The sequence below is a fragment of the Zalophus californianus genome, chromosome 3 (assembly GCF_009762305.2).
Source record: "Zalophus californianus isolate mZalCal1 chromosome 3, mZalCal1.pri.v2, whole genome shotgun sequence".
Classification (NCBI taxonomy): domain Eukaryota; kingdom Metazoa; phylum Chordata; class Mammalia; order Carnivora; family Otariidae; genus Zalophus; species Zalophus californianus.
Window position 1 is genome coordinate 155708017 of NC_045597.1, and position 72089 is coordinate 155780105.

General features: G+C 35.8%; 1 long non-coding RNA gene across 1 annotated transcript; it reads left to right on the top strand.

The window, feature by feature from the left end:
• Positions 1-20899: 20899 nt before the first annotated feature.
• Positions 20900-23604, top strand: LOC113920684. Its single transcript, XR_003519345.1, has 3 exons — positions 20900-20946; positions 22253-22337; positions 23296-23604. It is a non-coding gene; the product is annotated as an uncharacterized LOC113920684 (long non-coding RNA).
• The last annotated feature ends 48485 nt before the right edge of the window (positions 23605-72089 follow it).

The following is a 72089-nucleotide window of genomic DNA, read 5'->3' on the forward strand; positions in this document are numbered from 1 at the left end:
GCGGGCGGGCAGATTGATGATCAAGGGCACTCTGCAGCTATCCTCCACAGCTATCATCCTCCCACTCTCTGCGAAGCCTGGACTTCAACCCACAGCTTTTACAGAGCGAGGGGCGTGGTGGTGAGGTCACACGGTAGTTATCTAAAGTAGCACCATCTAAGCACCAGAGGATCTCTACGAGTTATCTAGAGTGGCACCATCTGTGCACCAGAGGGGAGAACAAGATAGAGGGCCAAGATGGAGTCAGTACTGTCAGCACTCCTACAACATGTCTGTCAAGTCCTATTGCAAATGACATCTCACCTGAGTACCCAAAATACTATCAATAATGACATTCCAAGGCGGGATGCCTAACCAACACCTTAAAAACTATCACATGGGCGCCTGGGTGGCTCAGTCGTTACGCATCTGCCTTCGGCTCAGGTCATGGTCCCAGGGTACTGGGGTCGAGTCCCAGATCGGGCTCCCTGCTCCGCGGAGAGCCTGCTTCTCCCTCTCCTGCTCTCCCCTGCTTGTGTTCCCTCTCTCGCTGTGTCTCTCTCTGTCAAATAAATAAATAAAATCTTAAAAAAAAAAATTATCACGACTCAAATTCCACATCCACTTTCAGGTTGTGGCAGATGGAAAAGGTATAGTAAAAGAAGCTCTAACCTACAAGCTAATAGAAGGTAAATGGAATTATAGAAAATGTCGGTTAATCCAAAAGAAAGTTAAAGAAATAAAAACAAGAAAAAGAAAAAACACATGAGATGAACAGAAAATAAACACTAAGATAACTAATGTAAACTCAAATATATGCTGCTTACAAAAGAATTTAAATATAAGAACACAAAGAGGTTGAAAATAAGACAAGGGAAAAACCATACAAGCACTAAATAAATGATACCTGGTGTTTTCATACTAATGTGAAACAAAATAGACAGGAGGCACTATTAGAAATTTTTTAAAAAGGACATTTCATAATGATAAAGTTGTCAATCCATAAGGAATAAAACAATTCCAAATCTGTAAGTACCTTGTAATGTTATCTCAAAATATATGAAGCCAATATTGACAAAAATACAAGGAGAATGGAAAGAACGATCGTGTTAGGAGTCTTTCAGTCATTTCTCTCAGTAACTGCTAGAACCAGCAAACAAAGTATCAAGAGAAATATAGAAGGTTTTAATAACACAATTAATAAAATTGACTAGAGAACACTAAAATAACACTGCAGAATATATATATTCTTTTCAGATACTTGTAGAGCGTTTATAACACTTGACCTTATGCTAGGCCATAAGGGAAGTCTCAACAAATTTTAAGGATTAAAAACACATTCTGTATGTTGGCACCAAAACTTGTGAAGTACATTAAAAGAAATGAACATTACAGAACAAACTCTTTCATCTTGAATCAATTTAACACTGTTTTCAAATGTTTTGAAAGCCAGCCCATGATTTTCCCTTCAGCAAGGTTTGGGGAGTCTCTAACACTGTTGAGATTGAAGAGATCTCTTGTAGCTTTACATCTAAGCCACTAGCTTCCATAGTGTGGTATCCGTCTCCTTTAGAGCCTGTCTTCCAACCTTTACATCAGTGTTTTTCTCTTTTCTCTATGCCTGCACCCTGGTTTTCTGCCTTTGGGGAGATTTCTCTCTGCTCTGCTATCCTGTCTCTAGCCTTGGAAATGTGGATGCTTTACATTCAGTGACGACCCAGATTGCCTCAAGTGCAGTTTCTCTCATTTATCCTTCCTCACTTTGAGTCTTTCACAGCTGAAATTCTGGAGCATCTCACATGGATTTCTCTCAGCTCTCTTGACATGACTTCAGTCCAAGAGCCCAGACTTCCTTGGATGAATTTCTCTCAGCATTCCTACTATGCTCTCACCTTCAGAGGGAAGCTGCTTTGGATCTCAAAGAATCTCTGCATGGCTGAGAACATATATCTCAGCTCTCTTGCTTTATTCTCAGCCTTTGGTATATTACTCCCAAGTCCTTGGGAGAATTGATAGGAAAAATTTGGAAGGTGGGTACAGATTTAGTCTGTGGCTGGAGCCCCTCATAATTCTAATCTGTCATGTAGCCTTCCTGTGGCTTTAAAACTTCTTTTAAAATTTGGCAGATTTCTCTTTAACCCTATCTAGGACAGATTCTTTTCTGTCCATCATTCCACCTGAAATGAGAACAGGGTGGATGTCTTCTCTCTTATGTAGTCCTTACCATTTTCTGGAATTCTGACCAGTTAAGTTTCTTTGTGTTTTCAACTCTCAGAGGAATTTTTTAATGATTTTATAGTTTATCTAGCTTGTTTAGTTCTTAGACTAAGAGTGACAGAATCTTGAGAATTTTGAAAACTCAACCAGAAGTAGAAATAACTCTCATATTTCTTCTTCATCTCTCAGTTCAAACTATTTGCTTAACTTCCTTCCATTGGATGTCTTCTTTGATAAACTTGATTAGGAGAATTTAGAATATTATTTAGAACAGAATTTAGAATATTATTTAATTTCCAAAATTAAGTGTATTATCTGGTATTAAAATATATAGAATATGGACTCATTTCAAAAAATACATGCAAAGAATGTTGAAGGACAGAAATAATGAAGATAAAAACAGAACTTAATAAAATAAAAAACAAACACAATAGGGAAACAAAAAGGCAAAATTTGGTTCTCTGAAGAGACTAATAAATCTGATAAATTGTCTAGCTAAACTAAGAAAGAGGAAATAAAGCAGGAATATCAGGAGTGAGAAAGGAGACAAGCCAAGAAACAGTAAAAAAAAAAATTATAATAAAACGTTAAAATGACTTATACCAAAATTAAGAAAATTTAGATGAACTGACCATATTTTAGATGAACCTACCAAAACTGACACAAAAAGAAAAATAGAAATCTGAAGTCTTATATCTATTATATCTTATTTAGATCTGTAAGTAGCTCTTCCACAAAAACACTTTAGACCCAGATGGTTTCAGTGATGATTTTTTTTTAAGATTTATTTATTTATTTTGAGAGAGTGAGAATGAGAGAGAGAGAGAGCACATAAGAAGGGGGAGGGCCAGAGGGAGAAGCAGGCTCCTCGCTGAGCAGGGAGCCCGATGTGGGACTCGATCCTGGGACTCCAGGATCATGACCTGAGCCGAAGGCAGTCGCTTAACCAACTGAGCCACCCAGGCGCCCTCAGTGGTTAATTTTTTAAGTGACTAAAGGGAAAAAAATAGTTTAATATAAAATATTCCAAAGATAAAAAAAGAAAAAGAAAAAAATTACAAGTTGTTCTATCAATCCAGAACAACTTTAACATCCAAACTTGAAAAGAGCATGAAAAGAAAGAAAAATTAGAGGACAATCTCTCCCATGAATAAAATCGAGAAAAAAAATACTAAATAAAATATTAGCAAATAAGAAATAGCTGACCCCAAGATTATGGTCTCAGAATGTTATTAGCCAAATATACATGCCTTCCCCTCCCCTACCCCGCCAGGCTAGAGATCACAAGATTCTTCTTGGGAAAAAGCATAAACCAAAATATGCCAAAAGTTTAGTATTCCCACCCAAAAGGCTGCCTTAGTCACATAATCATACAGTGAAACCCATGAGCAGATAAGCTCTGCCAGGCACATGAAACTTTTACACAGGTTTTCTTTAAATCTCACTTTTAAATTTAAATGAACAACAAAGAAATCACTAGGTAGAAGGGGAAAGCCACATGAGCAAGTAGATGAAAAGCAAAGAGAAATAAGAGGAAACAGAAAATGCAGGAAGCAGAATAAAACTTAATAAGGAACTATAATTAATATTATTGAGGAAAATTTTGTTTCTAAAACAAGAACAATTTACTATACAAGGAAATACCAGGAATAATAAATAACTTGGAAACTGAAAATATGTCAATTGAAAAATTAATGGCAAGTTTGGAACAGTCAGGAAAATCTCCAAAAAAATAAAATATAAAACAAAACAATACAGATATTGAAAGAAGAAAATTAAGAAGTTAAAAAGTCCCTACAGAAAGCCCAATATCTAAATAACCCTATACATCAAATTACTAATAATTTACTTGCTATCTAATAAGACATAAAGTAGAAAACAAGAAATTATGTATGAAAACAGAAGAAAAAAAAATATCTCCTAAATCAATTGTCTAGCATAATAAATATAAATTTAAAAAATCTAGACCAACACTTATAATCACAGAAATGCAGAGCACAAAAGATAAAGAAAAGATAATAAAGGGATAGACAGAAAAAATAGCTCCCTTTCACTTACTCCTAGGAAAGCTACTGAAGGATGTAGCTCCAACAAAATGCATATGTAAACAAAAAGGGAGCTGTGGGATCCTATAAATGTAGATGATAATGAAGAGAAACCCCAGAATAATAAACATGCAACAGGCCTGGACAGCAAAAAGTTGGTCCAAACAGTAGGGTGTTTTGGATTGAAGTGTTCTAAAAGGGAAAAGACCAATCATGTGATGTGTTTGGCCTTTTAGAAAATACTATTGAATGATTACAGATCTCTGAGTTTATTTGAGAAGAATTAGAAAAATAAATGAAAATGTTAGGCAATTATTAACTCTTAAAGTTGTATGATTTAAAAAATCAATTATAATATACTGCTTGACTAAACTGTGAGCAATACTTTCCTAGTTACAATAATATATATCCTAATCTTTAATTGAAAATTCTACTATAGAGTGCCTGGGTGGCTCAGTCGGTTAAGTGTCTGCCTATGGCTCAGGTCATGATTCCAGCGTCCTGGGATCCAGTCCCGTGTAGGGCTCCCTGAGCTCTCTCCCTCCCTCTCCTTCTGCCCCTCCCCCCTGCCCGTGCCCTCTCTCTCACATGCGCACTCGCTCTCTCAAATAAATAAAATCTTAAAAAAAAAAGAATTCTAATATAGCAATTTTGTGAGAATAAAAGTAATTAAGAACATAGGGTAGGCAGTTTCTATGATGTAAGAAATAAATATCTCTGAATCATAGCCACAAGTCAGTATATAATTTCTTAAACATAGAAATAAATCAGTAGCAATGGAGGTTGAGTTCCCTGGGAAGCTAAGAGACGGAAATTAGCTTGTAGCAGCTCATTAAGGATCACTCTCGGGCTTAACATCTATAGAAAGGAAGAACGAGAAGAGGATTGGGCAAAGGGAAAAATTAAGCAGCAATGCACTTACAATCAAACATCTCAGCTGACTCTGCTCTGTAGATGGGATGACCATTCAGAGCAGTCTGGAGGTAGCATGATCCTTTGGAACAGTCCTGAGTTAGAGATGAGGGAGTGGAGAGAACGAGGCCTTTATATCCATCTATCCTCCTGGCCCCACCCTGTAGACTAATCAGGGGATGCAGACTAACCAAGGAAGGGGTTGTGATCTTAGGGGAGGCAGCTCACTTAACTGAGGCAATTCCTGGAAAAGGCTGCTAACTGAGGGCTGTCTGCCAGTGGCATATGCAACATCTGAGTAACAAATCCTTTATTTAAGAAGGGGGACCTGCACAGCATATCACAGCATCCACCACAGAAATGTAAGCCTATTATTTGGAAATATAGCAGCAAGTATCAAAAGAAGCAGCTACAAGAGCAGAAAGTGGTTGTCTCTGAGAAGCTGGTCTTGTGATATGGGGAATGGTTGAAAAATAAAGCTGTGTCTCATTTTAAGCCTACTGGGACTGTTTGATGGCTTTCACTCTGTGTTTATTAGTTGACAAAGAAAAAAATAATAATTTTTAACAGCAGGATACAAAAAAAACCATGTAAATGTAAATGTAAATATATACATATAAAGATAGAGAAAATACTTCAGATTTCATTTTTATATTAAGGTGGTAGGACTATAGTTATACACATATAGATATATGAATATATATGAATATAAGTAGAATACAGATAAGTTCCCAATGTTCAAACTTCCTATAGTCATTTACTATATTTTTTAAACAGATAATAAATAAACTTCTATAAAGAAATGAATGTGTGATATTTGCTACTTAAAAGAAATATTTTAATTTACCTATTTTTGTATTAAAGTATATTCATCTACATTTGCTATATCCTGTTCAAGTTTTAGATATGGTTTTGAAAAATATACATCTATATATATCCATCTATATACACATTGCTAATCATGAGAAATTATGTTGAATGTGTAAGTGTGTATGTATGTGTGCATCTATCTACCTCGTATGTATCTATCCATCTATCTACCATCTGTCTATCCATGACATATCATGGTGAATTAAAGATCAGGTAACCCAGGGAGACAGGAAATCTGTTTTACTTTTACCAACAGCAAGCTGTAAAATACTACTCTGAATCAAGTCATTACCGGAAGTTCTCCCTTTGCCAAACAGCAAATTCCTATCAAGGTCAAACATAAAAAAATATATATATATATTTTCCAAAGCATTCATGTACATTCCTCTCTTCTTCATCCAGGTATGATCTCTTTATCCTTCATAATAAACATAGAATGTAGCAGGCTGGTAATTAGAGCTTCTAAAACTTCCTTGATTAAAAATAAATAATTTTTTAAAAGGAAAACAAAACCTTGACACGTACTTGTTAAAAATGCAGATTCTCTAGCGCCTGTCCTAAAGTGTCTGATTCAGTACCTCTGGTCCTAGGGCTATAAATCTGTATTTTAAGAAATTCTCCAGTTGTTTGTTATAGTCAGAAGTGTTTCGTAAATACTGCTATGGTATAAAAAGCAAATGCTTTAGAAGATGAGAGATTTGAGTTCTAGTCATAGAACTAAACATCCTCAACTCCTTGTTTTCTCTTAAGTCTAACTTAATGAATTAAATAACATATATTAGGACATAGCACAGTGACCAGCACTAAACAGTACATGGCAATTGTTCTTGTCCTTTTTTTTAAAAAAAAAGATTTTATTTATTTATTTGAGAGAGAGAGAATGAGAGCCAGAGAGCACGAGAGGGAAGAGGGTCAGAGGGAGAAGCTGACTCCCCGCTGAGCAGGGAGCCCGATGTGGGACTCGATCCCAGGACTCCGGGACCATGACCCAAGCCAAAGGCAGTCGCTTAACCAACTGAGCCACCCAGGTGCCCGTGTCCTTCTTTATCCCCACTCCCATTTTATCACTTACCACCTTACTTTATAATCAGTTGTTTATAATTGCTAGATTATGAAATCCATAAACACAGGTACCACACTTTTATTCTTGGGTCCCTAGCACCTACAATTGTAACTGGCACATGGTTGATGCCCCAAAACTACTTATGGGATTAATTGATTCAGGACAACCTCCTAATCACCAGTTACAGTTTTTTGCCCAGATTTACCACCTTGTCCAAACTATTCTAGTTCCTTCCACTCCCAACAGATTGTATATAGCAATGTATATTCCTTATAACAAAAAGGAAAAGAAAATAGATAAAACAATATTCTTGTGACAAAAGTTAAATTGGTGGTTAAAATTAGAGGAAAATTAGAATAAAATTTAAGGGAAAAAGGGAGTTTGAAATGATTTTCCATAATTGCTTCTTTGTGCCATGTAAATGTGTGGATTTTATTGTTTTAATCTGCCATGTTTCTGAGTAACAAGTATACTTAGGTAGGCATTTAGACTCTTCCTAGAATAGAAATGATCATCAGTGTCAGTTTAACTCAGTTCCCTGCTGAAGGTGATAAAGGCAGCTCATTTTTTCTTCCTAATACAGAAGTCCCTTTCGCTGTTTCAAGTCTTGTGATCTTGAAGGTGCAGCCAGATGATGGGATTCAAATGATAACATGAAGACTGGTAAAATTCCATGAAAACTACTTTTCAAGTAACATGCATTCCATTCTTGGGGGGGACATATTTTTCAGAGAAGTAAAAATGAACTCGTTTATTACTTACTAGCTTCTGACAGATGCAGGAGGATTACTTGATAGTTTTGAGTCTTCATACCTGGAAATGAAAATTAAGTGTTTTGCTAAGAATGATGTGCTCACAAATGTATTTTCAAAACCACCTCCAATTTGAGGAAGCTCTTGAAGAAAGGATCAGAAAGACCAAGGCTGCAGCCTCACACTCAAGAGAAATAGTAGCACACAAATAGTTGTTCCATTTACTAACTCATTTTATCTATCATCTGACGAACCTCACTCATTTTCTCTGGTAATTTTTCTTAGATTTTCTTAGATTTCTTAGATTTTGCATAGCACAATACTTATTCCCTAGATCTCTAAGAGTACATGAATTTGAAGCCCAATCCCACCATTTAATGCAGTGAGTTTGGACAAATATTTAGTGTCTCAAATCAGTTTATTTATTAATGAAGTAAAGATACCGTATCAGTGTCAAAGAATCGCTTTGAGAATTAGATTAGATAATGAATTTAGAGCACGCCCATTGCCCGGGTTATTATTATTAATTACATTAGGGTAAAACTCCAGGGAATTAGCAAACCAATGCCTAGTTTTTGATGTGCATTCCCCATTGTCTAAATTTCCACATGTGAATTCTAATGTACCACTTACTACTTTACAAGCACTGTACTCAATCTTTATATTTCCTTTTTACAACAAAGCCTTGAGATAGATAATCTCAAATCATGTAAGTCAGGAAACTGAAGCACAGAGAAATGAAATATCTGGTCCAGAGACAGCAACTAATAGGCAGGAAGGATGCAGAGAGTCTTTTCCAGGTTTTCCCTAAAGGACAACTTTCACTGCACCCTGCTTAGTACAACCCGACTGAGAACAGGTAGAACACCAACATAAGCTACATCTATCTCAGTTTAGAATTAGAGAAAAACAAATCATACTGAGATGAAATAACTTCCATAAAACTTCAAAGAAATGCTGCATCAAAGACTTGATTAAACTCTGATGTATCAGCTCCTTGAGTTTTTTGCACTTCTTTCGAAAGCTTGCCCTTGATTTGTAACTAAGAAATAGGAACTGACTACTTTATAAACCCATATCACGAGCAGCTGGCTTTCAGGAGACTTTTCCTTCATTGGTTTTTGCTTTTCCTGAAAAAACAAATGCCGGTAGCAATATTCTGCTAATATTTTTTAAGCACAGAATTTTAGTTTCACAGCAGAATACTCTTGTGACTGAGGATTTTACCTCAAAAACTGTAAATCTAATTACAATTATAATGAATGTTATCTCATGCAGAAGTTTCTTGTTTCTTTGTTTTGACTTCTTCATGTATTACAGGCACATTACTGTATCACAGATAACAAAAGCAGTACAGAAAGGTTAAGTGACTTCATACAACAGTTAATATTATCAGCCCTAACATTTCTGTAACCTAAAAACAGTATGATAAACGTCAGCTCCTGTGCTTTGGTTTTAGATCCTCAAATATACCTGAGACATTTGGGAATATCTGCTTAATCTGCCTTCATTCTAACATTAAAATCTGTTCTCTGAAATAAATAATTTAACAACAATGTTATATATAGTCTGGGTCCAAATATAACCTCAAGAGCAAGTGCCTTTTTTTCACTAGATTAAACAAAATATATTAATTCAGTGTTCTCAGGCACATACTTCTACAATAAAAGGGTGCATATCACACTTACATGTTAGAAAATACTTCTTAAAAATCCAAAAGTGTGTCATAAAATGGTCACTTAAGACAAATTCTATTCCATAATCATGCAAAATAAATCAATTAGCCTCGTGTTTTAATAATACCTCTATGCAAATTTAACAAAAATACTCTCATATGTATTTGTACTTGGTATCAATGTATATAATTACATGCAAAGACTGTCTTTGCTTATAATATTTTAGCCTAAAATAAAATGTACATTTTTATTAATGATCAAGGAAGCGTAACCAAACAAATAAATAAGAAAAAATCATTAACGAAATACTAGCACCTTTAAAACCACAATTAAATGCTGAGACAACAAATATTTCCATAACCATAAAAACATTAGAAAACTGAGAATGGACTATTTCCCAGTAAGAACTCCAGAGCTCCAGATGTCTTCTGGCAGACATGGCAATCATAAGCTCCTAAAATGATGGGGTTAAAGGTACTTAAGAAGCCCCTGAACCACTCTCTAAGAGAGGCTCCAGGTTTAATGCCTCCTCTTCTTTCAACCCCACAGCCAATCCATCCTGTAGATTCTATCTTAAAAGCATGTATCTTCCTTTTTTTCCCCTTTCAGTTGTTAATGCCCTAAGTTAAGATCTTTCACCTGATTTCTGAATCTGGGAATAGTCTACAAGTTGGTTCCTGCTTTGCATTTTGTCCCTGAAAGAATCACATTCCTGCTTTCTGAACATCTCCCACTGATCTGCTAAAAAATGCCCCATTAATTGTTGGGTCTTGACCTTAGAAGTATCCCAAGTAAAATCTGAAACTGGCCCCTAAACTTAGAGGGCAGGGCAAGACCAAGAAAGAGGTAGGCCACTGCAGATGGGTAGGTGGCAGGTTTAATTAGCAAGGGAACTTACACACAAGGCCTGTCTTTGGTGGCAGCAAGATGAGTAGGTTCCATGCCACCAGCCAGACTCTTATAATTAAGTTTAGATAGAGGCTTTAACTGGGTTTAGTCATGTGTACCATCCAGATATTCTCAAGGCTCCCACTGTGAGAATGGTGGGCAGCAAGTGCATTTCAAGGCTAGGGTGAGGGGTGAGGAGCCTCTGATTGCATGATCTAGCCTCCAGGTCAAACAGCAGTTTGGTCATAATGATGACTTCTCCAACAAGAACAGAGCAAGAGAATGGAGAACCTGATAAGAGTGAAATTTAAATAAAGAATCTCAGAACCTAAAATCAATAGAGGAAGAAAAGGCTGTTAAACGGGGTGGGTGGGCATCTCAGTAAGAGAGATATAGTGGGAGAAATCAATTCCCTGAATTCAACACCGTTCACAAGTATCCCCAACCTACATGTGCTTTCCTTATTTCCCACTACTTAAAAAATTGTTCTTTATACTTCAAAATAAAAGACTATTCCATACATCCCAAACATTCTGTTCTTACTCTCTCCTTCATGCCTATAATTCTCTTTGTCTAGAAGTAACATATCCTCTACTGGTTTGCCTATTAAAATATGACCTATTTTAATGACATCCACTATTTATCTGGCATACATTCCCCCTTTTTCTATTCATGGCAACCCAAATGTACTTTGCAGAACTACTTTTACCCCCCAGGGCAGAATCTTGAAAGGCTGTTGATCTCTGCCTTGTCTTACCCTAGCTAGGGAGACCCTGAGTGCTCCAAGCTAGGCTGGAGAGATGTTCTACTCTTAGAATTAACACCAGGATTAAAATTTGTTGGATATCAGACATCACTAGGAAAACTTCATGAAATCATGGCTCATTGATTCCTGATTTTTAGATAGGTGAACTATTCTGGTTCCTGTCTTTTGAAAGTTATCTTTTCAACATTTCCTTCATTTCTGTAAATCATCCTGGTTTTAATAGCAACTATTTTTAAGAAAATAAGCAGAATCATGTGGCTGGCTTGAAGCCAAGGAATTCTAACCATTAAATTATGTTGGACACTCTTCAAATAACACCTCAGAAAAGATATTCATGACCCTGAAAACCAAATTTGATGTTTCACCTGTGGTTCATGGTTCAGCAACATCAGCATCATCTGAGAACTTGTTAGAAATGCAAATTCTTGGGTCCCAACTCAAGACTTACTGAATCAAAAACCGTAGGAGTACAGCTCAGAAATCTATGTGCCCTACAGTATGTAGCACATTGCTTCTCTCTAACATTGTGCCTTCAATTACAGTCACTTGTGTATCACAGTTTTCTCCTGTGTTCTATCCCTCAACATTACATATTCATCTCTGCATCTCTAATAACATCCAGTACAGCATCCCACATATAGTAGGAGCTCAACAAATACCGGTTACACTGAATTAAATAGGTATATTCAATAGTGGCAATAAAAAGCAGCTATTATCATTCACCTTATTTTCACCCTTTATATTTCTGTATAACAAAATATACAAACATTTATCTTTCAATTGCACATTCACCGCCAATCTATCTGGAGCATAAATAATTAATGATTCATAGATATAAAAGAATCAAAAAGAAATAATGTTTTCAAGTTTCAGTTTCTCTAAAACTTTTCTCTGAAATAGAAAAAGAAATGTGTCATTCAAGTCTTTTACCCTAACTACATTAATAAAAGAATAGTTCTCTGTTTACTTGAATTTCTTTCCTTCTTGTTGACTATAAATATACTATTTACCTATATGCAATGAACATATGTGATAAATTTTGATTACCTGTCTTCTATGGATTCCCAAACTAATAAATAATAACATTTTCGTATCTGCAGTCTCTTCCATGTACCTCAAAAGCTAATCTAGGCATTTGCAGAGTGGGAAAGAGGTATCACTGGTGACCAGATGTTAAGTTAAGGTGACCAAATACTCAACTCTGGCATTAACTGAGTTTTCTGCTTTCATCGGTTTTTTGTTTACGTTAAACTCAACCTAACTTGAAGCCTAAAAATAATTTATGGCATAAGTTTATTGTTTTTCAAATAAGCTTTATTCTCATGGTGTTTTAAAATATTTTTCTTGGACTGCCTGGGTGGCTCAGTCGGTTAAGCGTCTGACTCTTGATTTTGCGTCATGTCATGATTTCAGAGTTGTGAGATCAAGCCTATATCATTAAGGTGGAGTCCACTTGAGATTCTCTCTCTCCCTCTCCCTCTGCCCCTACCCCCACTTGCATGCTCACTCTAGCTCTCTCTCTATTTCTAAAATAAATAAATAAATCTTTTAAAAATAATAATAAAATATTTTTCTTAGTTAAGTCTGAGATCCTGAACTTGCTATTGGAGTGATGGCTAGCTTGGAGCTTATTTCTGTTTTAACAGTGTTAACTCAAACTTCTTATATGTCCAGATAGAACTGTTCTGTGCAGAGCAAAATTACAGTAATACAAACAAATTTCTTAAACTGCTTACATACAACTTTGTAACAATTTGGGACTTCAAAATTTCATCAGACACACTCCCAAACTATCTGCACTTCTCAACGACTTGTATCTCACAAAAGCAAGTGCCAAATGCATGATAAAACACTTTCTTGCCCAGCCTGATTATATATTTATATAATAAAATCTATTAGTTTGGCTAAATAGCATTTCTGATTATATCACCATTATTGATTCCAGTAAATCAATTCCTTTCCTGTTGAACTTTTTTCTATTAATTTAGTCATTGCTTTCTACTTATTTTTTTATATGTGCCTAGCAATAATTTGGCCCCAAACTTTCCACAGAAATAAATGTCATCTCAGCATTGTCAAATGTAGCATGTAATCCATCTTTATTATCTCTTATACTTACTTGAGAGTTCAGGAGAGTATAGAATTCAAGACTGAAAATAATTTTTGTTCAGATATTCAGAAACATTTTCTTATTTGTCTTCTAGCTTCTAGTGGTTTCTATGAAGCCCAGTGATAATCTAATTTTCAATCTATTCTGATTCCCAGTCCTTTGGAGTTTTTACATATGCATAAGGTTAGAGGTGAAGGGAATGGGCTGCCCATGGGTATTCCTCACTGGATGATCAGATCAAACCCCACTTGCTTATTTGGGAGACTGCACTACAAAATCTTAATTGGACCAATCCTTTGACTTCTTCATGGATGTGTAGAGTGGCTGATGGCATTCTGGTAGTTGAGTAAGTACAGGAGTTATGGTTTCACCATTGTTTACCATCACTCTCTAAATAGTGCCTCCCCTCCACTTTCAGAGATTTTCATGTCCTTGATTATGCAACACTTTGGGCTTCGTATCCCCTAAATATAAACCTCCTGGCAAGGTCAAGAAGATTAAATACCTAAAACACTTGGACTAGGTAGGAAACCTGAGAGCCTAACCACTTCCTATATAGACTTTAACTGATCGCTGTTCTCCAGTGTAAAGATATCTTGAGTCTTTGTAGTTCTCTAGAAATACAAATCCTTTTGCTTTATGTTGTCTCCTCTGTAAGAAATTACGTTTCCACTTCCTCCTGTCTGCCAAGACACTAGCAACTGGACCATCTGCTTTCAGTTTCCTAAAATTTTGTTGACAACTCAATATTGCTACCATCAATTCTCCCTTTATCTGGGCCTTTGAGAGTTTGTCTTTTTAAAAATTATTTGATGTCACATTAATGTGGTTTGGGAAGGCAGCAAAAAAAATTGCTTGATCTGCCATGCTTAATCTAAAGTCTATAAAGGTAATTTTATACTAAAAAAAATTCAATAGTATAATGTAGCAATTACAAGTATGGGCTCTGGATTAAGATGGGTATAAATCCAAACTCTATGACTTACTAGCTTACTTACTGATAGAGCTATGTACCAATTTCTCTGAGCCTATTTTCATATCTAAGAACTTAAAAGACTTATTATAAGAATTAAATGAGAAAATACATCTAAAGAATATAGTATGATGCCTCGAAAAAGCTTAGTGAATGCTACTGAGAGACCCCATCATATATTCATATATGTAACACATTTTAAGCATTTCCTTTATGCTTAGCAACTTTGATCTTTTACACACCTCATATCGAATCTATCAACTCAGCGTATCAATTCTTCCTCCCAGATATGTCTCCATGCAGCCATCTTTCTTAAACTTTGCAAAGTAACATCCCTTCATGGTGACCAATACCCTCTCCCCGGGGGGGAGTACTGCAGCAGCCACCCATGTACTTTTGGTCCTCTCCAATCAGTTCTCCATACAGCAGTCAGAATGACACTCCTAAAACATAAATTTGTTCATGGCCTTCTGCTTTTAACAATTCATGGTGTTCTCTTTTGGACTCAGAATCATGCCCAAATGCCTTGTCATAGTGTAAGGAGGACTGAATGACAAATCTCTGCCTGCCTTGCCCTGTTTCCTTCTTGCTCACTGTGCTCCTGATATTCTGAGCTACTATTACTTCTAAGGATATGCCAAGTTCTTCCCAGGCTAAGGAACTTTGCCCATATTTTTTCTCTGCCTGGACAACTCTTGCCCCTGTATCTCTTACGATTGACTCCACTGAATCTTTCTGGTCTCAGTCTACACATCACCTTTTCAGAGAGGCCATACCTGATCATACACCCTGAAATAGGTCCTCATTCCCATTCTCATTCTGCTCGTTTTCTCAGCAACAACCCCTTTTCATGGCCTTTATTACAACTAACAATTGTTTACTTATTACTCTATTAAGTCATGTACCCATTTTCTAGAAATAATAAACCATATTGGGATATTTGGTGACTTGGGTCCAATTACAGATAATGTTGTTCTCTTAATGCCCACTCTTGGGTGTCTAGATACCACATCGGCTGTCTAGATACCACATACTAGGTCTATCTCTTGATCATCAGTTTTGGTGATATCATCCTGTATCCCTCCCTCCCTATTTTATCTACCAATACAGATTCTCAGATGTCCATTGGAAGACAAACTTTACGTGCTGAAGTTTTATTATATAACATGCCATTAGGTGTTAAAGTTTTGTTATGTAATAGACCTTAAGTAAAGTACAAGTTTGCAAGGAATATAATTAGAGCGTGTGTTTTATTTAGATTCCATTTTATCATACATGACAGTGACATATGATATTATTGGAAGTACTGAAACAAATAAGTAAAAATCAAATGACTAAGAAAACTATTAGAAATATAAACTAAATTTTGTGCATATTGAAGAGTAATATTTCTTATACAAGATCACATTCCTGGAAAGGAATTGATTACTGTGTTCAGTCATTGCAGAGTGGCTGGATTTCCCATAACTAGTGACTATTGCCTTCCTTTATAAGGATCACATACTGAAAGACTGCATATTCACTGAATTGCTTTTTGAATGCTTCTACACAATCTAAGATTGAGTGATACAAACCAGAGACTATAGACAGACGTAGGGATCGGAAAAATGTTAGCCTTTAAACTACAAGTCCAGTTTAAAAGTTCATGTAATTTCCTTCCTTCCTTCCTTCCTTCTTTCCTTCCTTCCTTCCTTCCTTCCTTCCTTCCTTCCTTCCTTCCTTCCTTCCTTCCTTCCTTCCTTCCTTCCTTCCTTCTTCCTCCTTTCCTTCTTTCCTTTCTGTTATGGTTTGGAAGGAGAGGAGTCACTAGGGAGAGTAACTATAGCCTATGAAATGATTTCCAAAGTTCTTGTTTCTTGTTGTGGTCTATGTGTTGATATTTAAATTAGTTACCATGTACGGGCATGGTTTTTGTGTTTTATAGACTGGTATTATTACCTTATTAGAGTTATAAACAAAAGCTATGGTAAAAAAAATAATTGTAGATGAATTGAAGACTTTTAAGAAAAAATAAAGCAGATTTTTATGTCATTAACACCAAGCACAAAAAACAATATTTGTGTTTGATTTTAAAAATTGATTTCATTTGGGGAGCCTGGGTGACTCAGTTGGTAAGCTCAGGTCCTGATCTCAGGGTTGTGAAATCAAGCCCTGCATCAGGCTCTATGCTCAGAGCAGAGTTTGCTTGAGATTCTCTCTCCTTCGTCCTCTGCCCCTCCCACTCATGGCTTGCTCTCCCTCTCTCTCTAAAATAAATAAACAAATCTTTTATTAAAAAATTGATTTCCTTCATTTATTCATCCATTTATTTATCAAACAAAACAACAACAATTTAACTACTGAGTGCCAGACACTGCATTAGGCATTGGTTATACAACAATTGAAAAAATACAATTTCTCCCTAGTAAAACATACCTTCTATAGATGGAAGACATAAAATAGGCATACAAATGTGTCAGGGGCACTATAAAAACAAACAAACAACATACAAAGGTAGGATAAGTAAAATAGACTAGAGGAGTGTGTATGTGTGTATGTTTGTGTATAATGGTAATTGACATTGAGACAAATTCTTGTCAATGATGACACTGAGACAAGGATTTGAAGGAAGTAAGAGAGTAAGTCATATCTTAGTCAAAAGTATGCCAAGAAGTGGGGAAGAATGAGCAAAGACTCCGGAGCAAATAAAGGAGCCAGAATTAGGAGAAAAGAGCTGAGTAGGGATAATTGGTGCCATAAGGTGGGAGATGAGGTCAAAGTGATAATGGAGGCCTACCCTGTATAGGATTTTGTACGCATGGCAAAGACTTTTCATATAATTTAGCAGTATATGAAAAGCCACTGAAAGGATTCTGAGGAAACAGTTACATTCTATAATATTAAATGATCTTTATCAAGACACACACACACACACACACACATACACACACAAGCTTATGTACACCATAAATGGGAGTATTACAATCAACCTGCTAGAATCAAAAAATTCAAATGTAATAAGAAAACCTTAAGTAGAGTATATTGTTTATTAAGAATCCCTCTTCCAAAAAGCTTTGAACCAAATATATCATTTAAAAAAAAATTATCTGGGTGGCGCCTGGGTGGCTCAGTCATTAAGCGTCTGCCTTGGGCTCAGGTCATGATCCCTGGGATCATGCCCCGCATTGGGCTCCCTGCTCTGCAGGAAGCCTGCTTCTCCCTCTCCCACTCACCCTGCTTGTGTTCCCTCTCTCGCTGTGTCTCTCTCTGTCAAATAAATAAACAAAATCTTCAAAAAAATTTTAAAAATGTAAAAAATTAAATAAAAAATAAAAAAATTATCTGTCATACACTAGTGTTAGAGAGAGAGGATATTAAAATTATCACTCTTATAGGATAGTCTTGACTTCTACTGAAATGATTTTAATGACTCTAGCAGAATGAGATTTTAGAAAAGTATTCTGATTCTTAAATGTAAGCCTACTTTCTTATGTATTCATAAAATATAGAAAAACCTTCATTTTGCATTTTAGAAGCTATATACTAAGATATTGGTGGTGAATGTGTATGTTAGATCAACACCAGAGTAGCTTTTTATGAAAGGTTTATACACCTGTTCGGTATCTGACACAATGCCAAATACTCAAAATTGCTTATTTCATACATTTAAAACCACAATTTTTTTTAAAGATTTTATTTATTTATTCATGAGAGAAGGAGAGAGAGAGGGAGAGAGAGACAGAAGCAGGCTCCCAAGAAGCAGGGAGCCCGATGCGGGACTCGATCCCAGGACCCTGGGATCATGACCTGAGCCGAAGGCAGATGCTTAACCATCTGAGCCACCCAGGTGCCCTAAAACCACGATTTTTAAGACTTATGAAGCCTACATACATTTCTTAGTTGCCTAGTTAGGTGATTCCATTCTGCAAGGATTCCTTTTTACTATTTTTAATTGATGCATTTTCTCTTCAAAAATAATTTCTTATTTATCTATAAAAAAGAAGTCCACTTTATTAGATGTGCCCTTATGTTCATAACATAACTGATTCAACAGTGGGAGAAAAGAAAAAGGAAGTCAAATCAGTTTTGATGGCTTTGCCTTTGAGATACTATAATAAATTCGATGCTGAGGATTGAGAGTGGTGATCAGAAATTTCGTGGACTCCTTTAGGCAGAATTCTATTTCACCGACACAATCCACCAGGCTGGGTAATGAAGAAAATTCACAATAACTAATTGCTGCTATATCAGTTTTAATATCCACCCTCGTTTCGAGAACTTGATATATCCCAACTCTCAAGGGTATACCTATAATTATGCTTTTGAGGTGTTCAAGTGCTTTATCACAGAGAGACACTTGAACTCCAGTGTGAGAAGGTTAATTATTTAGAATATCCTTGAGAACATTCTCTGGTATGAGTGGATTACATGAAGACACCTTGAAGTGACTACAGAAGTCCCAAGAAAGATAAATGTAAAAATCAATGATTTGTCTATGCTTAGTCTCAGAGGACTGCTTTAGAATATTAATGATATTAGCTACTTAACCTTATTTTTAGAAACTGTTTTAAAATGTTATTTCTTCCTCTAGCTATGCATTTCCCTGGAGGATTGTGCTTAAATTCAGTTAAAATTTTTAATTTCCTGATTTTTATTATGGAATTAATCCATATAAATCATTCGGTGATGAATAAACATGGCTTGCCTATCATGTGTGTCTTTTGATGGTCTTCAGTGTGTGATTTCATGATTATAAGACTTTTGATAATTATGACAAGGTTTGTCATTCTGAACTACTAATTAGAAAACTTTTGGGTTAGGCTATATGCTCCATATTTAAAAGTCTCCTGAAAGAAAAAAATTTATATAACTTCATAAACATAAATTGGGAGGAAATTTGAAGTTTCAAGGGTCTACTTGCTTGCCCACACATTAGATGTCCAAGGAATGTATATATGGACTACATGTCCCCAGGCTAAGGAAATGCATTGCTAAATTCTTGTTTACATTTTACCCCTCTTTAAATGTAAGCCTACTTTCTTCATTAAAGATGAGACATTTTCCCTAAAATAAAAGATTTCCTTTTTTATTTTATGTAATGACACTGTGCCTATTATTTCCCTCCTCATCCACTTTAGGTTTTAATTCCTCTTTCTCTTTTATCAATGGTCTAATCAACAACAGTCTTCCTTTCTCATTTGTAGGACCTCTTCTCTATGGAATTGTGGTTCTCCCCAGGATCACAGTTTGGCAGCATTTGTAACTTAACAACTAAACTTGGATCTGGTAAGTAGCAGATTGTATGACACAGCTCGGTCAGAAAGCGTACATATCGTTATTTTAAAAATCTTTTTTGGGGGGCACCTGGTGGCTCAGTCGTTAAGTGTCTGCCTTCAGCTCAGGTCGTGATCCCAGGGTCCTGGGATTGGGCCCCGCGTGGGGCTCCCTGCTCAGCGGGAGGCCTGCTTCTCCCTCTCACACTCCCCTTGCTTGTGTTCCCTCTCTCGCTGTCTCTCTGTCAAATAAATAAATTAGGGGCACCTGGGTGGCTCATCAGTTAAGCGTCTGGCTCTCATTTGGCTCAGGTCATGATCTCAGGGTCGGGGTATCCAGCCCTGTGTTGGTGCTCAGGATGGAGTCAGCTGGAGATTTTCTCCCTCTCCCTCTCCCTCTGCTCCTCTCCCTGCCCGTGCTCTCTCTCTCTCTTACTAAAATAAATAAAATCTTTAAAAAAAATCTTTTTTTATTATGCCAAGCGAAGTAAGTCAGTTGGAGAAAGACAAACATCATATGACTTCCTCATATGTGGAATTTAAGAAACAAAATAGATGAACATAGGGGAAGGGAGGGAAAATGAAAATAAGACAAAACCAGAGAGGGAGACAAACCATAAGAGACTCTTAATCTCAGGAAACCAACTGAGGGTTGCTGGAGTGGAGGGGGTAGGAGATGGGGTGGCTGGGTGATGGACATTAAGGAGGGCATGTGATGTAATGAGCCCTGGGTGTTATATGCAACTGATGAATCACTAAACTCTACCTCTGAAACTAATAATACTCTATATGTTAATTATTTGATTTTAAATAAAAAGAAAAAAATCTTTTTTTTTAAATCCCTTAGCTCAGGCATAAGGGGAAATTTATTAGGAGGATATTGACCTATCCCACAGAATCCTAAGAAGATTTGAACAACCAGGAATAATTTGGCTGTGCACCAAAATACTGTCTTTAACAAAAATCCAATAGCATCTCTAAAGCAGAATTTGTAGATCTTCCCTTTACTGCAAGAGATAGATAATACAGTCTAGTTCTATTGACACCTCATTTCTGTGACTTGGTAAAAAACTACAAACTCCCGGGAGAGAGAATTTGATCAGGTAGCTTGGAGTCTGGTGGTCACCCCTGGTCAATTATCTGTGGCTACACACTGAGCCTCTTAGTAGATATGTTAAACACCCACCCTTCCCAGGGCACACTTGCCCTGAGGAGAGGAAAACAGTAGTGATTCAGGCAGTCAGCCTACGAGTGCCCACTACACTCTCTTGCAGGTCACTCCGCCCTTAAAGAACCTGGAATGCCTTAGCCCTGAACTCCTCATCCATAGTATTGTACCTCACAATGGAGGCCCTCTCATTTTCTATGCTTTGCTATTCTATAGAACCATTGATGTAGTTAGAACAGGGAAGGATTTCCTGGAATCTGAGCATACTCCACAAGGTGCTTTCTTCTCTTCCAATGTTGTTCCATTCTTAGGTGTTTCCTTGTTACTAGTATATAGTCACTATTATTTCTTCTGTTTAATTAATTAGCTAATTAATTATACAGATATTCATTGAACATGTGCTGAGTTTTGGGCTAGGAGCTGGGGAGACCCATTTTGGAACTACTAATGATGTCCAGCATAAAGTACATTTCTCCTTTGTTGGTTTAATGCTTCCCCCCCCACACACACCTTTTTTGGATCTTTACATAAGATATCAAATGTTAATTAAAGTCAAACGGTGCTTTGCATTTTACCCAGATTTCAGGTATATCATCTTATCTATTCCTCTGAGATAAGTATCAAATACTGTTATTCTCATGCAGAAGAGGAAACTGAAGCTCTGGGAAGTTAAGTGCTTTATTTGGGTTTTTATAGCTACTCAATGGCAGATCTAGGATTCCGGTAAGTGTCTGACAGTGATTTCATATTGTAGATTGTGATTTTACTCTTCTCTCCCTCCACCACTGAAAGAACCACGAGCATCAGTACTTTGAAGATATAGGGAAGTCAAAAGGATGACAATACGTATTTGCTAAGTGTATTCTACAAGTCTAAAAATCTGTACTGGAACTATTTAGAAAACTGATAATATGTTAAGATTATATGATATTTAGAAAATTGATAATATGTTAATATTTTGGCTGGGCACCAAAATACTGTCTTTAACAAAAATCCTATAGGTTTAGCTTGGTTAAATAATTTTAAGAAAAAAATTGAAATAGTCTTACTCTAAATTTTATGATTAGATGGTCTCTAGTCTTGATTAGACATGAACCAATAGATATAAAACCACTATCCAATGTCACCAGAGGTTTTTATAATGCAAATTTGCTAGTGATAATCATTACTTGTACCAATTACCAAGTTCTTAAATTATTGGATTCCAGTAAATACTTACAATCCAAGCATGATCGCTGAATCAAATACTATTTCATTAAGGAAGGATACATCACCCATAAATATAAAAGTTAACTTCAAAATTTTTAAGCAGTTATCATGGGTAAGGATAACAAAATAAGTTTTTGAACAAAAATATCTAAGTCAGTGTCTGCGTAAATGTTAGCAAATGACACTTGAATCAGCAACATTTATTAAATATGGGCTGTGTGACTGACATGATATTATGTAAATGGAAAGCTAAAAGTAAATGAATAAAATAAATAAGAATAAAATGTCAGAAAGTTTCTTTTAAGAACTTTGATAACTTGATTTGGCGACTCGTGAATTGAGGGACTTACTTATATTTGTATTTTTTTACAGCTTTCCAACAAAGTTCCACTTAAGATTTGAGACATCCCAGTCACCTTTACAATTTGAAAATAGTTGTGGAAAATTTATCTTTATGGTATGTATATTTTGGAAAAACTTATCCATAATTCTACACTACGAAAACATCAAAGACCTTCTGAAATCAGTGTAACACGAGAACATTTCCACCACCACTTCACATACCTCCTGCTCCTTTCCTGTTCTTTCCATGTGCCTCTACCCACCTGATCCCATCCCTCAACACTTTTGGCATTAATAATTTTGAGACATTCAAAATTCATCCATGCATTCAAACCACTATTTTAAAGAACCCATGATATACCAGACACTGTCAGTGGTGAGGCTGAGGCAGTAGTAGAAGAGAGAGAAGATGGCGGTATTTTATTGTTATTGGCAGTGGGAATGGAGAGGGGTGGATGGAGGCGAGTTATTTGGGAGATATAATTATCCTTTCTTGGTAATTGAGGAATGTGGGGAGGTATCTGTTTCCCAAGGTTTGGTCACCGAATAGAATATATTAGATATAGTTGCTCAAGCAATTTTTGTTCCAGAAATCTGAACTGATTTCTAATGAAAGCATTTTTAAACATTTTATTAGTGCTCATGTTCAAAGCAGCCATAGGAAGGTAAATATATTTTGAAGATGCATTCAGTTTTCCCGATGTTTGTTTTTGCATCATTATGAGATTTATACCAAATATGTTCAACATAAAACTTTAAAATACACTTATAAGAAAGCAAAACAGGCTTGTCAACAACTAAATAGGTTGTCAAAATAAATCTGTATAATGTCAGATAAAAGTTACAAACATTGAATAAAAAATTTCAATGTGAGTTTTAAGGTTCCATTTTTAAACAGCCTCAAACAAATGTCTTTTCAAAGCTTTCTTTTGCCAGTAGATGTTATTACTAAGGAGGGATAATTTCACTAGTAGGTGCATTATGGCCACCTAAATTAGGAGAGTCCACATCCCCACAGATGTTTCTCAGACAAGCAGATGGGGACTTCATGGACGATTTGTCCTTCTTCCCAGGAGCAAGTGTCATCTGGAGGAGACTGGAAACCTGCCATTTGGTACCACGTCAAAACACTCACTCGACCTGAATCCATATTCCAGTTGTTGTCATGATGTAGCAACTTTTATCTTGAGCTTAACATGTAAACAAAATACTCACCATGAGGCAAGATGGAGGTCTCACAGTTCTTTGGATTTAAGTGTGTATACTTCTCTCAATTTCTTCCTTCTACAAAAGGACTGCATCCTTTGGCTAGGTTTTAATGAAACATTTCAAACACCCAAAATGCCTAAGGATAAGATAGTCGATACTTAACGAATGTACCATCCCAGCTTGAAAATAAAACTTGAAAAACAGACGAGCTCTGGCTCTTTCAGATCACGTTTCTCTACGTAGCCATGAGAGGTAGCCTCTATTTTGAATTTTGTGTTTTCTGTTCCCATGCATTTCTTTATAGGTTTACTATGCATATATTAAACATATAATATTGTTTGGCAGGTTTTAAACTTAAAACAAATAGCGTACTGGTTATTCAACAACTGTCTCTGCTTCACACCTGTATTCTATACTCTGCTCTACGATGCTGGGGCAGGGACACTGCAGACAACATTTCTGCTTCAGCAGCTGGTTTCCTGCTGGGCTCTGCCAATAGAGGTACCAGAGGGAGTCTGGAAGGTTGAAGAAAAAAGTGACTTGCTTCTTCTGGTTTGCTCCCTGTTGCTGTGACCCTTAGAGCTTGGCAACTCATCTTCACCCCAGCAGCAGCAGCAGTGTCTTCCATCAGTAGCAGTCCCTGAACCAGCCTTTTTGCTGCCTCGTCAGGAGCCAGGCACTGGCCATAGATGTCCCCCACCTTAGAGGTGTGGATCCCAACTTCACAGGGTCCTTCCTAGTTTGCAAACAACAGCACCAATTAATTAGGCCCTTTTCTCCAGTCTGAGCTTCTGTTTTATTCCTACAGCCCCAGGCAAAGTCGCTGCTCTCTGCATTTACTACTCTCTGATTCCAGAGTCCCCTTTTTCACTTTTTAATTACTTCGTTAACTAGAAATAAGTTTGTCGCTGTTAACAATTTATTTTGTTAAATTCTCTATGTCTCCTGATTCTAATTTAAGTGGTATCATTAATGTAGGTAATATTATTGAATGTACAGTGTTCAGCCAGAATTTTGTTTCTACAGTTCATCTGTAATATTGGTATAGGTCTAGTGAAATAGTTTTCCCTGCTGTAGAAGATTCTATCATGCTGACATGTCACAACTGATGTATTCGTTCTTCCTGGAATCAGTTGTTTAAAAAAAAATGCTGCTGTACATATTTTTGTGATGGCTTAGTGTACATGTGGGTCAGGACAGTTTACTATGTGCTCGAGATTCTCAGGTAAGTTAACAAGTTATGGATTCATTGTTCCATAGAATTTGTGCATTTTTAAACTTTACAAAATAATATCAAATTGCTTTCCAATGTACTCTCATTAGTTTAAGCTCCCAAAAAGAACGGCATAATAATTCCCACTGATCGAGGTATTGCCAGGGTCCTTAATTTCTTAATTCTTCATGTAAAATGGTATTTTATTGTGATTTTAATTTCTATTTCCTTAACACTGAGCACTTTTTCCCTATGTTTATTGGCTATTTGGATTTCTTGCTTGAATCATTTATTTATATATTTTGTCCATTCTCATGGGTTGTTCTTTTATTGATTTGTTAATATTCTGTATATATTACAGACTCTAATCTTATACCATTTTTAAGTGCTTTTCAAGTATTTTCTCCCAATCTGTGGTATCTCTTCACTTTTAATGGTATCTTTTGATGAACAGATATTTTTGTTTTGAATGTGCCAAATTCAGGAAATCTTAATATTATTCAGGATTTATGGGGGTTTTTTGTGGGTTTTTTCCTTTTTTGATTTATTTAAATTCAAGTTAGTTAACACATAGTGTATTATTAATTTCAGGGTAGAATTTAGTGATTCATCAGTTGCATATAACACCCAGTGCTCATTGCATCGCGTGCCCTCCTTCATGCCTTTTGCCCAATTATCCCCCCACCCACCTCCCCTCCAGCAACCCTCCGTTTGTTTCCTAAAGTTACGAGTCTCTTATGGTTTGCCTCTCTGTTTTCATCTTATTTTATTTTCCCTTCCCTTCCCCTATGTTCATCTGTTTTGTTTCTTAAACTCCACATGAGATATTTGTCTTCTCTGACTTACTTCGTTTACCATAATACCCTCTAGTTCCATCCATATCACTGCAAATGGCAAGCTTTAATTATTTTTGATGGCTGAGTAATATTCTTATATATATAACATATATATATATATATATATATATACATATATTATACAACACATCTTCTTTATCCATTCATCCATCCATGGACATCTGGGCTTTTTCCACAGTTTGGATATTGCGGACATTGCTGCTATAAACTTTGGGGCACATGTGTCCCTTCAAATCACTCTTTTTGTAATTCTTTGAGATCACAAAGTTATTCACCTATAAAATATTTGTTTACTATATTTTGGTCTTTAACCTACTTGATATTTTACATGGAAATTCAATTTTATTTTATTTCTTCCATATAGAAAGCCTATCATTTATTGAATGGTCTATCCTTTTATGGTGATCTGCAATGACACCTCTGATATTTATCAAATTTTCAGATATTAGTAAGACTGTTCCTGAATTCTATCAATCTACTTGTCTACCATCATGACACATTAATCTGTTACAGCTTCATAAAAAAACTTGATTTTCTTATAAGAAAAGAACTTTTTCTACTCCCTGCCTTCTACTCCTTTATCACCACCTTCTATTCCTTTAAAATTTTCATGGCTCTCCTTGGCTTTTTTTCCTTCCATATAAAAATTTCAAACTAGTTTATTAATTTCCATGAAAAACTATGTTGTAATTTCAGTTGGCTTTTCAAGATACCTGTCGATTAATTGGAAGAGTTGGCACCCTTTGATATCAAGTCTTACTCTTTATGGGTATTGTATTTATCTCTATTTATTTAGGACTTCTTTATTGTCTTTTAATACATCTTAATAATTTTCTCCATGAAGACCATGTACCTTTTATTTTTTTTTAAGATTTTATTTATTTATTTGACAGAGAGAGACACAGTGAGAGAGGGAACACAAGCAAGGGGAGAGGGAAAGGGAGAAACAGGCTTCTCGCTGAGCAGGGAGCCCGATGTGGGGTTCGCTCGATCCCAGGACCCTGGGATCATGACCTGAGCAGAAGGCAGATGCTTAACAACTGAGCCACCCAGGCGCCCCTCATGTACCTTTTAAAAAAATATTTTTTCCTAGGTACCCCATTACTTTTTTGTTGCTATTATAAATGGTATCTTTTTAAAATTACATTTTCTGTCTGTTGCTGGTAATAGGAATATAATTGACTTTTGTATATTAATCTTATATCTGAAAACTTGCCGAACTCTTATTAATTATAATAATTTGTATATTTTTCTAACATTTCCTATAGAAACCATCATTACCTTCAAATAATAACAGTTTCATTTTTAATTTGAATCATTATACTTTAAAATTAATGGAGCAACTGGATGGCTCATTAGATTAAGTGTCTGCCTTCGGCTTCGGTCATAATGTCAGGGTCCTGAGATCAGACCCAGATCGGGCTTCCTGCTCAGCAGGAAGCCTGCTTCTCCCTCTCCCTCTCTGCTCCCCCTGCTTGTGCTCTCTCTCTCAAATAAATAAATAAAATCCTTAAAAATAAACAAATAAATAAATAAAATGAAATAAAATAAAATTTTACTAGGTGCATTAGGACTACCTCCTGTCCAATATTAAATGATCAATGGCAGAGAGCACCCCAGTCTTTCCTTTTCCCTAATTTTGAGAGGAATATTTTTAAGTTCATCATTAATTATGAATGTTCCTTTGTGTAACTGGTAGATATTCGTTTTCAGGTTGAGAAAATGTCCTTCTATTTACAGTTTGTTATGAGTGGGTGCTTAATTTTATAGAAAACTTTGCATCTATTGAAATTATAACTATTGACTAGAAAGAGGAGAACTCAATAGAATGTAAGCAGAACACAACTTTGTTTTCATTCCCCCCCACTCTCCTTCATACCTATTTCATGCCCTAGTTTTGTTTTATTTTTTTTAAGATTTTATTTATTTATTTGACAGAGAGAGACACAGCGAGAGAGGGAATACAAGCAGTGGGAATGGGAGAGAGAGAAGCAGGCCTCCCGCCAAGCAGGGAGCCTGATGCGGGGCTCGATCCCAGGACCTGGAATCATGGACCTGAGCCGAAGGCAGACGCTTAACGACTGAGCCACCCAGGCGCCCGTTTTTTTTTTTTTTTTTTTTTTATGATCTTGGATAAAATATAATGCAGATCATGCAGTGCTTCCTATCATTCCTAATATAAAATCGCTTCTAAGCCCGGAAATAGTGTCATTTTAGTAGCTAAATTATCCATGTGGGGTTAATGTCATATATGAGCTTTCCCAGCCCACATCCTGTTCCCACTTCCCAGCTAGGCTTTGTACCAGACTGGAAGCTTGAAGTAGAACAAGAAGCATGGTCAACTTCTTTCCTCAGAACCCTGCCTCATCTAACTGCTCACTAGCTATTATGGACCATCCAGAGTCAGGTCTAGGGGAAGGGAATTTAAGTGCCTGGTACTCTCCTACTCCAGTACTGGACTATGGACTCTGAGAAACAAACTGAGGGTTCTAGAGGGGAGAGGGGTGGAGGGATGGGTTAGCCTGGTGATGGGTATTAAAGAGGGCACATATTGAATGGAGCACTGGGTGTTATACGCAAACAATGAATCATGGAACACTACATCAAAAACTAATGATGTAATGTATGGTGATTAACCTAACATAATAAAATTTAAAAAAAAAGAAACTTCTGGACTTAGACATTCAAAGCTGCCATTTTTCTTTCTGGAAAGCATTTCTGGGATATTCAAATGCTTTTCTCCCAGGAACTTCCCACCCCAATTCCTGTGTTAAAGGTTATATCATCTTCATTGTGACATTTCTGACTGATTCTCAGTGTCTATATTTTCAGGAATTCTTTTTTCTGCTTGTCTCCCTCTCCAGGAAATTCTTTTTTGCATAAAGTCCCATTCATGCAAGTTTTATGCTGATTGCATCTTTGAAAAAAAAGACATGCCAGTAGAAGTTTCACCCACCCCTAATTCAGCCCAACTTTTCTATTCTCTGCTGCCTTGGGTCCATAGCTACGACTTATGCCAATAATGACCAATCTCTCCAACCAGCTGATCAACACTTTCACTACCCCTTGCATATCCTCATATCAGGTGATAAGCAAAGCATCACCAAACTAGTTTCCTACCGTTTGTCCCTCAAATTCTTAAATGTGCAATTATACGGGACCTACTGTGTTGTTCCTATTGTGGTTTCAACAAAACAGAGAAGCACTCCATTTTAACATACTCTTATAAGATTACCACTCATTTTTTTCCATCTGTTAATGCAGTGAATTGAATTAATAAATTTTGTAGTGGTAAACCATTCTTGCCTTTCATCTATGTTTATAAGTGGTTATTCACAAAATACTGTCATTTATACTTAACCAAATGAAGTCAGTCTAATCGCCATTCCTTCTCTCTGGTTGCTTTAAAATCTTCTAGTCTTTGGTGCTCTATATTTTCATTATGATTTGTCTAAATGTGGTTTTCTTTTATTTATCCTATTTGGGAGTTATGTTTCCTGAATTTGAGGATGTATGCTTGTCATCAATTTCAGGAAAATTTTCAGCCATTATGTCTTTTAAATCTGCTTCTTTCCTATCTGTTCATTGTCTTTTGGAATTCCAATTAAAATATGTTCAATCTATCCTCTGTGTCTCTTAACCTCTCTTTTATTTCTTTTTCTTCTTCTGTCTTCCTTAGCAATTTATTTACATCTATTTTTCTGCTTATGAATAATCTCTTCAGATATATTCAACTTGCTATTTCTACATATTCAAGATTTTTTAACTCAATTTTTGTATTATTTGCTTCACTTTAAAATTTGTCTACTTGTTTCCAAGAGTATATTATTTTTCTGAATTTTTTGATTCAATCTTTTGCTCTTTCAAAAATTTAAAAAATATTTATTTATTTATATTTTAGGTCTTATAATTCCAGTATCTGAAGTCTTGGGAATATAATTTGTTTTTGTTATCTGATAGTTTTTGTCTGTAGTGTCTTGTTTCCTCTCATGTTTTAGTTGTACATTTTTTATTTAGGGGCACATATTTAGTGTGTTTTATCAATTTGTACCTTGTCAGTCCTATTTTGATGATACATCCCATGGAGTGCTATCAGCTGGGGACAACTTTAAGTTAATTTCTCAGCTAGGGGTTTTCTGAACAATACTATTATATTAATTTGAATCCCAAGCCCTTATAAAGACAATCCTATGGTGGAGAATTTTCAGGGTAGATGTTTCCCTTCTGTTTACCCAGAGCCTTGTCCATTTTTATTTAGTCATATTGGGCTAGACTTTATTGTGGTTAACAAACCCGAAAATCTCATTGACTAATAACTAACGTTTATTTATTGCTCATGCCAAGTCCAGTGAGTCTTGGGGTGGGACTCTTCTTTACCTGATGACTTAGGGATCCAAGTTCCTTCTATCCAGGTTCCTATCTATCATCTCAGTACATGGCTTCTAAAGGGATGCATCAATGAAGATATTTGTACTATCACACTGCTAATGTAGATATCATGTAGACTTCTTCAACTAGTATAATTTTTTATTTGTGATCAGTTGATGGAATTTGACACTTAAAAAAAATTAAGCTTTCTATGTTCACACAGCACAAGAAATGTCATTAAATAGATTTACTATAAACTATCATGAAAAAATATACATATATACACATATATATATTTGGGGGGTTAAAAGTATATTTTTGTATGTATATGTATATACATATATTACATACATATATACATATAATGCATATATACATACATTATATATACAAATATATATAATGTATACACACATATATTCTATATACATTAAATGTATATTATATATAAAATATATTTATTTTTATTATTTATATGTGTGTGTGTGTGTACACACACACAAAAGACCCAACATTCCCTGACATCAAATGTGAGGACATAAAAACTAAGAATAAAATTGGTATAGAACTAGAATGTTTCATGTCTTTCACTGATTAACATTTTAATGAAGGCACCAGATTGAACTACTACGATTGGTCATAAAATTTATTCTTTGCATAGGTAGCCAAATTATGTCAAAATACCTTAATGTATGTACTACAATCCTATCTCTGTTCCTTTGTCTGTGTATCCAGTCTATTTATTGTTGAACCCAGCTGCTTTTCCTTCATAATGACTATCAGCACTGCCTCATTATTTCCTTTTCCTACTGTTCTAATGTTACTAAGACTGTGCTCCTCTCTGGCTTGGGCAATGACCATCTCCTCAGGCAATCCATAGCTTTCCAATTCTTTTCACTGGCTCCAAACTCTCTTCTCAGTTTCTTGTTTTGATCTTCACCGTTCCCATGTTTAAACTCAGGGCGACGAAACTATGTTACATTCCTAGTCTAGATTTTGTTTGTCATTTAGGATAAAATAAATGTCTTCTAAGACTGCAATAGGAATTAGGTGCAGTTAACTCAAGTTTTAAATTATCAGCTAACATAAATGTATTCCTCTCCTCCCTAGCAATTAAAAAAAAAAAAATCTCAAGGTAAAAAGGATCCTGAATCCTTTTCATCGAAGCCTGACTACAATGGGGTTGAGTTAAATGAACTGTGAAATCTCTCTGTGCTCTCCTAAGTGAGTTATTTCATTAGACTAAAAATAGGCCCAGTATGGTTTAATAGAGAAGTCAAGGGAACAGTTCTAACTTGTTGGAAAATTGCTGTTCTTAATTCCATAAATACCTTACAAAAGTTGGTTTTTTAATAAATAGTTAAAAAGGAGACTATATGATTTGCCAAATTAGATATAGCATTGGGTAGATGTTAAAGCCAATAAAAATATTACTAAGGTAAATTCAATATGACTTCTGCTCTTTCGTTGCAGTATTCTTCAAAAGATGAATTAACATGCTTTGTCATAATTGCTGACCATCCACTCACTCCTTATCTTCTGGAAATTTTGTTTCTCCAGTTACTCTAATGAAATCTCTCTGTTGTCAACAATGAATTAAATGTCACATTTAGTTTGTTTCCCTTCAGTCCATATCTGTCTTGACTTCTCTGAAACATGGCACTGTTGACTACCCTACACTTTCTTTGCTCCATTATCCCAGCTCACCTTTCTAAACACACACACACACACACACACACACACACACACACGGTGAATACCTATTAGACTTCCTAACTCTTCTCATCCTTTAAACGTAAGCATTAATCACAATTTAGTTCTGAGCCCAATGATCTCGTTAAATATTCTTAAAAGGGTTCCTTTATCCTCATAGCTTCAAGTAACCTCTATCCCTCTGTCCTTAATTTCAGGGTATCTTGGGCTGTGTTAGAACTAGTTGACTGAACACTGCCTACAGCTCTTTAAATTCTTGGATCTGTAGATTTTTAAATGTTCCATTATTGGAAAACCAAAGAAAATCACTAGGTGGAAAATTAATTTTCTGGAATATAGCAGCAGCGACTCTTAAGGCTGGATGAAATGAAGCTGTAGACTTCATGCAGTCTCACTTCAGAGCATCTTAACTCTCTGTTGGTTCTTAAACTCTCCACGATGGTCAATGAGGAAAAGTGATTTGTATGAGAGTCTGGAGACCCCATCTGATTGAACCTAGATGTACTAAAAGAAAGTGGTTTAAAATTTTCTCTATCTTTCTCTCTTCTTAACCTCCTAATCTTGGGTCTCTTCAAATCCCAGCTGTGAATAGCTTTGCTTGGACTCATTGCCACAACAGAATTTTGGGACACCTTGGGTTTTGTTTTCAAGCTTCTGGTTCTACTCTGAGAAGAATGTCATGTAACGGCTTTATCTCCCTTCTTTCAATATGTCCCTTAATGGAAAAAAAATTTTTTTTTTAATTTGGCAAGGATGAATAGTCTATAAAATACCTGTGCCAGCTACATTCATATATGTGTAGAAGTTCATAGCTCTATGACTTAAGTTTATTTGACCATGAATACAACTGGAGACACAGGGAATTTGAAGGGAAGAAACTAGAACCCTTGATAGGAATTAAATGATTAACAGAGCAAGCTATAATCCATTCTCTTGCTGGGTTCAGTTGGTGATGTGTTGTCTGTGTCACTCTTGGAAAGAAGGCAGGTGATCTGGACTAATCTTTACAAACATGCAAATGACAGACCTCATGGCAAACAAACTCATTGTATTTGCTAGTGGGAAGTCCTTATCTGAGAAATGTTTTATCAGGGTGTACCTAATTGTCTAAGATTGTTTATAGTAAACAAACCTACTGATTTATGGATGGCTCCCTGCAAATTGTTTTGCAAACTCTGTAACTATCTGTTATACTCTGTTGTGTATGAGTCTCTTTATGGCTTACATTCTTGAAATTCGGTTAAACTTGATACTGTGGAAGAGATCTAATTTGTATATTTGATTTAATAATTTGATTATATATATTATAATGATATATAGCAAATAACACTGGCTTTGGAAAAGATAAATCTAAGGCATTTAGATTGGTTTTACTTAACTTTTACAACCTTAAGTTTTCCTGTTTATAGAGGGCACAGGCTTGTCTTTAGAGTTTTTGCTACTATTAAATGACAAACTTGTTTAAATCATTTGCCACAGAAATTAGTTGAATTTAAATTTAAAAAACAATAAATAAATAAATAAAATTTTTAAAAATCGTTTGCCACAGAAGTTGGCATATATCAATCTGAACTACATGGCAAATTTCTGGAAGTCTAGGACCCTGACATATAATTCTCTATTTCCACTGCACCAATATATAGTAGTTGCTCAATAAATATTTGTAGAAAGAATGAGTATTTTAGGTGATCAAAACAAGATGGTGAGTGGCAAATTTTAAGTACAAACTCCGGTGACAAAGAAATATTTTATGCATACTTAAATTCAGTACAAGCACACCTGGGTGCTCAGTCAGTTAAGTCTCTGCCTTCAGCTCAGCTCATGATCCCAGGGTCCTGGGATGGAGCCCCACATCAAGCTCTCTGCTCAACGGGGAGCCTGCTTCTCCTTCTACCTCAGCTGCTCCCCCTGCTTGTGCTCTTTCTTTCAAATAAATAAATAAAATATTTTTAAAATTAAATTCAGTACAAAATAGCTTTATGGAGGAAACTGCTAAATGTGCACCAAAATTTGCTTTTCTTTTCTCTGCTAGGAAGTAAAATTATAGCTAGGTGTGTCCACCAGCTGAGGACTACCCTTCCCAGCTCCCTCTTCCCATAATGTGCTTATGAGACCATGTTTTTGCCAGTGGAATGAAAACAGAAGTAACCTGTGTTACTTCTGGTCCCACCCACGTCTTTAAGCAACGGAGGTACACAACCACATTTGCCCTCTTGTGACCTGAACATAGATGTACTTGAAGCCCGGCTTTGACAATGCAAATGAGGACAATACCCCAGAAGATGCCGGAGAAACAAGATGAAAGTAACATGGGCCCATGAATGACAGAAGAGAGCGGAGCAACTGCCCGAGAACTTAGAATGGTATTTAAAAGAGAAACAAGAAACATTACCCCTTGATCTACCTATTATTGTCTCATGGTTACAGCAACTTATTTATTATTTTAATATAAGCAGGAAAAGGTAAAAGAACATAAACTATAATGTTTTTGATTGGTAAGGTGATCTAATTTGTTTTAACAAGTTTGGGAATGAATTTGGAGAAAGAAGTTTTAAAAGAACATGTTTATGATTTTTTATTTCCTTAGTCTCCTTTTAAAATTATTTAAATAATTGAAGTAGCATTTAAATTTTAGCTATCATTTGCATTTAACTCTAATTAACGATCAAATCCCGGGCGCCTGGGTGGCTCAGTTGGTTAAGCGACTGCCTTCGGCTCAGGTCATGATCCTGGAGTCCCGGGATCGAGTCCCACATCGGGCTCTCTGCTCAGCAGGGAGTCTGCTTCTCCCTCTGACCCTCTTCCTTCTCATGCTCTCTATCTCTCATTCTCTCTCTCTCTCAAATAAATAAATAAAATCTTTAAAAAAAAAAAAACAATCAAATCCCAAAGAGATATAGTTTTAAAATTTGCCCATGAAATTTAAGATACTTTTATCATCTTTTAAAGTAACACTTAGTGAACTTACAGTACATAGATATTAAAGTTTCCAAAGAGTTTTCAAAGAATAGTTTTTAGTGCATGAGATCTTCCCTTACTTTATTTTTTTAACATTTGAATGTCTTCTCTTTCAAATATATGAATTCTATTGCTTTTGCTCTAGAAAGTTCACTCCATTATCATTTCAATGGAAAATTTTCTCTTTTGACTCTGCTCACCTTACCTGGGAATATTTTTGGTGAAACCTTGGCAGGGTCATTTGGTTTCTCTTTCCGAACTCTTTTCCATGCTACAATCACACTTAGACTAAGTTTCTAAAATGTAACAAACATGGACCACATCATTTCAAAGATAGTTGCTATGGGAAACAATATGTTAAAATTTGGTGAGATTTTTAGCTTCAGATAAAAAAATAAGTTAAGCAGTTTCTTATCAAATAAAAAGGAATTAATTTCCAGGTCAGATTCCATTATTATGAATCTTCATAGGATTGTGTATCACATTGTAGCACATAAAAAACTCAATTTTACCTTTTATTTGTTTGATTGTTTGGTTAGTGTTTCCCCCCCTCTAACAACCAAGGTCAGAAAGACCCTGTGCCTGTTTTAATTATTGGCTAGCATAATGTCTGACGCTTTGTAAGTGTGTAATAAATATTTGAAAGTTAGAGAAGCACCTGAAGTTAAAGATGTATTTTTGATGCATACACGATATAACAAATTGATGGTATACTTCTCTCACACCTGGACACTTCTTCTTTTCTTTGTATTTATTTTGAAATATGTAAATATTTAAACACAATAGAAACATTTATCTTTATAAATGTGAATAATTTTTTTAGATATCTGGATGAATTATTTAATATAAAATGTCATGATTAAAAATACAAAAAATAAAAACCCATAAAGTAATTCCATACAGAGAAAAAAGTAGAATGTGCAGTGGTAAAAGCCTTATTTATGATAGACCAGAATATTCATATATTGACAAAATGCAAAATATACTGTTTTTTGCATTATAAAAGTAATATTAAATGTAATAAAATATTAAATGTAAAAAAGTCCTATTAAAGATCATAACAGAGCATATTGCAAATGTTTCTTTCTGTTTTTTTTAGAAAGAGAGAGTAAGAAAGCGTGTGTGAGTGCAAGTGGTGGGAGGGGCAGAGGGAGAGAGAGAGAGAGAATCTTAAGCAGGCTCCATGCTCAACACAGAGCCCGACACTGGGCTTGATCTCACCACACTGAGATCATGACCTGAGCTGAAATCAAGAGTCAGACATTTAAACAACTGAGCCACCCAGGCGCCCCTGTTGCAAATGTTTCTAAATGACATTACGGTATTTTAGATTTATGAATTATGGCAATTGATATAACATTTCCAAGGGTGAAATCCCAGGTGCAAAGCCCTTGCTTAAAGGTACATTCAAAGAAATAGCATCCAAACATTCTAAAAATAATTCAAAAGCAGCATATTTAGTGAAATCTGAAAATGAAAACAATGAGGGCATAGATCACTTTAAACACACAACAAACTTAAGAAATAATTAAATTTCTTTCTCACTCTCATCTATGGAAGCTACCAAGAAGGCACCTTCTCCCTCCTACCAAATTTCCTAAAACTCTTCCCTAATTCTTACTCATGCTGAGTCTTGTATTTCTCCCTCCCTCTTTCCTTCTGTTGCTATTTAAATTACTTCCCAACAATCATTTCTCTCCTCTCAGATCTTCCTTTGCTCATAATTATGGTCTGATACCGCAAGGCTCGTGTACAAACTCCACAGTTACCAAGAGCTACCTGTGTTTTAGTTCTTGTTTCTAGAAAGTAGAGCATGGGAACTAAAACCACAAAAGGAGAGTCAAGGTTAAGTATAAATTGCCAAAAAGATAAAAAATGACAAACTAGTGTTATCTGCAATACAGCAAAATCAGAGCTTTGCATTACTTCTTGGAGGACAGTTGTTTATATATATCAAAAGTCTGAAAAATGTGCATACCTTACTAATGAGCATTTTAAATCTTAGGAATTTATTTTAAAGAAATAATTGTCACTTACATTAGTAAAAACAGAAACAAATGTTCAAGAATACAAGTAATTGATTCTTTGATGTGAAAGAACTAATTCAAAGTACTTTTTAAAATTCATTTATCCAAATAGATAAAAACAGGGATGCCTGGGTGGCTCAGTTGGTTAAGTGACCAACTCTTGATTTCAGTTCAGATCATGATCTCAGGGTCCTGAGATGAAGCCCCATGAAGGCTCCCTCTGCCCCTCCCTGCCCCCGCTCCCTCTCAAAAAAAAAAAAATTAAAACAATAAGGAGATATGGTAATTCACATACCAATATTTTCAGGTTAGTCACTTTTAGTTGTTTGTGGATGGGCTAGTGGATTTCAGTGGTGCTGTTCCCCATATACAGTCCCAGCACCTTTGAATTAGAGAAATGTTGACACACTTTATAGCAACAACAATGATTTATCCTTCCCATTTTATTTGACCTTTTCAGGAGGAATAACAAGTTCATATGTTGATCGAAACAGAAAAGACAAAGGATGGTCCCACTAGAAGAGAAAGTAGATAGAGTCATATTATGCCTCATACCTCATTTAAAAAAAAATAGAGAGGGATTGAAAACTAAAGAAAATGATTATTAAACCACATCATTTAAAGTCTCTGTTTTTCACGCTTTGAGATACTTTACATGGGTCTTCTAGAAAACAGTATTACATGTAATCATAGAATCAGAAATTTCACCAGATCAAGTCATAGTTAGAATGTTAACTACAGCGTTAACTGGATTTTATGAGTTACCTATAAAGACCTCAGATCTGGACAGGTGTTTTTCATTTGAATGATATTTTTTTTTTTCCCCAACTGAAGGTCATCAACTTCCCTAGGTAACAAATTTTAAGATTCTGCCATTGTTCAATTATATTCACAGATAAAACAATTTAAATCTAAGTTTAGCTCAGCACCAGAAATAAACAGATCATTAAAAAGAAAGCCTTCTTCATTTAGAAAAGGCAAGAAATAATTGCCCTTCATAAAAAGGCTTTCTTCTTTTCTCAAACTTGAAATACTGTAACTTTTGTTTTGACAGTGTTGACATTTTGAAGTTTTCTTCTAACTTAAAATGATTTTCTTTTATAATTTATCTCTAAAAGGGGCCATTTAATTTTTAGAACAAATTTCATTTTTAACATTCCAAATACAGGATCAGCTGTTAATGTATTGCATTTACATAATGCTTTGGAAGTAGAAGACTCCCAGTGTGCCTTAAAACCTTGGGTAGGTTAGAAAAACCTACACCTACTAGGGAAATACAATAACGTCCTAAACAGAGCACATTATAGTCATTCAGTCTGTTACATACAGAGTAATAATCATTTGTGTGATTTGTGAGAGGGCAAAGCCTTGAGTCCTTTTAAATCACTTCCTTTCTTCCCCCACCAATTTTTCTTCTAAAGTCAATTAGTACTTTTGCTTGACAAGGGATTAATGAGGGAAATTTCTTTCTGAAATTCTTCTGCAGGGTTGGCTGCTAGTATGGCACTCTGGGTTTTTTTTAATTAATTTATTTTTTAAATTAACGGTGTGTTTACTATGCAATCAAATATCAGGTTTTGATCAGTTGAGTAATAAAAATAAAGGGCTTTGTTAGGGCGCAGGTCAAGATGATTAGGCAAAATTTAACTTTATTTTACCTCCAATTTTTTATGTATTCTCTCATTTCTTTTAGAATAATAAAGTTACTATGTTTATAAAATGCATTACAAAGGCATTAAAATGTGTTACAAAAAGTTCAAACTGTACAGGGAAAAAATTCCACATTTCACCATCCAGAAAGAACACTTGGGTTAACATTAAGTAGTTTAATTGCTTGTTTCTTTCTGTGCATTGTAATGAAAGAAGGCTAGACAGAAATAATAGTTTTATAAAAATGAGACAATAGGATACATGCTGTTTAATATATATTAATTTAAATTTTACTTGAATCAACAGGATAAAATGAAACTGGTAAACTAAAGGAATGGCTGTGCTTATTCATTATAGGGATTATTATTTCCTAAAAGACCTTTTTTTTTAAAGATTTTATTTATTTATTTGAGAGAGAGAGAGAGAAAGAACGCCAGAGTGTGAACAGAAGCAGGAGGAGGAGGAGCAAAGGGGGAGGAAGAGGAACAAGCAGACTGTGCTGAGCACAGAGCCCCCTGCAGGCTCAGTCCTAGGACCTTGAGATCATGACCTGAGCCGAAACCAAGAGTCGGTTGCTTAAGCTACTGAGCCCCCCAGGCACCCCAAAAGACCATTTTGAGAATTTTAAAAAAAAGATTATTAGAGATTGTGTTATTGTATTGTCAAATTTTATATCATTTATATATTTTTGTAATGTAATTCAATCAATTGTCTAGTTTGGGTCTATATTCACATATATTCAGTGTTACCTTTCTGGAATTCTTTCATCTTCGGGACTGTCAGTGTTCTGGGAGGACAATTTAGCTGGTTCTAAAATTTTGGGTTTAAAAATCAAATAGAATCAAATCAAATTCTTGGTTTACATTTTATTTATCTCAGAAATTTGGTTTGGTTTTTTTGTTTTAAGTAATCTCCACACCCAATGTGGGGCTTGAATTCACAACCCTGGGGTCAAGAGTTGCATGCTCTATCAACTGAACCAGCCAGGTGCCCCTATTACCCCAGAAATGTGTAAACCTTGTTACTCTATTGATTTGGCATTGCATGTTGTTTGGAATACTCTGAGGCCAGTTTAACTTTTTACTCTTTTAAAAAAAAGTGTTTCGGTTTGTTTCCTTACCTCAATGCTCAAGAAATATTTCCTGTCTTGGAAATTCAGTATAATTTAAGCTTTTTTTTTAAAAAAAAAAAAGATCACTGCTGATCTTAACCTTCCCTGGAATATACTGTGTCTTTCTATTTTCAGATTTAGTTTCTTTTTATTTTTAATGAAAACTTCCTTTTATTATGAATTGAAATATTTTTTTCCTGCTCCAGTTGCATAAAGTACTTCAGGAATGCTAAACAGCTTTTATTGAATCATCATTGTCTGTTCCTCACCCCCCACTCCAGTTGATGATCTTTCTTCTAATTCCATTTATCTGACACTTTCCTCTTCTTTTACTGTCATTAGATAATCTCAGTTTTATTCAATGTCACTTACTTAGCTGTCTTCTACTCAAATAACCTGCGCAATTAGCTGATACTCCATATACCATCTATAAAACAGACTCACTGATGCCCATGACTTGTGGCTGGTCAGGCTCTCCCTAGTATGTCCACGTATTTCTGCTTTCACTGACTAGACTGCATGCTTGTCAAGACTAAGTTGTGTTTGTTCCCAAAAATGTTTTTGCCAGTTGTGGAAGTTATGATTATATTATTTGATTAAACATTTAAAAAACTCATTTGGTATAATGTGATAAGGAAAAGAGATGTTTCCATAAAAAGTAATTTGGATGCTTTCTTAAAATTTGATATAAACAAATTCCTGAAAAAAAAAAAACTTCTATCAAATCTGATATAACTGAGGTAGCACCAAAAGAACGAAAATACATTGATATTGTATGGTGACTAACATAACATAATAAAATAAAATTAAAAAAAACATAAGGGCGCCTGGGTGGCTCAGTTGGTTAAGCGACTGCCTTCGGCTCAGGTCATGATCCTGGAGTCCCGGGATCGAGTCCCACATCGGGCTCTCTGCTCAGCAGGGAGTCTGCTTCTCTCTCTGACCCTCTTCCCTCTCGTGCTCCCTATCTCTCATTCTCTCTCTCTCAAATAAATAAATAAAATCTTTAAAAAAAAAAACATAAAATACAATAGCAAGAATTAGGACAACTAGATGAAGAATCAAAAAAAAATTACATTGATAAATTCCTTGAAGGATTCTGAACTCAGTCTGCTTCATGGTTGTTGTTTAAGATTTTATTTATTTATGAGAGAGAGAGAGGGAGAGAGCACAAGCAGGGGGAGCAGCAGAGGGGGGGGGAGAAGCAGGCCCCCCACCACTGAGCTGGGAGCCCGATGAGGGGCTTGATCCCAGGACTTGGGGATCATGATTGGAGCTGATGCTTAACCTACTGAGCCACCGAGGTGCCCCATGCTTTATGGTTGTTTTGACGTTTTTGTTTCTCATTGGAGATTATCAGTGATGAAAAAAATTGAAGATCAACTAATCTGTAGGTCTATACTGGGAATAAAAAAACCCATGATATCAAAATATAGGCAAATAAATGTACATTTTTCTGCTTTAAAGTAAAAATCTGTAATGTGTGTATCTGATAAACTATTTCTGCACTTCTAAAAAACATGGAATTAAACTGTGTGTATTCTTAATGAATTTTTTTCTTTAGTCCAATATTACGTATATGAGATTCCTCTATTGTTGGATGTAGCTGGAGTTTCTTTGGTTTTTATTGTTTTATATAATTGCACTAAATCACTATTTATCCTTTAGCTTCTAGCTCCCTCAAAAGTCTGTCTTCTCTATTCTATCAGTTCCCCTAAGTCACAGTTTACTGGTGCTTCTGTGATTATGGCTATTTTCCTCCTCATCTGCTTTTCTCCTAGCCCAGAGATACCGAAGTGAGGATCTCTTTTTATCTTGCTCTACTGAGAACATGTGGTGATAAAGAGGAACATCCACATTTTATGGCTTCTCTTAACTTTTTCCCAGAGTGACACCTCCTCTTTAATCTGCCTTTTTTCCAAGGAAGATAAGAAAGGGGCATGGAGATTGTGTTAATAAGGATTTTTAGGATTTTGTTTATTCACCTTCTTTCTTGTCCTAGTGCCAATTTTGGGTTGGTGTCATGGGAATAGGGCAAGCAGTAGACTTAATTATTTAAGAACCAAAGTCTGCATCATGACATTTTCCTGTGTGTTTATTGCTGCTGGTGCCTTATATTGGTTGAATTTCTCCTTTTCAGTGAAGTTTGTTAAACTTTGAGAGGAGGAGAGTCTCAATCTAGAGATTATTTTGCCATCTGTATTAGGATATTTTCCTTTGCATATTCCCTATTATGTGACAAATCCCTGATTATCTTTGTTGCTTTTTATATATCTAAAGTCCCTATCTTTGTTATTTATATAATGAAAAACTTAAACTATCAGAGTTTTACTGTGAACCTTTTGTTATTAGCCATAGCTAAAAAGTTATAATCATATAATCTTTTAATTAAGAAAGTATCTTTAAGGGACACTTGGGTGGCTCAGTTGGTTAAGCATCTGCCTTTGGCTCAGGTCATGATCCCAGGGTCCTGGTATCAAGTCCTACATCGGGTTCCCTGCTCAGCAGGGGAATCTGCTTCTCCCTTTGCCTGCCACTGCCCCTGCTTGTGCTCTGTATCTCTCTCTCTCTCTCTGACAAATAAATAAAATCTTAAAAAACAAAGTATCTTTAAAAATTCCAAATGACAGTTTTGACCATGTCCATTAACATATATGTTCCATATAAATGTTCTGTAATAAAAACCCATAAGAATAGTTTTCTAATACTTGCTTTGTGCCTGGGAATATGCTTTGATGTCTTCTTCATTTTTTTAAGTTCTCACATAAATGCAAGAGACAGGCCCTAATGTAAAGATTAGGAAACTGAGGGGGCCTGGGTGGCTCAGCTGGTTAAGTGACTGCCTTCGGCTCAGGTCATGATCCTGGAGTCCCGGGATCGAGTCCCACATCGGGCTCCCAGCTCGGCAGGGAGTCTGCTTCTCCCTCTGACCCTCTTCCCTCTCATGCTCTCTATCTCTCATTCTCTCTCTCTCAAATAAATAAATAAAATCTTAAAAAAGAAAAAAAGATTAGGAAACTGAAGTTTAGAGAAAGCAGAGAAGTAACTGCCCCAGGGTCAGACATGGCTTGAGATCTCAGTTTGGCTCCTAGACTGAGCTAACGTTGTGTACCTCTTTCAGCTTTAGTTTTGTGGTCAGCTAACTTTCCTCACACATTAGATTTTCAAAACCCTAGGCAAAGACCAAATGCGTTTGATTCTTAAAGAAGTCAAGTAGTAAAACGGGGGTGTTTCAGAGTTAAGGAATTTCTGCTTTACTTTGGATTTTCTCCATGGGATGTTAAGTAGTAAATGGCCCAGATCTTGCCTTCATTGGTGCATATACAAGAGTCATTACCTATGATACTGAGTCACTTTCCTTGGTGGGATAGGCCCCACTCCGAATCTGATCTTGACTTTCTACTGTCCCCTTGTCCAGCAGAGACAGTCTAAGAGTCCTCTAAGTTTTCTCTTCTGCTAAGTGTCCTCTTCTTTACCTCTGTTCCAATTATCCAACCTTGCCGTTCTCTAATGAGGGGTTCTCTCAACCAATTCAGCTGTAGGTCACAGACAGATATTTTATCTCTTAGCAAAGCTGCATTTCTCTCTACTTCTAGACTAATGACCTACAGACTGTCCTTTCCTTGTGCTATATTGACCTTACTGAAAATTATCTGAGATAATAAATGCACTCTAACATTCTGAATTTATCCTACCTCTTTCCCTATTTTATAGCCTCCATTGCAACTGTCTGAGCCTTAGTCCTACATCTGAAGGTACAGGAAATAGTTGAATCAAATGTTTCATGGCTGCATAACAAGACTCCCCAGTGTCCTCAACTAAATGGTAAGATGTTATGTAATTCTGTCCCTACATATTGTATTTATCTGGTTCCACATTTTGGGGACTATTATTTAACAGCTCCTTACTTTTAAGTATGTGATTTGGTAATACTCAAGGTTTTCGACTGTAATTGATAAAAGCAACCCTGTTAATTTAAGCAAATAAAGAATTTATTAAAGAATACCATGGAACTCACAGAATTTCCAGAAGGGCCTGATTCACATTCCACAGAATAGTTTCATGAAGACACTACTCTGACATATCCCTGAAGATTTTAATGTTGTCTCTGAAAACTGGATCTACCCACTGTCCCTATTGCTCCCATCACCAGAATAAATTCTGCACATTACTAGCTTGTATTTGAAAGTCTGGAGTAATTATATTCAGGAGGCAAAAGTTCTACGATGTTACCTCTCAAAAGAGGTCTGTTCTCTAATAGATGTATTCTATAAAATAATAATTTCAAGCATTTATCTATAAGATGTCATAGCATTATGGAGATGCATCACATAGATGACTTCAGATTGCTTGCTTCTTAAATTCAATGGGAACCATCATGGACTTTTAGCTTTAAAGAGAGGAGGAGGCTTCTAGAGAAAAATAGCTTTCACCTTATGGGAATCTGTTATGATATATGAGAAATAATATCTTTCTTTTTTTTTCACCCACTCAACAGGTACCAAAGTAAATTTAACTTTCCTTTTTCTATTATCCATTTATAAGTTTACTTACCTTCAACAGTCACTTCCTCTTATTTCTATTTATCATTCATTTTCAACCAGATCTCCCTCCTGGGGTAGGGTTATCAGGTTAAGCAAGAGGAGTGACTTATAAGGCTGGCCTATGTGAATCTGGCCATTGTTTCCCCTTTACCCATTCCCAGTCATATGGAGTTGTGCTGGGTATGTAAAAACTTATAGGACTGTCTTGTCCACTAGGTAGGAAAGGGGCAGTAATTGTTATTCCCAGCTTAGACAGGAGAGGAGAAACAGTAACATCTCATACCACCATTCCTTTAGGAATTCAGGTGGTAATATTCAGATATACTGTAGCTGTGTGATGTTTAATAACTAATCTCTACTTTGGAACCCATAAAATGTAATTTAGATCCTGGAACTACAAGATCAAGCACAGGGGGAAAAAATTAGAAATAGTTTACATGTTTAAATAAGTTCCAAGGTCTTTCTTATTTCCTCTTCCTTATCTATAAAAGTGATAGCATTTTAAGAATCTATCCAATAGTGATTTTATTCCCATGCATATTAAATATATCATTCATTTGATTTTTTAAGTCATCTCTTCAGTGTCTTATCCCCACCCCCAGTAAGCACATGTTTTTGTTTGTTTTAATTGTGGTTAAAAAGAATAATAGGAGCTCTACCCTCTTAACAAACTTTTAATTGTAAAGTATTGTTAACTATAATCACCAGGTTGTAGAGCAGGTTTCTAGAACTTTTTCATCTTGTGTAACTGAAACTTTACTCATTAAATAGCAACTTCTCATTTTTCCCTACCCTTAGCCTCTGGCAACCACCATTCCCTTTCTGTTTCTGAGTTTAACTACTTTAGGTGTCTTATATAAAAGGAATCAGGCAGTATTTATTTCTGTGGCTGACTTAGTTCACTTAGCATAATGTTCCCAAGCTGCATCCATATTGTTGAATATGATAGGATTTCTTTTTTATGGCTAAATAATATTCCATTGTACATATAGATGACATTTTCTTTATCCATTTTATTAGTCAGGGTTCTCCAGAGAAACAGACTCAATATATATGAATATCTATATGCTAATTTATTTAGGAAAAACCCTTGGAGACACATCCAGATACAATTTTTAACCACATATTTGGTCATCCTTTAACCCAGTCAAGCTGACACATACAGTTAACTATTGATCTGTTTATAGATATTTAAGTTCAATACTAGAATTAAAAGTGATTTATGGACTACCATTATTGTATTACACGATTCTGTATTTATATATTTACTAATGAGTTTTTTCTTTAACTAATGGGTTTTTTTAAAACCTTTGTAATTAGCTTTTGTTTTGGTTTTTTGTTTGTTTGTTTTTTAACCTTTGTATGCTTTCATGTTGTTGTTTAGTGTCCTTTCCTTTAAAATTGAAGGATTACTTCAGCATTTCCCGTCAGGCAGGTCTACTGGTGATGTAATCCCTCAGCTTTTGGTTATCTGGCAAAGTCATTATGTCTCCCTTATTTTTGTAAGAGAGTTTTGCCAGATATAATATTCTTGGTTGGCAATTTTTTGTTTTTTTTTCTTTCCACACTTTGAATATACCATCCCATTTCCTTCTGGTCTGTATTGTTTCCAGTGAGAAATTCACTGATAGTCTTCTGGGTGTTCCCTTGTATTTGTTAAGTTGCTTTTCTCCTACTGATTTCAAAATTCTCTCTTTTAATTTTGACACTTTGATTATAATATGTCTTGGTGTCAACATCTTTGTTTCATTATATTTGGAAACTTTTGGGTCTCTTGAATCTGGATGTCCATTTCCCTACCCAGATTTGGAAAGTCTTCAATCATTTTTTTTTCTTTAAATAAGCTTTCTGTTCCTTTCTCTCTCTTCACTTTCTGGGACTCCTTTAATGTGTATATTCATCCATTGGTTGGTACCCAAAAAAACCTTAAGTTTTCTTCATTCTTTTTCCTTCTTTTTTTTTTATTTTTGCTCTTCTAAGTAATTTCAAATGACCTGTCTTTGAATTTGCTGATTCTTTCTTCTGCTTGATCAAATCTGTGTTGAATTCCCTCTAGTGATTTTCAGTTTGTTATATTCTTCAGTCTGACATTCCCAGGTTTTATTTTATTTTTTATATTTTTAAACTTTTGTTGAAGTATTCATTTTGTTTGTGAATCATTTTTAAGAGCTTGCTGACACTTCTGTGATGGTTATTTTTAGTTCTCTGTCAAATAATTCATATACCTCTATTTCTTTGGATTGGTATCTGCAGAATGATTTTGTTTCTTTGTTTGGACTATGTTTCCTTTTTTTTTTTTTTAGAGCTCCTTGACATTTTGTGTTGGTAACTACATATTTGAAATACAAGCCAACTCTCCCAGCTTTATCAATTGGCATGGCACAGGGGAAACCCTTCACCAATAAGCCTGGCTACAGACTCTGGGGGCTTCTCAAACTTTCCCTAAGTATATGTCTTCTCTGGATGTGTATATGTAAATTCCTAATCAGAGAGATTGCCAGTTTCTTTTTCCAGGAGTTTCTAATCTCTTGCTACCTCTGGCATCTGTCTGCTATATCATGGGTCTGCTGGAAGAGCTGCATACTGCCCAGCTCTTTTTGTTGTTGTTCTCAGCAGCCCCCAGACATCCAGAATATCCAGAGTATCATCAATACTCTGAGACAGGTGACACTGAAATCATTCCCTTGGTCAGCCCACAAAAAGACTGAAGGTTAGATGTGTATTTTGGTCTTCTCTTACCCTCCACAAAGAGAAGCTGGGAGTTGTGAGTTTTCCTAATCATGTCTTGTTGAGCCAGGACAGGCTCTGGCAGTGAGTGTACATTAGCCAAAACTGTCACCTTTGTTCTCAGTGGCCCCCAGGCATCTAGAGTATGCCAGTCCTGTCAATGTTCTAAGACATGTGATAAAGAAGTTAGTCCCTTGGGCAGCCCTCTGAAGTTGGAATGTTGGATAGATACTCCAAGTCTTTCCCTGCTGAAGGAGAATTTTATATTTAAGTATTTTCATCTACTTGTTCTTCACTGAGACAGTGGGGGTGGGAGGCTATGACCAATGAATGTGCACTAGTTCAAGCCATCAGCTTTATTCTTAGTGGTTCACAACCTGGGACTTCCTATTAACTCTGACATTCAGGCAAGACAGAAACCAGTCTTGGATGAAGCCATCAGAAAATTCAGAATGTTGAATATATGGTCCAGTCCTCTCCTTCCCTCTCCAGGGAGAAATTGAGAGCTGGGAGTTTCCTCCTGATCATGTGGTGCTGTGCCAGATGGGAGGGATTCTGGCAAGAGGGTCCCAATTTTTCCTAATGGCTTCATTGTGTGGGCTACAGGAGTCTCTCAGCTGGTCTCTGGATATCTCACAAAGGGAAATGGTTCATGTATTGTTGAATCAGTGTGTTCATGGAGGGAAGTAGGATCTGGGGTTTCCTATTCTGCCATCTTGCTGATGCTATCCCTCCAATAAGCACGTTTTAATTGTACATGCTAATTTCTATTCAGTTAACTAATCTGTAGATGGCAAACTATATGATAAGTCCATTCATGATGTATCTTAGCCTACTACTGTACTATACCTACTATTGTACTATACCTACTATTGTATTATACCTGTTCCTTCATCAATGATATATAAGTGAGGGGTCAGGAGACAGGACTGACATTATATATATATATATATATATATTTTTTTTTTTTTTTTTTTTTCCTAGGCCTCTAGTACTGTTAGAGATATTTGCTTCAATTACCTGGGATGTATATCCAAATCTAGTGGATGGTCAAGACAATCATGGGGACATGTGTGATGAGTTAATGTAATTCATTAACCGGCCTGGACATTCTCAATAGGCACTCCGTAGTTGCTTTTAGTCTCTGATCTTAGTGTTAAAAATGGAATAATTGTTGCCGCACCTGGGTGGCTCAGTTGGTTAAGTGTCCAACTCTTGACTTCAGCTCAGGTCATGATCTCAGGGTTGTGGGATCGAGCCCTGAATTGGGTTCACTCAGTGCAAAGTGTGCTTGAGATCCTCTCTCTCCCTCTTCCTCTGTCCCTTCCTCCACTCATGAGCTCTCTCTTTCTCTCTAAAATAAATAAAATCTTTTTTTTTAAATGGAATAATTGTTAATCACTTTTTGAGCACACAGTGGGATACATCTATTTTTTGTTGTTGCTGATTGATTGACTGAATGTCTCATGACAACTGATTTTGTATACCTAAGAAACTACATTCTTTCTCTTTTTCTTTTTATTAGATATAATTGACATTCATTATGTTAGCTTCAGGTGTGCAAAATAATAATTCGATATTTGTCTATATTGCAAAATGATCACCACAGTCCAGTTAATATCTGTCACCATCCAGGAAACTACTTTGAAGGCAACAGTGTATTTACTTAGTTTTAGTGACCTTACGAATTCAGAAGTTGTTTTTTTTTAAATGGGCATCAGCTTACCCCACTTTTGTTTCCTCTAGAAGTGCATAAAGTTTTTCATACACCACCCCCCTTGGGGTTTCTCTAATCTTCTAGTCCTCTAAGGGCCACTTGCTGGCCCATATTGCCAACCTATTGGCCACTTCCTAAAAATAACATGAATCCATATACATCATTTTTATTATCTAGCTCCTCAAGGAATACCCCTCTTAATTCTGCCCATTGAGTGGAGTTATGTTTTCCTTCTTCAGTCAAAATGAAATGATCAACTAGTTGTTATGCAGTGGACTTCTAGACTGAGTTTTGGCTCTCTATCCTTGAGCTACAATCTGTGAACCATGCTTCTTATGAGGCAGGCTTGGGTAATCTTCTAGTCCAAATTCCTTAACTGCTGGGTGGCAGTATGGGCTTTTGCCAACAGTTTTAGCCAGCTTGAGTTTTCTAGCTGTTTATATTTCTCAAATCATTTGTGTATCAGTTAGAGTGGAGTTGTATAGGTCAATGGCCATTTGAGGCTTCAAGAGAGCCTGATGATGTTCAAAGCATTATTCAAGTTCAGTTTTTTTTCCCTTGTTATTATAAGAATGGGAGCCAATAAAAGTTACAGATGTTGTATGTGATTTCTTCAGAAACCAAGCAATCTTTGTGCCTCTTGTTTTAATTTTGGAGCTAGAGAGACAATAACTCTTTGTGGTTGGTTGAGAAATGCTGCTAGTAGTTCTAGCCCATGTAATTATGCAAAATTTTATTATTTGTGCTGGACCCTATACTTTAACTGGGTTAATTGGCTACTCTTGGTGGTTATATAATTAATCAACATTTGGAATTCATGCTTAGTTTGACTTTTAGATTTAGATATCAACATTATGTTATTGATGTAATGAATAACAGCACTTTTTAATTGAAATAAATCAACATTTCTTCTCACCAGGTTATTATAATAAGGAGAATAATTTAAATATCCCCATAGGAGCACAGCAAATGTGTACTGGAGTCTGTTTCACATGAATGCAAATTTGATTTTGACTTTCTTCTAAACAGGAATCTACAAGAAAGCATTAGCCAAACTGAGCACAGAATACCTATCTCTCTTAGCTTGTTGCAAAACTTGAATTGTTAATACAGAAATGGCTGATACTACTGAAGGATCCTCTTTATTCAGTCCTCTAGAGTTTAGAATTATCCTCCAGAATCCATTATCTTTTCTTATATACTATACTGGACTATTGAACAAGAAATTTATGGATACTAATTCACCTGCATCTGTCCTATCTTCAATCAAAACTGAAATTTCTTTTTTTTTCAAAGATTTATTTATTTATCCTAGAGAGAGAGCATGAGCAGGAGGGGCAGAGAGAGAGAATCTCAAGCAGACTCCACAGTGAGCACAGAGCCTGACACCAGGCTCAATCTCACAACCCAAAGATCATGACCTGAAGCGAAACCAAGAGTCAGATGCTTAACTGGACAGCACCACCCAGGTGCCCCTCAAGACTGAAATTTCTTGATGTTCCTTCCTCTCTCCTCACCCCTTCCCAGGTATCCTATATTGTTTTATATTTAGCACTTGAGTGGATTTAGGTGGCTCTAAAGTTCCCCATCTAACATGCCCAGTTAAAAGAGAATGAAGAGTAGACTTGATGACACATCCTTTTTCCTAAGGGCTTGGATAAGGCAAGAGTTCCTCATTCATACATCATAATAATTCTGGTAGGGGTGATGTAACAAACTTACATAACTTTCATTTTAAATTCTACTCTGAACTATATTTTTATTTTTGAATATTTTATCTTATTCTGCTAACTTGATTGCATTGTTCTTTACCCTTTCATTAGCAGGTTTAGGAATATTTGTATATTGTGCACCAGTGTCTAAAAGTTTTAATGCAATTTCTTTTTTTAAATATTTATTTTATTTATTTTAGAGAGAAAGAGGGAGAGAGATGGGGGCGGGGGGAGCAGCAGAGGGAGAAAAATCCAAGCAGACTCTCTGCTGAGCATGGAGCCTGACACAGGGCTTGATCCCACAACCTTGCGATCATGACCTGAGCCAAAATCAAGATGGATCCTCAACCAACTGAACTACCCAGGCAACCCTTTAATATCATTTCTTTACCACCCTGGATGGTTTTCTTGCATACCGATCCAAATGACCTTAGTTTCCTTGCTGGGACATTGTAATAGTCTCTGGCCATCTTGTCATTCAGAATAACCTTTTTAAACACTCACTGTTTTAAATAGTACTACTTTGGAAGAGATTGCAGATTCTGCTTTTATGTCATCATTAAATTTTCAAAATTCATCAGATCTAGGATAAATGGAGGATTTGGTAAAGCAGCTGGATCACATAATCTCATATAGTGATCCATTAAAATTTTACTAGCTATTCCATCTATCTCCTCCTTTTCCACTCACATTTAAACTAACCATGTAAACACCCCCACACACCCCCCAACAATTTAATTGTTGAGGGTTTTTTTTCTTTCTTCTGTATAATTCTAATCTTTTTTTGTCATTCAACTCTACTCATAGTAAATGAACCACAAGGCCAACTGCAGCTTCTCTTACCTAACCCTACTCATCCATCGGTAGAATGAAGGAGCCTAAGTATTTAGAAACTCTCATCATTTAAGTCAAAGGCATAAAATTAGGGGATACACAGTATCATCATATAAACAATCCAAAGTTGCTAATATTTTCAACATTTAGAAGCTTCAGAAAGATTATTTCATTTAGTATCTAAGAGTATTTCATTTACTAATTTCCCCTCTATAGGTATGTTTTATATACCTTGCCTTTATCCAGATCTATACATAGGAAGTTTGACCTAACGACATTTCTGTAAAAGCTGCAACTAATTAAGGATCCTGGGTAAGACAAAACATAGTCTTCCATTCAGCAGTACCTAATACAAGAGAAATAGTTCCTTGGATCTGAATGTATAAAATCCATTTTAGCAGAGGCTTCCCAGGGAGCTATTTATAATGTTCCAAAAATGAGTTACTGTGTTTTGTTTGTCTTTGATTTCCTCCCCTTGCAACCTGTGTAGTCTTTTTTTAGTGATTCTCATTTAGACTAAGTCACATTCTGATCAAAAGAAATATCTGCTTGATTCTCATTTGGCACGGTGTCCATTCTCTTTAGGATCACCAACCATAATCTGGTGGACTTGGCATCCTCAGTTCTTTCTGCTACTTTCATTTTTTCAAAGTAACCCAAATTACAAAATTTCTGGCTGACTTCCCCTCTACCTGATAGGGAGTCAGCCTATCAGCAAAGGTTTGCATCTCCCTTTCCTCAGTCTTTCTTCTTCCCAAAGCCTTAGCCATCATTTAAGTTACAGAGTCAAGGGTCATTTTAATATTCTACACAATGTGCCAATTGCATCAAGTACATGAGGATGGAGAAGTGAAAGGATTACATGGTGTATATTGATAACATAGCTTTGATAAAGTTCAAGGTTATAGTACAGTAGGAGAAAGAAAGCACAGGTAAACATCAGAGAGGTCTGAGATTGCTAGGCACAGCACCCACAGTCCTTTCTCAATTTTACAGAATATGCTTTGTCTTTGGATTATGATTCACCAAGATATGGGTAAGATACTTTTGTCTCAGAGCTGCTGAGTACAAGTTCCCTGAGGAATCTTTTATAAATTATCAGTCAAAAGCTAAAATAAAGCTATGTAACTGGTTAAACTAGATGCAAACCATCACTCTCCATTCTCAATAAAAAACCTAGACTACTTGCTACTGGGTGCCACTAGGGAAGTTTTGGAATTCAAACTGCACATTATAAATTCCCAGGTAATGCATTTTATTCCAATTCTAGCCAAGGGTATTATGGTTCCAGGCATCCCTGAAGATAAGCACAGAGCTACAGTTGCTCAGACCAGTGTCAAGTTCATCCTATTTGTATATACTATCCCTTTCCTATACAAATTTTAGTTTTCCATCGAGCTGATATTTGATTCTTTTTTCATCTTCTTGGTTTCCAAATTATATCAATTTGTTTTTTATTACGTTAGTACTTCTTTTCCTTCCCTCCTGTTTGGAGGTGAAGGTGTTCTTTTTTTCTAAGGTTAACCCACCCATCATTATTCTCTATTCCTCCCTCTCCATCACTCTCATTCATTCTACAATTAAGTACTGGGTTTCTACAAGGTGCTAGACACTGTGTTTGCCCTCATGGAACTTAAATTCTATTAAGAGAGATAACCACAAAAATATGTAAATGGGATTGGATGTTGTCAGGGATATGAGAGAAATGTGTTCTGGGTATGGTGGAGCACAAAGAAGAGGGTTTTCAATTCTACCTGCTAGATCAGGAAAAGTTTAAAATAAAAGCTGGTAGTTGAAGGGTGAGTGGAATGAAGGATGAGTAGGTACATTGTGAACAGGTACACTATGCTGTGTAGTAAATAGGAAGGCAATAGAAAACTTTTAGTTGGAGAATAAAGTGGTCAGATTGAGAATGATCATTCAGGCAATGATCAGAGAATGGAGTGGAGTTGGACAAGACTGGAAGCAGAAGTTTTCTGCAGTCCAGGCCTCTACTGCTGCATCTTTCATATACTCTATGCCCACCCTCAATCACTGAATTGCACCAGTAAAGTCACCTATATCTACTTAGCTGCAAACTCAGTGGTCTCTCCTCGTACTCATCCTTTCTGATACATTTGATACTGTTTACTCTTCTCTCCCTTTGGAAATTGCCTTCCTCTGACTAACATGAAACCATTTGCTAAAGAAAAGTATTTTCTGCATTTTTGGAGAGTTGGAGGGAGAAATAATGATCAATCACCCCTGGGCATTGACTTTACTTTCTTTGCTGCGTGATGATATGGCTTTCCTGATGGTGAATGTGGTTCAAGATCCAAAAGGGCCTGATGTTGAAAATATTTCTTTAAATAGAATTGCAATGATTATAAACATAGTTTTTCCCAGAAGGGGGTGTTAAAACACGTAACAGCCAAAAACATGTCTGTTTTCTCAATTTTGGTAGCAGTGCATTTGAAGAAGGTAAGGTAAATAGCAATGAGGTGTGTTTATTGCATGTCCAATAGATTTCAGTACTTGGGTTAAATAAACCTGGAAAGTGCATGTGTAGGTTTAGGCGGTGTATGGCTTGGTGGTGGCAGGGGGATGAATGGTAGCAGGGGTGCAGTATTGCTTCAAGCCAATCTGTAACTTTCCTGAAGTGCCATAGTATCCCTCTCTCCTTGGTCTCTTTTTATTTGCCCACCTGGTACTGTTTCCTTGTTTGGCCATGCCTACTATTGTTCTATATGCAAGTAATGTTATAAGACGTGTTCTTTTGCATGTTCAAAAGAAGGCCTGAACTCTCAACACAACTCCTTTGTCACACCTCACCATCCCTTTCTTTCTATATAAAACACTCCAATGATCTACTTCATTTATTTTTAATAGGAACAGCCTTTTAACTTTCATTTTGGAATAATGAAGTCATACTGTGAAGACCTGATGAAGTCAGAGCCAGAATACTAGTTTCCCATTCTCATCCTCTGCTCAATTAATCCCTAAAACTTCTCATTGATGCCAGTCAACAGCTTGCCTCTCATGTGGATGCCAAGCAGTTTATCCTTTGGGGTCCTTTTCTTAATGTTAGGGGCAACTGTTAAGTAGGTCTCAAAGGGCTTCTCTGCTGGGATCCAAGCATTTTGTTAAGCAAGGATAACCAGAGAACCAGTGAAATAAACAAAAGAGGTAATTGAGAAAGGCATTTATAATATGTCAGTGAGCTTGAAAGTAACATTACCAGTTCTTTCATAAAGGAAAGTGAGAACAACCTGCTGGGTAAAACCAAGGGTTGACTTTCCCACGAGATCGTTGGTGTTATTAAGCTACATTCACTCTGCGGGGAAGTATTTAACATCCATCATCTGTTTAAGGCTTTAAAAATTGTGCATATCTAAAAAGAAGAGTCTTCAGTTTTTCTTTCTAGAATAGATGATGATGATGATATTTTCTCAGGCAACACATGCCTTTACATGCATTGCCAAGGGAAGAGAGGGTGCTAGAAAGAATGGTAATGTGCATTCAGAAATTAACCACATATTCAAAACTATTTTAAAGACAGCACTACAGAAAACAAATAAACGATGTGCCCTGGAAACTAAAATCTAGCCAGACTGAAAGAGTTCCACTGCTTGAAAAGATTAGGATTTGGAACTAATATTTGGGAGATTCTTAGAAGAATATTATAGCAACTTGATTACAATAAAATGAACGTTTACAGATCATGGAAGAAGACTATGTGAACAGGATTTATGGAAACAATCAGAACAAAGAAAGTACCAGGCCCTGCACTGCTGGAGAATTTTTGTCAAAACAAGTTCACAATAGGTCATGGAAGACAGATAACAATAATATTATGAGAAATAACAGGAACAAGTAATTCAATAAAATACAAGGGGAAATATGCTTAATAGTCTAAGAGCCCATATTATTTTGGAAATAGCATAACTTTTAAAGCCAGGAATCCATGTTTCTGCTCTATCGCTTAGCAGTAGTGAGGCCTTGAAGAATTCTCAGACCTCGATTATTATATTTCTTATAGTGGCTTATAAGAATTACATTAGTAAGTTTCTGTAAGGATTGCTTGAAATTAAATGTATATCCAAGCATTTTTATAAACTGTAGAGCACTATGTCAATGCTACTTTTTAATGCTGTTTTAAGTTTACCATTATGAGTGGCAACCTCTTCTGTATCAAGACTTACTCGGTTTCAACGAGAGAAACTTCCTTAAACTGATTTACAGCTTTAAAAAAAGATATAATGATTAATTCTAGACACAGCCTCTCCAGGTTCTCAAATAGTGAAAGGGAAAATATATTAAATATAAGGCAGAGGTTATACAGAGAATGAACAATGCCAAAAGTCTTTAAGACCAATAAAACTGACAAACCTCTGGTGAGAATAAACAAAGAAAAAGACAAGAATCAAACTATCAACATCAGCTGTGAGAAAAGTACGACACTAGAGGTATTGCAGAAATTAAGCAGATAATATTATTTAGAAACGTATCAATAAGTTTGAAAATGTATATGAAATTTAAAAATCCTTAGAAAAACATAATTTATCAAAATTTATTCTGGAAGAGAGACCTTGACAATTCTACGCCATTAAATATAATTAGTAATAAAAAATTTCTTTAAAAAATTAGTCTTACTAGCAAGTCCTAGGCCTAATTGGCTCTACTAGTGAGTTCTACCATTCAAGAGGACAGAAAAATTGGGAATACTCCCTTTGTATAACAAGAGTAGTGTAACTGTATACCTTTATACCAAAATTTTATAAGGATATTACAAGAAAGGTATATTATAGGCAAATCTTATTCATAAACTGAGATGAAAATTTCTAAACAAAATATTAGCCAACAGAATGTCAATCTTCAAACAAGGATAATATATTATGACAATTTTCTTTCAGGATTTCAATCTTAATTTAACTTTAGATAATCAATTAATGAAATTCCCAACATTATTGGATTGTAGCCCTTTCAAAAGATATAGAAAACACATTTGATAAAACTTTATATCCTTTTTAAAAGAATCAGTGAGCAAACTAGAGCAGATATTTGGTGTCTACAATGAACTTAGAATAAATAATACACTTAATGCTGAAAATGTTGAACTCTTGGGGCACCTGGGTGGCTCAGTCAGTTAAGCGTCTGCCTTCGGCTCAGGTCATGATCCCAGAAAGGTCATGATCCCAGGGTCCTGGGATGGAGCCGGCATAGTGGGGAGCCTGCTTCTCCCTCTCCCTTTGCCCCTCCCCCCCTGCTCGTGCTCTCTCTCTCTCTCTCTCAAATAAATAAATAGAATCTTTAAAAAAAGAAAATGTTGAACTCTCTCCTTTAAAACCGGTTCATCTTTTACCACACCCAGACAACACTATTGGAAGTGGTAGCCAGTTGAGTAGAAGGGGAAAAAAAGATTGGAAAAGAAGAAACAAAACTGATTGTCTATAGTTGATAAAATTATTTAGACAGAAAATCAGAGGCTCCACAAATTATTATAATTAGTAAGAGTTCAGAAAATGTTTGGATTTAAAGTGAATTATTAAAAAAATCAATTTGATTTCTACACACCAACAAAAAATAGAAAATAAAATTTTAAAAGATATCATTCAAACAGCTGAAAACTATCACATATCTAAGAACAAATTTATCAGAAGGCATGCAAGGCCACCAATGTAGAAACTAAAACATTACTGAGAGAAATCTATTTAGATATATACCATGAATATGGATTTGAAAATAAAAATAATTTAGAGCTTGAATGTACTTCCAATGAAAATTTCAATAGGGTTCTTTGTTTTGTTTTCAGTAGAACTTGAAAGATTCTAAAATGTACATGTAAGTACAAAGGGTCAAAGAATGGAGAAGACACATACAAAAAAGTAAATGGTGAAAACACTCGCTCCACCAAACGTTAATATTTATAATAAACTGTAGTAATTAAGACGGTGGTAGATAAATAGAGTAATGGAGCAGCACAGAAAGCCCAGAAAGAACACCACACATATGGAGCCTTGACAGAAGTAGCTCGGCAGATAAATGAAGAAGGACAGATTTTTTAATAAATAGTGCTGGGCATTTGTCTATGTATTTTTGTATATATGTATGTATGTATCTATCATCTATCCTATTATCCATCTATTCTCAGCATGCATCTACTCATCTATTCATACTTCATCATTTCTCAAAAGATTTGAGGTAAGTAACTAAAATTCATGAAAGAAGAAAAAATGGAAAAGATCAGGAGTAGTGGGTTTTAGGTATAAATCATCATCATTTCTGCTCAAAGAGTTCAAGGGTAACAGAAGTTTAATCAGAAAAGGGTTTCCCGTGAATGTGGAACTGCATAATTTAGGACAAACTCCTTCCTTTGCATGACCAACCATCATAAGGGTTTGCAGCCTCTTGGAAATAAAACTTGGACAATGCCTTTTAACCTGGTTAGAATTTAAGACCGAGAGATGATTCCATTTGTTAGAAAAAAGATTAATTGACATTAAAGTTGCATCTCCTAATTTATTTGGGTTTGTGTTTTTCTGGCAAAATTAAATTGACACCATGAGGTTATTGTGAACTTTGCCATTTTCTAAGCCTAGTAAACCGAATTATTTTGATTCGTGACTCATGTGCTGAAGATTTTAGCCCCCTAATCATTAACCTATATGGGTTAGATACCTCATTATATAAGAGCATATATTATTCACAGCATGTTAGACATATATTGACTATTGGTGCATATTATGCTATTTATTATTAGTGCGTTTATAATCCTCTAACATTTTGTTCTATTTGGGGCTCAAAATTTCTACAAACTATGAGTGTTTCAAAATAAATCTTTTTTCCCTCCCTTAAAGATGATTAGAAATTGGAGAGCCCTTCTTTAGCAGTGAGCCATAATAACCCACATCAGAGGGAACACACACACACACACACACAAACACACTTAAATAGATACATACACAAACTGAGAAGGAAAGCTATTTCAAAGAAACAAAGGTCTTGAGTTAGATAGCTGTACAGTGCTGTTTTTTAGACAAGAGGAGACACTGGGGCTGTGAATATGTAAAATTCATTTGTGGAAAACTTTCAAAAATGAATAAAGCCTCATTGACAGTTTAATACTCACATTAACAAAATTCAAAATATTAAAAGACCTTAATATTGTAAAGAAAATATTGGATTGTTGAGATGAAAATACTAGATTTTGCTAGATGTTTTGCTACAATATCTAGCACTATTAACATGTTGAGAAATTCTTTCAAAAAGAAAACTGTGGCAGGTATAGGGAATTTAAGGGAAGTTCTTGTAGTTACAAAGCATGATGGTTCTCAGAATGGACACTGGGAGCCTGGAGCCAGATTGGGAGCACACATACTGGTCAGGCAGGAGTTTGAGATCTTTCCAGGAATAGCCAACAGACGGTACCAGTCAGATAATCAGGACCAGTCAGATGCAGTATTTGGGGATTCCACTGCAAACTCACAATCTGTCCCAGATCCACAAACTTAGTAGTCTGTCAGGAGCTATATGATGAATAAATAAAGTTAGGTGATAATAGTAAAGTGGTTCTTCAAATAGATGATTAATATCAAGAAAATCATGCTGAGGAATTTAGTTAATGCCCAAATGAAAGGGACACAAGATCAGGGAGGGTGGCTGCAGAAGAAACGTGATGACAAAGGGGGCAGCCCAGCCGGTGACAAGGGTCACACAGCTGGGGCATGGCCCAGAGGCTGGGTTGGGGCCAGGATGAGGACTTAGTTTCTGGGGGCATCTGGAGTTAAAAAACAAGACCTCAGCCTGAGAGAACAGATCTGCTGGTGCAATGATCAAGGCAGATGTCCCAAGAAACAAAAAGTCTGTAGCAAAATCAGATCACTATGGAATCAGAGTGGCCCTAGAACCTGAGTTTGGTTTGAAGCTTTGGGACAGGATCAGTGTTTCTGTTTGTGAAGAGAAACAGTTACAGCAGATGGATTCAATTCATGTTTATCATGGCAGTTTGGCCTTTTTCTCCAATGAAATCACATGGAAAGAATAACAGAAAGAAACTTGCAATTAAGGTACCTACAAGGCAGTTGTATTATCAATTAAATATTGCAACTTGTAAAGCCAGTTTCAGAACAATCTAACAGACAGCTTGAGGAAGATGTGCACCAACCTGTTGGGAAGTGATTCTCAGAGGTCTCTTAGCGTTTCTGCACCTCTCACCAGTGAGACGCTGACTGCTCTTTGTCTGGGCTACTGTTTCAAGGACGTTTATAAGGTACCGTGGAAGACAGAGATACTGTCTCTACCAGTGCAACTACACTCACTATCTAGGACAATAAAAATGCCTCTTTCTGAAGAGGAGGACTAGCACGGCTACTATCTATCATAAAAAGATCCCAGCTCTCTAAGCTTAGGGTTACTTTTCTGTGACGCAACCCATGGTACTTGTGTCATCTGGCCCGCTTCATGTCACCCTGTAGTAATTGGGACTTGCGGAACCAGCCCACAAATGCTGATACTGTGGCTGCTGCTTTCGGTATGAGTAACAACCTGCCCTTTGTCTCTCACTGGGGAGTCTCATTTGTTCTACTGGCACTCATGAAATTGTGACAGGCTAATTTGTTAGCTAACAAGAGTAAAATTTCAGACATTTCAGAGTTTTTGGCAGAACCAGAGCAGATTTGGGGTCTGTCAATACAGAACTTTGTTCTAAATAAGCCAAAAGGATATCCGAGTTTGTTAATAGGGCACCTATGCGCACCCACACCAATGTATTTCTTTGTTTTTTGTTTTTTTAAAAGATTTTATTCATTTATTTGTCAGAGAGAGAGCACAAGCAGGGGGAGTGGCAGGCAGAGCAGGCAGAGGGAGAAGGAGACCCCCTGCCGAGCAAGGAGCCTGATGCGGAACTCGATCCCAGGACCCTGGGATCATGACCCAAGCCGAAGGCAGATACCTAACCGACTGAGCCGCCCAGGCGTCCCACCTCAATGTATTTCTTTAAACCATTATACTAAGAGTTAACTTTTAGCTTATCATTCTATTATTACACAATAGTTATTTAATTCACACCATAAGTTTAGGTTTTGAAGGACAGTATAACCGAATAAATTTTTTTCTTATTTCATTCATATGTGCTGAGCATTGCTGGACTAAACCTAGTTACTGATTTATAAGAACAACTATTAAGAGAAGCTAAAAGACATCTATATTGAGGAAGAGAATGTGGGAGGAGTATCTTATTGATTAAAATTTTATAACATATATTCTAGCTATTGAAAATGTTACTATTTTTAAAGATATACTATGGGAATTATAGATCTCTAGTAGTGTTTGGGGATAGTGCATTTGGATGTTATAAAAAAAAAAAAACAGTGTTGGCTTTTCTGCAAGAAGATTTGGCTTAAGGTTCCAGATTTTGGAAGTCTTACCTTATAACCTTGAACAACTCACATACCTTTTTTGAGCACCAATTTCCCCATAAAATTAAAAATAAAACAAAACAAATAATGTCCTGATCACTGAACTTATATAGTGCTTTGAGAATTCTTAAATGTTAACACTTTTATCCATTTATTTGTTTATTTATGTTACTGAAGTATAGTTGACACATTGTTACATTAGTTTCAGATTGTACAACAGAGACTTGACAACTCTGTATATAATTATGTAATGCTATGCTCATATGCTCATAAGTATAGCTACCTTCTGTCATCATACAAGGCTATTACAATACCATTGACTATGTTCCTTATGCTGTATCTTTCATCCCCCATGACTTATTCATTCCATAACAGAAAGCTTGTACCTCCCACTCCCTTCACCCATTTTGCCCACTCCCCACCTCCTTCCCTTTGGCAACCATCAGTTTGTTCTCTGTATTTATGGGTCTGTTTCTGCTTTGTTTGCTCATTTGTTTTGTGTTTTACATTCCACATATAAGTGAAATCATATGGTATTTGTCTTTCTCTGACTTATTTCACTTAGCATAATACTTTCTAGGTCCATCCCTGTTGTCACAAATGGCAAGATCTCATTCTTTTTTATGGCTGAATAATATATATACATATGCCACCTCCTCTTTATCATCTATTGATGACATGGGTTGCTTACATACCTTGGCTACTGAAAATAAACATAGGGGTGCTATATATGGCGACTGCTATAAACATAGGGGTGCATATACTTTTTCAAATTAGTGTTTTTGTTTTCTTTAACACTTATTTTAAATAGCGATTTGCTAGCACTGTGAAGAAGATACCACAGTGAGGACAAGATTCCTATAGTATTCAACTAGGATTCACAATAGTCTTTTTAATATTCAGTATTATTCCTTATGGCCAGGTCTTAGGAAATAGGTGGGCCATGATGGGATAAAACTAGGGGGAAACACAGCTTGTGTGACAGTAGGGCAGATGATGAAGGAAAGCTCATACTGGCATTCAAAACACATGCTATTCAAATTATGATATTCAAAGTCTGTTATGTAATGTGTTCATTTCTGAAATAAATTCCCAGAGATATTTTCATGAAAGCCAACCATTTTGCCCAATGATCAATTATTATGTTTTGCTGAGGGACAAACATGAGTAATTTACCAAAGTTAACAATTTACCAAGACTTCTTTTCTTGTAAATATTTATAATGTTTATAGCAACTTATATGATGGATTATTAGGACCTAGGTTGCTTTGGGCAACTTACACACAAGTTTTTCACCCTCCCCTTAGTTTATGTTCTTTCTGCCCCTCAGTCTACCCACCCCCACCACTCACCTCCTCAAGCCTGTAGTCTCTCCTCTCTGCCTGTCAACTTCTCTCCCTTCCTCAGGGTCTCCTTTCTTTTCTTCTAAAGTTTCCTTATTCCCCTTTCTTCTCTCTATTGCTATTCTCTCCTAGTCCCTCAGAATTCTCCATTTCCCCTGTTGATCTCTCTTCTTTCTGCTCCCTTTCCCTACTTTTTTCTTGGTCATTTTGTTCTCTTCTTCCACTGTCCCAAGCCCCTATCTTCTGGCTCCTAATGCTCTACTTCATTACCTTTGTTTCTCAGCTCAATAGCCCTGTACTTGGCACTCAGTCTTTCCCTTCTTCCTTCAGCCAAGTACTTCCTCTTTCTATCCAGCTTTTCAAGCTACAGGAGCAGCAGGAACAGCAGAAAATCAGGGCAAAGGTCAATTAAACAATCCTTAAAATGTTATGATCTTCACAAAAGTTAAAATCTATGTAAAGACTGCACGCCCAATAGGAGTGTCATAAACTTTAACATAGTGGGGGGGAAAAAAGCAAGTTTCTAGTATATTGGTAATGTTGGCAAAGGAAGAAAATCGATCACTTGTGATACTTTTCCTGTGGGAAATTAAATTTCACATATATTGATCTCTGATAAATTGACCTAGAATCATTCTGAGTGGAAGGCAATAAAGCATTAAGTGTCACTCCAAATTTCAAGAAGGTAGTCAGCTTAAATTTCTCTTGCCTTTTGTCAGACTTGGTCATTGAGTGTGGGGTCACGAACGATGGTTGGGGGCAGCAAGTGAATATACAGAAAGTGGGGAATCAGTATCTTAATTTCAACCAAATTCTTTCATCATGTTTCTTTATGGGTTCAGAAGAAGTAAAACGTAGAACATGTTTCTATATTAATCTGTGATAAACTAGAAATGAAAGATAATTCCAAATTTAGAGGGGCTTCTCATAGACTCCATTTTGAAATGAATAAAACTGAGCTCTCTTATTCCCAAGGAGCTACTATAAATTTTCTGGTATGTACATTTTCCTAAAATAAATGATACCAATTGGAATTTTGAGAAGATGTCAAAGAATTGCTGACAAGTAAGTTAATATGGTGATAAATAAGTGGATGACAATAATGAGTAATAAAGTTTCTAAGTAACTAGAAATGATCAGAAACATTGGTGAACTTCAAAGTAGTGGTGATGTTTAATTAGAAACCAGCTGAGAATGACTATTTCTATGTGCTCTCATTTCCAATATCTACCCAGCCCAAGCCCCTGGCATCCTGAATAAAAGCAACCTCTCTCCCCTCTCTCTCTTCTAAACATCAGTGATCCTTTATTAAAAGGAAGCACAAATCCCACTCCACTGGCAAACCTCTTCTGGACTGAGTCTGGAAAGATCTTTTCCTCTCCTGAATTCTTACATTAATTACCATATATACTACAAACATCTGACAATCACATACCACCATGTGATACCTCCTTTATTTTGCTATCTTAACATGTCACTTAAAGTAAATCTTTCTCAAAAAACACAGAAGTGTTCCTATCTTGTCTCTAAAGTTACAATGTAAATTCTTTGAGGGAAAAAGACATTTTTTAATTTTTGTTTTCTTCATAGCACACATGCAGTGCTTTGAAAATAGTGTGTTCCTTCAATCACATTGATTTGAGGAAAGAGCTTAGAATGATAAGAAAAAATAATTATACTGTGAGTTTGCTGACCATATTGTGTCTAATCTGACTTCTTATTTCCATGCTGAGCTCTCAAAGACATAGATTTAATGCGGTAATTCCAATCGATTTAAAGTAAAATGAAAGTACTGGGAACGGAAAACTGTTGGCACTTTATAATAGCATGTAATAAGTTTATAGACTTTGAAGCAGTATTTTTAACCTTGGCATTTATTTCAGAATTTGTTTTATTTCACACTATTTTTGCTAACTACTGGTGGAATATTGGATTATTGAACTGGAGAGTTCATAATACTCTCATCATTTGTCAGCATAGTGTTTGGAAACCACAATATTAGATACCAGAAGTTGTAATTTATATTGCCACTTTTTAATCTGCTCTGTGGCAGTCTTCTAGAGAGTGTGAGATATAAGCAGTAGCTGAAAATTAAGGTAACGCATGACACTTTATCTAGACAAGTGAGATAGATGATGTGATGTTAAACGCTGCGTCTTGCTATTTTTGTTATCTGCTTGCATAATGATGTTTCTCATTTTTCTCAATAAAAATTAAGATCATTGTATTTTACAACCTGTTTTAAGCAAAATCATAGGAAATTGCCAATAGTTGACAGTGTTTTCCTTACTAAAATAGCAATATCAAATGGTTCAACCTACCTAAATTTAGCTATGTAAATTTCTGCTTTATATGTACACTAGAAAAAAAATGTCTTGAGAATGGTCTTTTTTATCTCTGCATCCACATTTAGTTTATTTAAAATGTACACATTCAGACTGTGGTTGACTCCAAGATGATTGTTGAGTTTTGTTTCATTTTTTCCCTCTTTTGGATGGAGTGGCACATGACAGGATAATTGTTTTCTGAGTCTGATACACAGCATGCTTTTCTTATAGCATCTAAGGCCCAGCTTTTGAATACCAGCCTTTTAGCATCTGTGTCAGAACTGCCAAGAACAGTCCACAAAACTCCCTAGTCTGGAGCCAGTAACATTAAAGCACTTTTCAAATTGTTTAGTTAGTGTAATCCAAACAGCAACATTTCTGATTGGGAAATATGAGGGTGAAAAAGTTGTCTTATACCCATAAATAAAGTGTTGTGTGATTGTAGGATATTATGGTAAACCTGCTCTTAGCTGAAGAAGAAATTAAATGATAATGTTGATGGCTGCTTTTCGGGCACATCATGAGGATCATGTGGCAGTAATTCAAGTGACAGAAAACTGGTAGAAATCATTAGCTATAAATATAAGAAATGTCATAAAGGAAAATGTGACAGATCTTAGTGATAAGTCGGTCAGTTTGCTAGAAAAATGAAAACTTCTGCCCCAGAGAAGGTACAAATGAAGATTTATAACACTGTGATTTTTTATGTTCTCTGTGCACAAACTATGTGAGCACAGACCTATAACATCTGGTGTGGCCTGTGTAACCCATGTATTTTTTATGACACTATTTTACCTGGAAGACTAAATTTACGGGAGTGATTTTTTTTTTGGTTTTGTAGAGACATCTGAGTTAGAGGAAGCAGATGTAAAGTGACTCAGCTAAAGCAGCCAAACTGAATTCTTACCTCCAGTTTGTCTGTGTGAAGAGCTGAAAGTCCCAATTAAAGACTAAGAAACAACTGTAGGCAATGCAGATTACATTCCTGAACATCACCAATGCATGATGGTTGTAAACAAGAATGATTTATCATAGATTTCCCAAGTCTGTGATATTATTTAAATAATTACATAATATGAGCAAACTTCTTCCAATTATTATTTTTTTACTGAACGTAGTTTCACATAAAATGTATCAGTTTCAGGTATACAACACAGTGATTCAACATTTATAGGCATTACAAAGTGATCACCATGATAAATCTAGCTACCACCATCTGTCACCAATTATCTTTGATGAGTTATAATTAATCATAACACAATTTAAAATATTGATCCACAAACTATGAGGGCAAATACTTTCATCTACTTATTGCTTACCATTGGATGTCTAAAGAGATATATTTCTTCAGATTTACTTTGAGGCATGTGTAATACACATTGATCCAAGGCAATAGAAATCCAAATATTTCAGTAAATGTAATACACATAGTTAGGAAACATTCTCTATCTTAAAACATGTCTCTTTCTCTAGTCAAGAGTACTGTCTTTACCTTTTCCAATTATTATTTAGATCTATAATCTTAAAACCAGGGGTTTATTATCTAATGTTGTAATAGCATAGGTATATTGTAGGTATATGAATAACAGAGTGTGCTCTGGGATCAGGCTGTCTGGGTTTAAAACCTGGCTACTTCAATGGCCTGCTTCTGTGTCTTCGAGCAAATTATTCAGTTTCCTGAAAATCAGTTTTCTCTTCTGTAAAATACAAATAATATTGCCTATCTCATGAGGTTGTCATGATGATTAAATGAGTTTAAAACATGAAAGCTCTTCCAATGTTGCCTGCACCTACAGGATTAGCAAACATCAACAGATGTTAGCTATTATGACTACTCACTATTCTCAGTAAAATATATAGTAAAGCTTAAGAAGGAAATCCACATGAAAAAAATGAATCTAGATACAGACTTACCCCTTTCATAAAAATTAACACAAAATGGATCACAGACCTAAATATAAAATGCAAAACTATAAAGCTCCTAGAAGACAGCAAAAAAAAAAAAAAAAAAAAAAAAAGAAAAAAGAAAAACAAAACAGGGAAAAAATAGGATAGGAAAAAAAAATCTAGATAACCTTGGGCTTGGTGAACACTTTTCACATTGAACACCAAAGGCATGATCCATGAAAGAAAGAATTGATAAACCACACTTCATTAAAATTTTTTAAAAATCTGCTGTGAAAGACACTGTCAAGTGAATGAGAATACAAGCTGCATATGGGGAGAAAATATTTGCAAAAAACATATCTGAAAAAGACTGTTATCTAAAATATACAAAGAGGGACGCCTGGGTGGCTCAGTCGGTAAGCGTCTGCCTTCGGCTCAGGTCGTGATCCCAGGCTCCTGGGATCGAGTCCCACATCAGGCTCCTTGCTGAGCGGGGAGCCTGCTTCTCCCTCTGCCTGCCTCTGTCTCTCTCTCTCTCTCTCTCTGATAAATAAATAATCTAAAAAAAAAAAAAAATATATATATATACAAAGAATTTATAAACCTCTACAGAGCCTGATTTTAAAAAATGAGCCAAAAATGAGCCAAAACCTTAACAGATATCTCAGCAAAGAATATATACAGAGGGCAAAAAAAATCATATGAAAAGATGCTCTGGGAACACCTGGGGGCTCAGTTGGCTAAGCGTCTGCCTTTGGCTCAGGTCACAATCTCAGGGTCTTGGGATAGAGTCCTGCATCAGGCTCCTTGCTCAGTGGGGAGCCTGCTTCTCCCTCTGCCTGCCACTCCCCTGCTTGTGCTCTCTCTGACAAAGAAATAAAAACTTAAAAAAAAAATGAAGAAGAAGAAAAGATGCTCTGCATCATACATCATCACAGAAATGCAAATTAAAACAGTGAGATATCACTACATACCTATTAGAATGGCCAAAATCTAGAACACTGACAACACCAAATGATGGTTCCTGATGTGAAGCAACAGGAACTCTCATTTGTTGCGGTTGGGAATGCAAAAGTACAGCCATTTTGGAAGACAATTTGGTGATTTCTTGCAAAACTAAGCATACTCTTGATTTCTTACACAACTAAACATACTCTTACCATATGAATTGAGCTCCTTGGTATTTACCCAAAGGAGTTGAAAACCTATGTCCACACAAAAACCTGCACATGGATGTTTATAGCAGCTTTATTCATAACTGCCAAAGCTTGAAAACAACCAAGATGTCCCTCAGTAGGTGAACAGATAAATAACCTGTGGTACCTGCACGCAATGGAATATTACTCAGTGCTAGAAAGAAATGAGTTATCAAGCCATGAGAGACATGGAGGAACATTAAATACGTATCACTAAGTGAAAGAAGCCAATCTGAAAGGGCTACACACTATATGACATTCTGGAAAAAGCAAAACTATGGAGATGGTAAAAAGATCAGAGGTTTCCAGGGACCACCTGGCCCTCATTGTGTTGGGGGGGTGGGGATGAATAGACAAAGAACGGAGGACTTCTAGGGCAGTGAAACTACTCTGTATGATTCTAGAGTAATGGATATATGTCGTTATACATTTGTCCAAACGCATAGAACGTAAAACATCAAGGGTAAATCCCAATGTAAACTATGGACATGGATGTTCATGATGTGCCAACATAGGTTCATCATTTGTAAGAAGTATACCATTTTGGTGGGAGCTGTGGATAATGGGAGAGGCTGTGCATATGGGTATAGGGGATATCCCTGTACCTCCTGCTCAATTTTGCTGTGAATCTAAAATGTACCTAAAAAATAACAATTATTTCTAAAAAGCTTAAGAATTATACTTAAATGTAAGACAATTTAAAAATACTATTTTGCAGTCTTTAAATATAGACAAACAAATAAGGAGTAAAGAGTTTTTAAGAAGTGATGGAAGTTACACACATATGACATACAAATACTATGGGCAGCTTTGGACTGAATTGTGGTTTCCCCCTCCCCCGATATCTTGGAGATGGGGCCTTTGGGAGGTAACTGAAGTTAGATGAGGCCATAAGGATGGAGCTCTCATGATGAGATTAGAGTCCTTAAAAGAAGAGGAAGAGAGAGACATAGCTGTCCCTCTGCCCTTGTGGAGTGCACTGTGAGAAGGCGGTGTTTCTGTAAGCCAGGAAGAGAATCCTTCCCAGGAACCAAACTGCCTGGCATCTAGACCTTGGACTTCCCAGTTTCCAGAATGGTAAGAAGTAAATGTCTACGGTTTAAGTTACCCAGTCTGTGGTATTTTGTTATAGCATCCTGAGCAGACTAATACAGGGTACATCTAGAACATTAACATATATGGGCTTAACATTTTAAGTACTCTCTCTGGTTGAAGAGACATTTCTATAATATAATTTGTAAACTGTACATCAATAAAGGGACTTTTTATCTTGTAAATCTTGTCATTGTAAGATATACACTTAATTTAGCAACAAACATAATTTAAAGAATGTGAAACCATCTAAGTAGGCACTAACAGGGACTAGGAAGTGGGGGAAATGGGGAGAGGTATGTAAAAGGGTACAAACTTTCAGTTATAAGATGAATAAGGTGTGAGAATCTAATGTATGACATAGTGACTGTAGTTGATAATACTATATTATATAATTGAAATTTGCTGAGAGAATATCTTAAGGGGTGTCATCCAAAAAAAAAGTAAAGATGGGAGGTGATGGATGTGTTAATTAACTTGATTGTGAGAATCATTTCACTATATATATATATATATATGATCATTATATTGTACATTTTATATTTTACTTTTATTTTTGGCATGGGAAAAAAAAGGATGGTTTTTTATGTAAGTAGGAAAAATGTCACTACATATTAACAAAATCATTTGTGTGGACTCTTCCCTACATATAGGCAAGACAGAAAGTCATCAACCATTGCTTTTTTGAGAGATGTACATTGTACACTTTAAATATATAATAATTTTATTTATCAAATACATATCAATAAAACTTTTTAAAAAGGCACTAAATGACAGTTGTGTCCACCCAGTGATAGTCTACTTTAGTTTCTCTAGAAACTTTTCCTTTAGAAAACAGAAGGGGAAAATTCACTGCATTTCCAGTTAGGTCATGGAATCAGCTCTACCCATTAAATAGAAATACTACATTTTCTTTATCATCTACAAAATTACTGGCATTTTTATAAAGGCTGAGATTCCATAGAGAAACACCCCCCCCAAGAAAACATAATTAAGTTTAAGCCACTAGGGTTAGGATTTGGAGTTTTCCCTTAGAGTCGTAATTTATTTGCCTTTCTCCCTTTGGAAGTTTCTAACTTCTTTTCACTGTAGTACATAAAATTGCTTTCAAGACTGTTTTTTTTCAATTTTATGATTTCCAAACCAATACAGAATTATAAATCATAAAATTCTGAGTGATTCCACTATCAAGAACAGAATTTTATAACTTCATTTTGAGAAAAACAAAAGGAGAGAATTTAAAATAAGTCAATTCTTTGACACATATTTCACACCTTTATTACTGTTTTGCTGCTGATGGTGCAATTTTTATTAAAACCCAATCAGACAAACTTTTTGCTTTCCCCATGGAGTTACATAAAAAAGTTAGCAAAGATTGTTATTTACTGAATTCCAGAAACGAATTCTGAAATAACTATCAATGTACAAACAAATGCTTCATTTCAACAGATATTTGGTTTGGAATAATTTTTTTATAAGCGATTTAATCAAATATATTTTGCATAATATTTTTTAATATTTAAAATACATTATTTGCTATTTAAGCTTATAGCATTTGCTTATATATGGAATTTTGCAGTTGATATAAATTTATATATTTTTATGATTTTTTTTTTTAAGAGAGAGAGAGAGAGGGAGAGAGAGAGAGCACAAGCCGGGGAGAGAGACAGAGGGAGAGGGAGTAGCAGACTCCTCGCCGAGCAAAGAGCTGGATGCGGGGCTCGATCCCAGGACCCCAGGACCATGACCCGAGCTGAGGGCAGATGCCCAACCGACTGAGCCACCCAGGTGCTCCTTTTTTTAAGATTTTATTTCTAGGGGGCATCTGGCTGGTTCAGTCGAGAGAGCATGTGACTCTTGATCTCAGAGTCATGAGTTCGAGCCTCACACTGGGGTTGGAAATTACATAAAAAAAATAAATAAAATCTTTAAATAAAATAAAATAAAACAAAATTTTTATTTTTTTAAGTAATCTCTACATCCAACATGGGGCTTGAACTTAAAACCCTGAGATCAAGAGATCTGTAACTTCAAGAGTTCTAAAACTTCTATATATAAATATACATGAGAAAGCCAATCAAGAAACTGGCTTGGTAGAAATTTAGTTTTGTGAGTAATGGGTGCATATTTGGTGTCCGGGGATCTGGGACATATGTCTTACAACACCTGCTATTTATAAGACATGACAGTGATCTTCAAACCATATTTCTTGAGGATTCTTTAATTTTGAAAAGAAAAAAAAAATCCCATTCACCTATTTTCTCCCTTCTATTTTGCACTGCTGCCACACTGGGCTCTTTGATTTCCTTGACATGCTAGGCAGGCTGCTTCTTCTCTGAGGACCTCTGCATTACCTGTGCCTTCTGCCTGGAAGATTCTTATCCCAAATGTCTGCTAACTCCTCTACCTGAAACGTCAACTTCTCAGTGAGGCCTAGCCCAGCCACATTAATTAAAATAGCAAGCAGTCCTCCTTAACTTTATCTACTTTCCCAAGCACCTATCATCATCCAATATTGTGAACTGATAATCACCAACATCCACTGAAAGAAATGCATTAACACGTTATTTGTTAAGAGTCATGAATTTTATATTAATTCCTTTGCCCCTTGATGTTGTATTTCCATTTCACTTCTCCAACAGAATTTTAATTTAATGTAGTTTATTTTATGCCTCAAAGTTTTTTTTATTATTAACTCTATAATATTTCTTTGCAACAAAAGAGAAATTTAAACCCATCATTTCTAGGTACTATAACATTCCAAGTGTTAGAAATTGTCTCCTACATTGAATTATTGTTATAATTTTAATAGTAAATGTCTAATTAAAAAGACAAAATATATTATAAATTTTTATTATTATAACAAAAAAGCAAATTTTTTGAAAATATATCTTAATTAGATGAATGAGGCTGTTTATTTTTTAATTAATGTGTATTTCATAGATGAATGTTACTTATTACCAAAATAACATAGGGTTTATATTAGTTATAAACTTTGAGAAATCTTATTTACACAAATATGTAGATGGGAATGAAAAAAGTTCTGTTACAGGAAAGTCACTCAGAACACTGGATTAGTGATCTATTATCAAATTTTAATTTTAATACTCTACTAACTAGCAACTTGACTAGGCCACCCTAAAATTTTATCAAAAGCAAAGAATTAGAAATTAACTGAATTACAAAGTGATATTTTACCTGGTCATTAGTATGTTACAATTTTCCAAATTCAGAGACTATAATAAAAGGTTTTCCAAGATCAATCAAGTGACTTTCAAGTATTCTTGTCACATTTTCACTTAGAGACACCTTTATGTTTATGGAACTAAAATTAGGCATAACCAGGGTAAAAATAACCCCATAAAGTTAGGATTTCTCCATTGGCTTTGAACAGAGATTTACATATTTATGCCAAATTTTAATTTCTAGATGTGTCAAAGTGCCTTAAAAATGTGACAGATGGACCAGAAGATAGAAACTTGAGAATATATATAACTACTTATATATAGTTATATTGGTGATTTCCTTTTTGGTTTGAAAACAATTACATTTCCACTTATGCATTTGACATATTAGAACAGATTGTCAAGAGGCACTGGGGCCAAGATGGGACAGGGCAGGGGTGCCTGGTGCTGCCCCCCATCCCTGAGCCTCCCAACCACCCTCCAATTCTCTTTTCTCTCTTCACTTCTCCATTGGCATGCCCAAGAGCCAAACCAAGGAGTTCCTGAGAGTGCTGAAGAATCTGGTAAAAGCACCATTATGAAGCAGATGAAGTCTTTCATGTCAATAGTTTTAATGGAGAGGGTTGGAAAGAGGACTTCCTGTTGCAAGGAGAACAGTGATGGAATATTATAACCCTAGATGACAACTACAGTTTCTCAACCTCCTGGCTATGTCCTACCATGCTTTGCAAGCTAGAACTGCCCAATCTTAGGAACTTCTAATAAGAATACTATGCTGTTGTTGGGGGAGGGGAAGGGTGCC